Raw genomic sequence first — 70,322 nt, 5'->3', positions numbered from 1 at the left:
GGTTTTGCAACTTTTTCAAGAGAAACACACCCGTGAGCATCTACATACTGTAGATTAGATGGAAGCACCGGGAGAGAATTGAGCCTGCGGCAATGTTTCAAGTCAAGGACCAACAGACAATGAAGTTTCTCAATACTCTCAGGTAGAGTCTCAATGTCATTTCTGCTTAAGCATAGACACCGCAGTGAGTGTAAAGAACTAAAGCTGTCCGGCAATTTGTTGATATTGCAGTTCGTGAGATAAAGGTCCGACACACTAGAGCTGCCTGAGAAAGGCAACAATACCAACCCTGTGGAATCTTCGATGCTAGATCCACAGAAGGAGAACTTTTTGAGGTTTCTGAAGAAATTTGTTTCGGGGGTCTGTTTGATGGACGTTCCGTCCATAAGCAAAATCTCTAAGCAATCCATCTTCTCTTTGATGGATGGAAGACTCTGTAGCGCCGAACAGCCAGAGAGAATCAGTTCTTGAAGAGATTTCAGGTTGTAAAAATCGTTGGGAAGGTACCTCAGCCTCTTACAATTCTTGAGATTTAGCAATATAAGGCTGCCAAGACTTTGGATGTGTTCAACAACTTGTTCAATTGCTGAGCCTTCCAAATAAAGTGATTCGATGTTTTCTGATATAACATGAAACTCCTGAAGGTTTGAGCAGCCACTGAGAATCAGAGTCTTCAAAGATTTTAAGTTGATTCCCTCCGGGAGACTCTCAAGGCTTGTGCACTCTCGAAGGTTCAGGTAAATAAGTTTGTTCATCTGTTTGATTGATGAGCTCAACACAGCCAAACTCGTACAGCCTTCGAGGTCCAGTCTTTCAAGATTTTTGGCCTTGGACAAACCTGATAAACTCAGCAAGCTTTTTGACTGGCTCAGGTCGACCCATCTTAGATTTTCTGTATTCTGTGATATGGAGACAATGATTAAATAACCAATCAGTAGAAAACCAAAGAATAATGTTTTCAGATGAAGAAAAACTAGCTGAGCATGTACCTGTTCCTCTTTCCACAGTTCTTTAATGTAGCTATAACGCAGATTTAAGTAGACAAGTTCCTCCGGATTAAAGTCTGATGGAAGGTGATCGTAAGGATACCCCTGCCAGTGAAGATACACAAGCGCATCTGGAAAGTGCTCAAGCCCTTCACAGAACTGAAACTTATGGTCATTGTCACACCACCGAGAACAATGAGAATTGTGGAATTTCAGGAATTTGAGACTTGACATCCTCTTGAAAGCAGCAGGACTAAGCTTGATCGTCTCAACATTAGACATGTTTAAGAAGATGCCTCTAACACAGTCAGTGAGTGCCCTGGTAGCAAGAAAAAAATAATGATTCAGGAACATGTAAACTTTAGCAGAAACCAATACATGAACCAACCATATATATCAAATGTAGAGAAGTAATGGAAACATGTAGCTTACCGTGTTCCTCTCCAGGACCTGACGAATATCTTTGTGGTTCCACAACCTACTACGTTTGCCAATCATTTTGACGGATGATTCATATCCAATTTCTTTCCCATTGTATGCAATAGATCATGCATCTCAAGCCTATTATAAGAAATAGTTACAAAGCATTTATCTTCAAGCTCTCTCATCACAGCTGCAGCATTGACACGATCTGATTTGAGGATGCTCGAAACGAAATCTCTTTCTTCCGACCTGAAAAAACATGCTATGTCCAGAAATATGCTCTTCTGTTTATCATCTAGTTTTTCATAACTCTTTTCTAGCACTTTCTGAATCTCCTTGTCTGGCATTACCTTTAAGCTCTTCCATTTCTCCGACCAGTATGTTTTATCGTTCCCAAGTAGATCGGATCCTAATAACGTCAACGCTAACGGATGTCCTTTAGAATAGTCTACAAAACTGTATGATAAGTCCATAAACTCTTCCGGGGGGAAGAGGTTGCCAGGGAATGCTTTCAGGCAGAAAAGCTCCATAGCTTCCCTGTCATTTAATCTCGGGACTACATATGTTGCATCTGCTTGGTTCTGCAACAGCTTCTTGTCTCTGGTTATTATAACAATCCTTGTTCCTTGCCGGTACAATGATTTCTCTCCGATGAGAACATCTATCTGTTTTTTATCCGTCACATTATCAAGCACGATAAACAACTTCTTGTTCCGAAGATAGTTTTCCCAACTGTACGCTCTTTCATCCAAACTTGCTACATCCAATAGTTTACAGAGGAGGTTCTCCCGCAGATGACACAGCTGATACCATTCCAGTTCCTTGTCAATGTCAGCAACCAGTGTTTTGCCGATACCAGCCATGCCAAGAACTCCGATGGTACGGACACATCTATCATTATCAAACATCAATAGCTCCTCTAGTTCCTTTGAACGTGGTTCAATGCCAGGAAAGTCTTGGGTTTTACATGGAGACACACGATTCAGCATCCTCATAGTCTCCTTGGTGATTTCATCGAGAAACTTAGTCTCCGAACTGCCAATGGCGCAAAAGTTGGTAAAGTTTAAAGAAATTGAACACGCTGAAAGAGTAGTTGAAGACAAAATGTTCAACATATATTCTGGTCGCTAGACTGTAATAGGACTAGCTTTCACATATGTTTGGTTCGATGAAGATAACTAGCTTTAGGACACTTTATTGAAAGATTGCAATAAGACAATAAGATAGTTGAACATGTTCTTGAAGATGTATGGTCAAGACGGAGATGTAGCAGAGCTGAATGAACTACTATATGAGATGAATGAGTAGCCAGATGCACGTGTCAGAGAAGAAGCATTAAAAGAAGATTTAATGAAGTGTCAGATAAAATGAAGTCTTGAAGAAGAAGCAATCGACCGAAAGAAAAAAGGGAGATTGACTTATTCGTTGAAGGACAAAATATGGAAAGTTTCCATTAGATAGATCTTTAGGTCTAGGGTTCCCTCTGCAATATATAAAGAGGTTTTGGACGTGTGTTGCCGGTTAACACACAGAGAGAGCTTTTAGCAAGAGAGAGTTTTGTACGTCCGGAGAAGGAGATACAAAACATCTAGGGGTTAAGAGCTTAAGCTGTTCAGAGACTGTTATAGGTCTGTGAACGTGTGAGACTAGTCAACAAGTCAAAGTTTGTCTTGAGCTTGATTGAAAGATTGATTTTAGAAAGAACTTGTAGTTGCTTTTAAAAGGATTAATCTAGTCGAATTTCTTGGAAAGAATTATCCATATGTTACTGTGTGTTCTAGTTTGTGTAGCTCGTCTATTTTACATTAACAGTTCTGATCTTTGCTACAGGGAAACTATGGGTGCTATTGGTGTTATGACTTTCAAGGTTTTAGAAGGTTTGACAGCCCTCGCAGCCTTTTTTTTCTCCAATCAAGTTTTTTTAACATTAATCTCTCTAAAGTTCTCAAAGCCAATTATTCATTTCTCTCTCCATTTTTTTTTCTTGCTTTCCCTAAAGCATGGTAAACAAGGCTTTGAAAACAAAATATTATTTTTTATTTTAAAAAAATGATTTTCTTCTCTCATCATCATTATAATCTTTATACAAATCCATATTAAATATATTATGAAAAACTTTTTATGAATCAATCATCTACCTTTTTTACTTGTTATTTTAAGATCCATATTGCCTACCATTTTTCAAATTTTTATTATTAATATCTATAATTTTATTTTTAAAATAATTATTAACTTATATTTAAAATTTGATAAAATTTGTAACATAATGCATATATAAAGTGTCGTATAATTAAAAATAAAATTACTGAAATAACATAAATTTTATTTATAATAACAAATATTCATGTATAAAATAACAAATCTCATTTTATAGCTTTTACTACTAGTTAAAGTTTTTAAATCCAAAATCTCTACAGTTAAAAATCTAAAGTCACAGCCTAAATCAACCGTCTTTGTCAATAACTAGAATCTAAAAGGAAGAATAAGATTCTCAGCTATTGACAAAACCGGATTTGGACATAATCCAATGAATCATTAGATTTACTCCTTGAAATTTTTGGAGATTTTTCATATAGACAAAGCTTCTAAATTAATGAAGAAAAAAAGTTATTAAACTTTTTAAAAAATTGTTTTAAGCCTCCAAAATATGAGATTCGCCCTATCTATTCATGAGTAACCACAAGGTTTCCACAAAACATTGAGAATGAAGGAAGAACAAAGCTAACAAACTATTTCGGACTTTTTTATATGCTTCCACATTTTTTTTCAACTCTTTGATGATGTGTTGCTGTTAGCATGGCATTATTGATATCTCTCATTCTCTCTTTTCCTGTATCACATTCTGGCTCGATGTATAATATTTCAATTTTGGTTTTGAAAAATATTGGAATATGCCTTAAGGTGCATAAACCGCGTCCTACTGATTTTGAGTCAAATTGAATTGGTTTACAAAAATTGCTAGATTAGACTATTAAACCGAACTACAAACCTAAGAACACATACTCTGAGTTTAAAGTCAAGGCTTTTCTGCTTTTGTTCTTTTGGTATTTCACGTTTCTTCTCCTCTTTTCTATTAAGTGTAAATACTCTGTGTTGTGTTTTGGTTTTAACTTCTAATCTATTTATGCTAATGTTTATGCATTACCATTTTTGTTTTCAACAAAGACATCGTTTTGTATAGGCATGGTTCAAGGGAATAGGTGAGACACCCATTGCCCCACCTAATCATGTGGCATTCAAAACCAAGATGCAATATTAACAACAGTTTTTTGCTATTTCAGGGTAAAAATGTGATCTCCAAATCCAAAGAGAGGAAAGTTTAGATTTGCTAGTACCTGGCCTCAGGATATACAAAGCCAATAATATTGGAAGCAGTTCTCAGAGATGCCTTCCATGCCCCGATCTTGTGCTCATCCCCTTTGAAGCACTCCTTAGGGGTCTGAAAAGGAGCTCCAAAACTCCCTTTCTGATTTTCCACATCAGATTTCTTCACTTTGTAGAAGATGGGTATAACACCATGACCCGACTTTTTGCTGCACTGCAGAATCTTCCAGAGTTCATCCAAGCACCAGGTTGAGTTGGCGTAGTTCTCCGAGAAGACAACAATCGACATCTTCGATTGCTCAATCCTGTCAAAGAGAACCGAGAGGTCCTGGCCTCGCCTGAGTTTCTCATCAAAGAAAGCATCGATACCTTTCCGGTGTAGGGACTGATCGACGTAAATGATCGGTGAAATTATGACGTGTGTCGGCGCCTCTGAAGCTCAAAAACACGTCGAATTGGCGCTTTGAGGAAGAAGAAGAAGAAGAAGGAAGACTCATTGCAGTATGACGACGATGATGCAGCTTAGTGAACAAGGGCTTTGAATGAAATGCAAGAGACTTTAAAGCGTTGAACAACGAATCATTCCACGAAGTTTCACTTCGTTGACTTTTTCAGCAAGCCTTAAAAAACAGTACAAAATCTATAAACAGAGACAATGACAAATTGACAAGTAGCAGTCGAAAAGGTTAAAGACTAAGACCAAGTAATATCTATATCGCAAAAACATGTTGGTCACTTCAACGGAATGCGTCTAACTTCAACTTGCCTTATATAATGAATTATTAAATTAAAAAACCAAGAGGGGATATTTCGTTATATAATGTGGAACCAACGCAATATCAAATAAAGTAGCAATCTGGTCAACTATACGAACGGATACAACATGGCTACACATCTGAGCAAAGTTAATATATTGAAAATTACATGGATTATATGAATTACATATATAACAATATCCATGAGTCATTATGTGCTATATTGCTAACATATTTCAACTGAAAATGTTGGATGTGAATTCAGTAACATTTGATAAAAAGTCAACCAATCATGATTTAAGAAACTGACCATAACATACATACAGAAGATCAAAAACCAAAAGAAAAAAAATACATATATCAAGTATTCAATGTTATATATTCAAGAATATGTCAAAATATCATTAAAAGTTGTCTGATTTCAAGTTTGACATCTTTAAGCTATCAAAAATATTAATCATGGGTTCTAGTAGCAGTGGTCATCCATCGTGGGATTAATTTTAGGCATAGAAAACCTTTGGAAACTCTACGGTTATCAAAAAAAAAAATTAATAGAATTAGCAACATAACAAGTGATTGGTGACTCATATAGTTAGTGTAGTTTTTAATCTATAATTTTGTCTAGATATGTTATGTTTCATTCGTGTAGTTGGCAGTCATTTTTTCTTTAGATATACGGGACGAGATTTACTTCAATATCGACAGAAGAGTAGTCGTAAATTAAATTGCACATCTGACGGATGCAGAAGAGTAAATGATCTAAGAGAAAATAACAGTCGATTCAGTAATTGGGAATTTCAAATATAGGAAATATTTGAAAGAAAGAAAACACACAAACAATGAAAAGAAATACACCGTTCACAATATAGCATGATAATGAGTCCTTGGTAGATCAGTAAGTCGGAAGCAGCATTTCCGCATTTCTTCAGGTAGACGCAATGAATGAATGCACCAGCGGTTGTATGACACCTTCAATTGATGGGTATCTATATATATAAAAGAGGGTTTCCTCCCTCCTAAGCTATCCACGTGGAAAGTCACTCACTGATAGGCCGACACGTGTTCGTCTTCTGTGAAACACGGCGCATCACTTGAGTTTATCGGTACTGAGTTTTATTTCTTTGGCTGGGCTTGAGTTTAATCTTGGGCTTATACTATGAACAATTGACAGGGATTTTTACTCTTTAATATTATTGAATGTGTTAATTATTTCTTAATACATAGTACATAAAAAAAACACACACATTACGATATGGACGTTATATTATCATCAAATAAATCTTTACCCTATGTACCTCATCATATGATAATTTATAAAGTAGCAATGAATCTATGAGTTCAGCAAATTTGCAATTACCTACGTCATAATTTTAATTATATAAACAGTCAAAATTAGTTTGTTGAATATTATATTCATATGATTTAAAAGTCTTTACAAATTTTTATTTTTAAACATACACCAAAAACTTTATGAAAGTAAATATCCATTCAGGTTCTCTACCACTTCAAATACCACCGACGCTAAAAAAATTTAATCAAGTGCACGAAAACTATAATATATTTAAAACTACAATAAATACATTAGTTAATGAAAAATCCTTTTAAAAAAATATTATGGATGCATACATAAATATTAAGAGAAATGTATAAAAAGAAATAAAAGTAACAATAACTTGAATAACAAAATGTATAAGACTGAGAATATTTATGATTTGTGGTCTAAGATATGTTCAACTTATTGTCCTAATCAAGGTGGAATAAACATTGAATAATATTTTAAAAAAAAATTATATATACATAGAAATATTTTTAGTGGTAGAGTATATTTATAATTTCCAATATTTGGCCAAGTAAAGAAAAAGGAAACATGCATGTATATAATCATGAAAAGAAAACTACTTTAAATAATTTAACCAAAATAACAACCACGTACAACTAAACCCGATGAACGTCTCAACCTCAAAAGAAAGATCGTATAAGAGCAAAAATCCCAAGACATGACATATAGTTTTGTACTAACAGCTTACCAACCAATTTAATTTACATAGTTCATTCAACAGTAATCAAAGCAAGCAAATATCCTTAATCAAAGCAAATATTGGTAGCTTTATAGTCTATTTAGTATTCAAATACATTAACATGTACAATATTTAACTAATATGTATATTTTTATATGATACAAAATTATATTAAACATTCATTTTAACTGTTTAAATTGTTTGAGAACTAGTTGTCTACCCAATTGTTGCAGTAGAGCGTGCATCACTATCCGTCCATTGGTAGATATTTGCACGAGAGATTTATCGGCTAGGGTCTTCAACCCACTTCTGACATCCAAATTCTTGTTAGCGAGCATGGTTGTCACATAGTCAACGGCTTCATTGTTGAAAAAACATGCAATTTGAATGAATAACGATTGATCTTTCCTCATTAATCTGTCATATCCCATTCTTAATACGTTCTCAATCTTTTTATCAAGACTAGCTTTCATCCAACATAACTGAAGCTCCCACTCGTGCTTGCTCTTCAGGCGCAAAGATGAACCCACAACAGAAAGGCCTAATGGAAGATTACCACACAGATTTGCTGCTCTACTTGCAAGCTCTTCAAAACCATCTATTGCAAAACTTTGTCTGAAAGCACTTAGACATAAGATTTCAATAGCTTCTTTTTCCGATGGAAAATCCACATAGTATATATCGCTAATCCCATGTGCCCTCAAGATGTATTTATCTTCTGTGGTAACGATGATCCGACTTCCGTAACCAAACCAAGAAACGTCTTTAGCCAATGCCTCTAATTCCGCTAGATCATATACACCATCAAGAATGATAAACACTTTTTGATCTTGTAGCCATTCTTTTATTGCACCTAAATGACGTACCCTCAAATCCTTTTGGTTCAAAATCTTGGAAAGAAGTTGGTTCTGCAAACGCAACTTCAAATCATAGCCATCAACGCCATCATTCTTATTATCTCCCTCGAGGTTCCCCATAAAGCATTTAAATGGAAATCTGGTAGAGAATTTGTTGAACAAAGCTCTAGCAATGGTAGTCTTACCAATTCCCGCAGGACCCCAAATTCCAATCATCTTCACGTCACTGCACTCTAAGGATAACAAACTCTCCAGTTTTTCCAAGTGAGTTTTAAGTCCCACCATCCCATCGAAACCCCTTGATAGTGTATTTGAAACATATGTGGCAATGTTTTGGATCATAGCTGATTCGTTGTCCCTAACAAAAAGCAAACAACAAACATCACGTTGCTGGGTCTAAATGACGGGGGAAAAAAAGTCTACCACTAAAGCATTGTGTAAGAAAAAAGATACAAGCACTAACTCATACCAAATCCGAGAATCTACTCCCGCGATACTTGCAATATAAGTCAAAGCTTTGCTCCATCTCTGCTTCACTTCCTCAGGTTGACCTTCGCAAGTTTTCATGAACGCGCTTCCAAAAGATCCACTTTGTTTCCGTACATCGGATGGATCAATGTTGTAATAAATCGGCATCACCATCTGCCTCGAAACTTCGCTGAACTTCAAGATTTCAACAAGTTCATCTAAACACCAGCTGGAAGAAGGGTAATTATTCGAGAGCACGACTATCGAGACTTGGGAATCTCTAATCGCTCGTACGACCTCAGGTCCGATCGTATGGCCTCTCTCGATCCCATGATCATTGAACATCGTGATCCCTTTGCTTGCAAAGCATGAGCGTAAATGACTGAAAAATGATCTACCAACATCTGGGGCGCAAAAGCTCGGGTAAACATGGTATGTTTTGATTTGAGTCGGAGAGGAAGAATCCATGGGAGGGAGAAACTAAAAGAGAGTTGAAGAAGATAATGGATTTACAAAAATAATTATCACTAAGCTCAAATTTATAACTTGTTTTCTTATTTACCACTTGCAAGATTTATAAATGTTTATTTATAATGTTTATTTTTTTTGCCTGCAACCCAGTTGCACACTTATCTTGTCCATTGACTTGGTTCTTTTATTTTACTTTTGTGGCGCCAATTTGATTTCATTCTTTGAAGTCCAGAAAATGGGCTACATTATAAAACTTTTGGAAGTCAAAGATTCAAAAAAAAAAAAAAAAATTCACTAACAAGCCCAACAAAAATGATATGAAATCAAAGCTGGTTAACACGTATCAGATCACATGTATTGCCTTAATCAGCTACCTCAGACACTTTGGGGGTTACTAGCAAATGAGTTCTCATCAATTCCTCATATTTTGATATTTCATTGTTATTAGTTCATTAGGCTTGGTTGCGGGAATCGACGGTGACGAAGCGGGCCGATGATATCACTCAAATTGTCCTAAGTAGTAAATTACTCTCTCAAATAAGAGGTTCGGATGTAGTACTTAGGGATCGATTCCACATAGACTTTAGGATTACACAATAGATTATGGTCTTGAAATAAATCTAGATTAATTGGTTTATAAGTTTTAAAGCAGTAAATGCATTGGTGAGCAAGTTTATTGCTCGATTGATTTATTTTGAGGTTGTTAACAGTTGGGAGAATAGCTAGATTCAAGTATCTTCTCAGGTATGACAAGTAAAACTTAAATTGGGTTTTTAGGGGTTTATTGATATTAATTGTTCTTGAATTCAAACTAAGATATAATCAATCTTATTATCTAATCTGGATCTCGGATTTCAACTCTCGTATGTTAATCACGAGAAAGTGTCGATCGATGATTCGTTACGAATATCGATCGATACACCTTTCAAAAAGCTTTATGGATAGGTTTGATTTATATTCTCTAACTCACTAGATCAACTCTCGTCTGTATCTAGTCAGTTTGATCATACTAGTTTATTTTCAGGTATTGAGTTAAGCAATGGCTTGATCTCAATTAATCCTAAGATCTAAGTTTCAAAGGTGACCAATCCTAAACTTAGCTTTAAGCACAACTAGATGAAGAACTATATTTTTAAACACCCTAACAATTGTCTGTGTCAGTAATACATTTATCAACGTATTGAGAAACCTAAATCTAACAATAAGGACTACTCAGACATATTCATGAAACACATAGTTATGATGGTCTGAATAATACTTAAATAAAATAAACAATAAAAGTAAGCAACAAAATAAGTGAAAGCAAGGGAGTTCAAGATCTTCTCTGTTTTGCAGTATTGATCTATCACTCCAATCCTAAGCTCTCTCCTTTCAATGGTGGCCTCTTGCTTCCTCCAAATTAGGTCTAAAAGGTCTCTAGGCAAGTCTGCCTCTAAAATGATACAAAACCCTAATAAATAGCCTAACATGCGGCCACGGACTTAAGATGTAATTATTGAAACTTTTGTGAAACTTGAAATCTTCTAATTTGTCACTAACTCTCGGGTGGCTTCGCCGTCAATCGATGAGAAGAGCTCAACATCGATCGATATTTGCTGGTAACCGTCGGTCGATATTTCTTGGTGACCGTCGACCATCTCCTATTTCCAGCAAAGCTCAAAAGATCTCCAAATAGCTCCAAATAAAACACTTATAAACCATAGCTAATAGGTAAAATTCATGGTCTATCAATTAACAATATTAGTAAAATCCCTTGTTATTGGTTTGAGATTTCTAAAATCTCTTGTTATTCAAATTTTTTAGTAATTATTGATTCTCTAATTCTAACTATTTGTAATGTTATTGAGAGATAAATTCTCTCTTTTTTTACTCATAAAACATAACTTCAAAATAATGTGTATCCATGACATTTATAAAATCTATGTGATTGAAAGTGCAGAAAACAAAATAAATCATTCTAGCCAAATGTTTTATGCACATTCAACCCAAATTATATGTCCAAAATTGTAATTTATTACATTTTATATAGTTACCTTTTTGAATGTATAGTTATATATTATTGTTTATCATTAAATAAAATAAAAATACGCAAAAATTATATAGTTCACGAATTATAGGTTTTTGAATTCACACATTTTATATAAAAGAAAAGAATTCAAAACTTTTTTAAGACCGGAGCATATAGCAAACTCATTCCACACCTCATATGGGCCAAGTCCGTAAATCTCTCCTCCTCTTCTCCAAATGACTGTGCATTGACGTAGTTGTGAATGTGTAAAATACTTAACCAAAAGAGATCATTTCATTTAAGCACTACACTAACCGTAAAACTCTTAATCAAAAGAGATCATCACAACGAGTTCATCGCTGTAACTTTGATCACAACTTCATCGATTAAGCTCACACGGTATTTAGTCGCATCTCCATACACCATGGGTTTGCGTGAACAAATGGAATCGCCATCGCCGTCTTCTCACAGAGACAGAGAGTGAGAGATTTGAATTTTTGAGAATCTGAAAAATGACTGTAAAACTCAGAGAGAAGAAAGATAGGGTTACTAGAACGGAGAAATGGTGGGCCTCATCCCCACAACAAACTAATTCGCGTTTTTTATTTCATTTTTGTTTTTGCCGTCTTTCTCTGAAGATATTTTTGTGACAAGTTGCAATCTTTTATTCGTATTACCAACCCATGTTGAAAACTGTAATTATATATCATTTTTAGAATTACAAATGTTATAAATAGTTACTATTCATATTGCAACGTGTCACAAAAACATCTTTGGACAGAGACCGCCAAAAACAAAAAGGAAATAAAGAGCGTGAATTAGTATGTTTCTCAGATTATAATTCTAAATTTTTAGAATTGTAAGTTTGTATGTTTCTCAGATTATAAGCATTTTAGCATTCCTTATAAGCTTTTTGTTAATAAAGATAACAAGTAACTTTAGACTAAATCTCAAAATTTTAAATAAAGAGGAAGCCAATCTAGTTTTCATTGTGCTTTAATTGTGCATTCGATTTCTCTTGTCTGCCTCTAATATTATTCTTTCATGTTCTTTAAACATTTTTCTTCACATCTTCATTTATAGAATTAGGATACATAAATTTTATGACTTCAATATGTAAGAAAAAATATTAAAATCTACTTTAAAATATTTATGGCCTTTTGAATTTTAGGATCGGCTTTGTTTTTTGATATTCCCTCGTAATCCAGCCAAGTTCCGAAAACAATAGTTAATAACTAGACCCCAAAACTCAGTTGTAAGCTGTGAATTTCATTAGCCAAAAATTTAAATTAGTTTGGAAAAACCACGAAGCTTACATAGAGAATTCAATTAGACATAGTTGAAAATAAACTATCCTAATAGTATTAAAATAAAACTCTTTTACCAGCCTATACATATGAATTAGTCATGCAATAGTCCTAACATTAGTTTAAAAAAAAAATCCTAACAAATAATACAACCGTACCAAACTCAATAAACTTTAAACCTTGACTTGGCTTGTTATTATATGAGACATTTGATATCTTCACATTTTGGAATATAATATCATAAATTATTCTAGATAGTTTTAAAATGGGTCACCTTTTAAAAATCAAGATACTATTATATATCTAACTATATCAATTTCATACAATAGACTTAAATCCCAGTTAGGTTTTTCACCAGATAAATAGCCAACCAAATGAACAAATGTTAATGCTTTAAAAATCCTAAAATTCTCATGAACTCATATACAACAGATGTTAATGATTAAGTCATAACAATAAAACGATATTTCAAAGAATTTAGATCAATCCTTAATGTATGTGATCATCTGACTTTTGATACACATATTCTATTACTCCGGATTCTTATTAACAAGGAACACTTGCCTATCATTACTATTTTATGTTTCTGAAATTCTTATTAACAAAGAACAAATGTTAATGCCTATTGCTCTTGGATTCTTACTATTTTATGTTTTTGACATTTTCACTTGTGAACATGGTGTCCGATTCAACAGCGAATTCAATTCCAAGCTTGAATGCGTCGATAAAGCTTCCACGACAAAATCGAACAGATAAGAAATAGTCACAAGTGACTTTGAGAGACAATCCTCACCAACGAAAAAAACCGAAGTAGTCTCGATTGCACCTTCAGGCTCCGTACGGACCGCTCCACAAGGTAACAAACCGGTGAGTAAACTGCAACTGAAGCTCGGAAAAGAATCCGAGAAATTTTCTCCAACCCAAATTGACTTTATTTCCTTGAATTTTATTGTGTTGTGGTTTAACTTACATTTTGATGACAGCGTTCGTTTGTATCAATTTATATGCGGCCATTTTTTGTCTTTGTCAATTAAAACTAAAATTTATGACACTGAACCAATTTGAACAAACCAAAATTCACTAGAATTGTCTGTTTTTTTATTTGAAATGAAATGACTACAATGTTAGTTAGTCACTTATATACCAAACGGAACCTCACAGGATAAAAAAAAAACCATCAAACTAAACTAAACTAAAAATTCAAACTTTCTGTAATCTGGTACCATGCTACCTCAGGATGCTGACCACTATTTCACAAGAAATTCGACGTTTTAGTTCTTTAATTGGTATAACGTCACGATTTGAACACTTGACCTTCCTACACCCTACACTATTGAAAAATGACAGTAACCTTTCAGGTGTTAAGACGCTGTCTAAATCGGAACAACATAAACAAATGCTGCTTGAATAGAATTTTTTTTTTAGAATGAATGTATTGGATATAATAAAGCACACGAAAATTTTGTCCCACTTAAATATATGCACGTCTAAAATCTAATTACCCTCAAAAAAATTTGTTCAATCACTGGTACCTCTTACAACTCGGGTTAGAATAAGATAATAAAAAAAGCAACATCTAGGAAAACGAGAAACGTACATACCATAGTTTGATATAATTTTCATGAGGCCATGACTGTAACACACCTGCAATTTGAAGGGCCAAACTCAGTAACTGAATGTAACACACGTTACAGATCCATAAATTGCATTTGTAAGTGCCTTTGGTTGCAGAATGATTCATTGGTAGTGAGAGAAGAAGGAAGAAACTTGTCACCTATAAGCTAAATCTACAGGACGAGTAATCCACCCTCATACTCAAACTCTGATTCTTTTTACTTAGGAAGTGAGAAGAAACAATTTTGCTGTACAATGACACGACTTCATTACTCAGCTTGGCCGCCACCTTCTTCTTCTTCTTCTTCTCTAAAGTGTTGTGCAAAGAATTCATCTAGTTGCCCCCAATTTGGGATGCCTGGCTGATTGGTATTGTCGGATGGTAACGATCGGATGCATTTGAGGATGAGCTCAACATGAAGCTTCAACCTGATTAAAAACAAGAGCGTTTATTACAGAGGCTAAGTTGGTTTCTTTTTTAAGAACAAAAGAAAGAAATAAAGTTACCTTTTCTTTGCCTCTGGAGAGCTTATCTCCAAGTTGGCCAGCGTTTGAGAAGTTTGTGTGTGAATTATCAAAATCACCTGCCTACAATAATCATGAAAACGAATTAAGGAGCAAGGTAAAAAGAAGTGAGTTTAGAACCTGTAAGATTACTTCCTGGCTATATAGCATTTATAAGAAAGAAATTTTTTTTGGGCATGCCTGAATGTATATACTATGACAGTTGCATGAATTCTCACCTGAAGATTGCTTGGACATCCGCTTCATGCAGTGTCTCGGACAAGACACGATGAAGGTAACCAACTTCCTGTATAATTAAATGCAAATTAGACAAAATAACACTACTATTATCTTTATAAGATTAGTGAATGAGAATAAAATCACCCTCGTGAGTGGCCACGCAAACTCTTTAGTTTGTTTGTTGGTGTCTGGCGGTCTGTTCCAGCCTTCAACAACTTTCGGCAAACCATGAAGATGCGCCAATAGCCTTTCTCTCATTATCTGAACTAGTTTTGTGTATATTTCATCTCGATGAACCCTATAATCCTGAGAATTGGCCAGATGCCGAAGTTAATGGAGACCGCCATTTTAAAACTTATATACTAGAAACCTATAGATAACCAACTAGTTTGAACTTTTTTCCAAACTACTTCCTTATCAGGTGTGCAACGACCTCCAAAACTTTACAACATGTAAGAGTAAAGAGACAGAAGGCAGAATGCAGAGAGAGAAACGTACCTGAGCAACTTTGTCAATATCTACTGACAATAGTGGCTTTCTAGCCTCAGGAACTTTTGAAAACATAATTCTTCTGGATTCTACGACCACAAAAAGAAAAAAGAGACTGTTATGCATGAATAATGAGTTAGGGATGATTCAAACAAAAATCATTGGGAAGCTGAAAAGCGGAGAGACTAAGCTGACATCTTAGAAAAACATAATTTGGACATGTAAAAACAGCCAACAACCACCGTAAGAAACCTCATATTTTGGAAGGTGAATAAGGAAATGCTTGGATGACACCAAGTAAAACATTTTACAGAGGAGAATCAAATGATATGAATATATAATCTTAGCGAGCATATTATGACTGCAACAGTTAGAGAAAAAGAAGAAGATAAAATATCACATACCAGGAATAATAGTGTAAGTGAAGTCGATTACTTGACTTGCAAGCGCCAAGTGTTTTGCCTTAATGGACTTCAAACCAGACACCTACAGCACGTACGTATGGCCAAAAGGTCAAAAGTAATGAAGATTACATCTGTTTTGTGTAAATAGAAACTAAAATTCTTTTATGTTAAGAAGGTTCAATTGCAGAAGACAAGTGAGGTGATACATCTGATTAAAATATAGATCACAGTAAGAAAACTTAATAAAGCTACTCAGCAATGAAGCTACTATTCTCCTCCATTTAAAGCATATTTTTACCTGCATAGCACCAGCACCCAAAACAAGTTGGCATGTCCTAGTGTTGAAAAATCTCAACACTTCAACAACACGAAGAACAATTTCCGAGGACAAAGCTGGCAAAGAATTGTTCATATCAATGTATTCTGACAACATCTTGAGCAATATTAACCCGCTGCAGACACAAAAGGAAATGCATCAGCTTAACTAACATTTCAAGCCTGGACAGGAACTAAATATTAAGCAATCTAAACCTATCAAACGCTAGAAATAGTTAATAATGCATAACAAGAAGATTAACCGACTAGACAAAGGTTAAAATGCATAACATGAACACTAACCAGTTTACCATGTGGTAACCAACTCCTTGATAGAAAAGGTTAGATTTTCCGTGCGCCTTCTGATTACTTTGATTATTCGTAACAGAAGATACACTAGCCTTGACTGTAGATTTCACTTGCGCGTTACTAACTGCAGCACCTTCACTAGATTCCGATTTTTCATTTCGTGATTCAGTACTTTGATCTTCAGTACCTGAAGTGAGAGACCCATTGAGAGGAAGCGGGTTTCTGTGTGTTTTAATATCAGCATCATCACCTTTCCCAGAAATCAACTCCTGGGATGCAAAAAGTGAACTGATTATGGATTGGAATTCTTCGGGAACATCTATCTCATCCCATGTTTCTTGATCAAGGACGGCTTTTAGTTTTGTCATCTACAGTAAAGCAAAATACAAATTAGAGTAACGACCAGAACTCTTGATATTGAAAGAAGTTGGATGGTAAAATAATTACGGAATATGCATCTATGGGATGAAGTCAACATAGCTCAACACTACTCGGTTATAAAATGTACTTTTCACAAATTTTGTCAGCCATGAAACTAAAAAAAATTACATGTCCTTTCTGTGAAATCTATAACCATTTATATACAGAGACTAACCCGAGCTTCATGCTGGGAATCTACAAAGGCTTTGGCTTGTGATTGCAGCGTCCCACGTATACTAGATCCCAACCGTCCGCCAATCTGTGAATTTCCAAACAAATGTCACGCAAGAATAACCAATGCAATTTCTCATCTCTTTTATGAGGAGAAGTTTTGAACAAATACCTTCTCCGTAACTGTTATAAATTCTTGGGTGAGATCATAAATGCTCATGAACTCCTGCAATTTCAATTTTGGATGAAGAAGAGCACGGACTCCTAGTAGCTTTGCCCATCTAGCATGAGTAACCTCACAGGCCGCAAAGACAGCTTCTGTGTTTTCTCTCAAGACATCGGCCCTATATGTAGAAGAAAAAACCTAAATATTGTTCCAAGCATAACAAAGCTTGTGTTACAGGCAACTGCGACAATTTGGAACATATAAACATAAATAAAATAGAAAACCTGAAGTTTCTTGACATGTTCATCAAGTTTGTTGCGTCGCTTGATTTTCTCTGCAATGAAGGGGTCTTTGAGGTAAGACTACCCAATGGAGAAGACACTAATTGTCCGCTTTGGAAACCTGATTCCTGGGCTGATTCGGCCGCTACAGCACCAACAGCAATTGCAGCTGCAACGGAATCAGCTGCATAATGTCCATCGATATTGCAGAGGATCCATTCAATCGCTTTTTTCACTTCCGAAGCCCGGACAAGATGTGCCTGCATTCACTAAATGAAATGAAATCATATTACATCTTATGGTAATAGAGAAACAGGACAGGTAAATATAGAAGGTGAACTAATATTGTGAAGTATGAACTACTAAATCTTCACGAAACCGCAATACCAAAGAAAATTTATATGAAGCGAAAGGTCCCAAACCTCAATATAGTAGATGTATCAAAACCAAACTAAAACTGCTGCCAAAGGTTTAACGTAAGTGGACATATATGTCGTACTTCCTATAATGTTGTTATCGTAATTAAAAGTCCTATAACTGATGCATATATTACCTGAACAATCCTAAATATAGCAGTTAAGAGATTAACAAACGCCTCCGATGACAGGGTCCTCAACTTGCTTGCGAGAGATAAGCCACCACCTGTAGTAGCACTAGAAATAAGCATGGATTCTAGAGAGACAAATTACCACTGAAGTAGAATACATTATCATAAGAGAGGATAATTGTAGTCCTAAAAATAACTTTTCGGCCAACATTCATTAAGTAGACTAATTTCTTCCACTGATGTTTCAGCCAGGTCTCAAATCAAATTAGAGAACAAAAAGAAAACAAGCATGTGAATAATTGGTATTTCACATTTTCACGTGCTAAACTTATCTTCAACTATGATTTCATGCAAAAACTAATTCACATGACAATCTAACTACATAGCAATAACAGATATAATTTTACCATCAACATCTACTGAGCGCTCCCCATGTGAAAAGTCAGACTCCAGCGATCTTGCAACAAGAATTGGAAGCAGCTCAGCAACTGCGTTCTTGATTGCATTTTTCATTTCAGATGTTAGTGCCTCACGATACATCCTCAAAATTGAGGGGAACTTTGCCTACGAAATACAGTCCAAAGGAAAACAAATAAGAAACTACAAATTAATGAGCACTACAAATTAACAATAGTGACCAGAGACAGCTCTCACTAAGAAATTAAAACAGCAAAGCATTGTCAACCTTAATGGTAACATGAGTTGAAAAATAATTAGGACCGACCACTTACCGTTCTTAGCAATCCAATTACTAGAGGAAGAAGCCGATCACATAAAGTAGACGTATCTTCTTCTTCTAGCTTAACCTGCAAGGTGGAAGATAAGAGTCCTGCTGAATATTTTTACCGTTCTTTTTCTGATTAATCTAAAGCTTCTGACAATTTCAGATCTTCTATTCATTTTTTACACCCACAATTAAGCTCGGAATAGTACAAAAAGAAGCGCCCAAAATCATTAAAAACATGCATTTGTATCGGATGAGACTTACTTCATCACCGGTCTCCCCATTAGATGAAATGGATCCCCGTTTTTTTGCTGACGATAAAATCAGTACATCTATTTCCCCAGTATTGTGTATTGAGATACGCATAAATTCTGCTGTGAGAATACTACAACGAAAAAATCAACAATCCATCACACACTAGACCAAAAAAAAAGAGAGTAATGGAGAAACAGGACTAGTAAACATAGAAGGTGAACTACTATGTTTACACGAAACATCAATACGAAAGAACTGAAACTCCCTATGCTAAACATTTAATTGACACAAATTTCTAGTTTCCAAAAGGTTTAACAGCAAAACTAAAACACAATCACTAGATCAAATTTTCACCTCTTTCCTAAAAAATGAACCCAGAATTAGTTGGTTGCTTTGGTAAGGTACTTGGCACATTTAACAAGAAATGCGACTGGGTTGCAACGTGTTTCCCATTCCATCCACGAACATAACAAACATTTTATCGGCGTTAAAACAAAAGCTCGAAAAGCTTCTCCCAAAAGAGCATTACAAGCAGACTGAATATAACACATTTTCGTCATTATCATAACCCGAAAAGAGACGCACCTGTTTATAGAATCAATGGAAATAGTAACATGATCACGAAGATGACGGAAGCAATGTAGACCAGTCAGCTCATCTCCAGCCTAAAAAAGGAAACAACTTTAGCTTCTTAAGAAAAAGCACCCTAAAACATCAATCACAAAGAAACTCACCAACAAGTTCTGGAGATCGTCAGTTATATCCAAAGCCCCAGCACAATCTGCAGACGCAACAAACTGGAACAATAAAGAATCAAACTTCCACCCCACAAAAAGCATCTTAACTCGAACACTACTCTAACCAAAACCAATCATAAAAAAAAAAATTACCAATTTGAGTGCAGTGAGAGCTTGGTTAACATACAAAATAACCCTCAATTTACGCTGCAGCTCCAACATATTAACCCTAGTCGAGCTCAGCTCCTGAATCCGCCTCGCCGAATCCACCAAACTCCTATCGATCACCCGAATCGTCTCTTTCAAGTCACGGATCCTCCTACAGCCCTCGACGATCTTCACATTCAAATCCTCCAGCTGTCCCTGCGCCTCGAAGAACGAATCAGACCTCACCGAGATCTCCTTCACGAGATGCATCTCAACGACGTCGAGATACTGCGATAACTTCTCCTGAAGCGCTAGATTCTCGTTCAAGCTCGAGAAGGGGCACGCGGAGCGGAATGTAGCCCCGTCCTCTAACGCGAAATCCTCCTTGAAGTAGAGCGAAGGGACCTCGCGGAGGCAGGAAGCTAAACCGGACACGTGGCGCTCCTGATCGAGCTCGGAGCTCTCTTCTTCTTTTGTGTGGTTTATGATATCTTCGAATCTGTTGTGGGAGTCGGAGATCGAGGAGATGTAGGTGTTGAAGTCGGATCTGGTTAGGTCCGAGCCGGGGAGCTTTGCGGAGGCGACGGGGGAGAACTCGGAGGGGGATACGGAGGTTGAGGAGGATGACCACCAGCCGACCCAGGAGGCGTCGGTGCCGTAGACGCCGGATTTGCCTACGTGCGGGTTGTTGAGGATCGAGGAGAGGCTTTGGCTGCTTGCGTCCGAGATCGATTTGGTTAAGGATGAATGTGATGAAGAGGAAGAGTGGCCGAGATCTAAGCTGGATCGGTTGCTGTTTCCGATGGACCTTCCGGTTAAGGAAGGGTGCGAATCCATGAGGTTTCACGAGATCAAAATCATGAAACGAAACTGAATTTGAATTTTGGAAATGGATTAGAGATTTTGGAAGAGAGTGGATCGAATTGGATTTGGTGTTCACTTGTGAAGAAAATGGTGAGAGTTTGGATCTGGAGAGAAGGCAAGAACGAAAGAAAGGGAGAGTTGCGGAGGACTGAGGAAGAAGCCCTCTGGGTCGGGACTTCGTTGTGCTGCGAAGATTCAATGCACGGTAGAATAGATTAGCTATCTACATAAATATTTGCATTTTTGTTTTTTCATTCCAATGAATCTTTTTTATTATGCTATTTGTTGTTCTTTACTATCATATGTATTTTATATGTTTTTGTTTCAACTTTCAACAGTTTAATTTCATAGTTTTTGATCCAAAATATATATATATATATATATAGTTTTCATAGTGTATTTGGTAACTGTTATTGTTTTGTTAATCTCTGTAGAATAATACAAAGGAATGGTGCTTACAAACTGGTTCTTCATCAATAATCATCAAATCCTTGCACGTTTTGATGTGACAAAAGCTTTGCACTTAATCCTTGTTCTGCTTCACATGTTCACTTGATAAAGCTCCAGGAGAAGAAGAAAGTTCTGGGGGATTCAAATGTGGCGTCTCAGAAGCCATGGAAGTTGTGTTCTTGTGTATTCGTTGTTTCTTACGTGCTGCTATTCTTACTTTCGAAGTTGGTGCTTCCACAAGCTTACTTGATGCATCTCCAATTGAAGAAACAAATCCTCGCAGATTCAAGAGCGGTGTCTCAGAAACCATGGGAGATGTGTTATGGTGTATTCTCCGTTTCTTAGTTGCTGCTTCCACAAGCTCACTTGATGAATCTCCAATTGAAGATGAAAATCCTCGCGGATTCAAGTTTGGTGTCAAGGAAGCCACGAAAGATGTGTCCCTGTGAGTCGGTATCGACGATGGGTGATCAAACATACAAGTAGCACCCGAGCTGCAGTTTCCAGTGTAATAATACGAGGCACACACAGGATTTCCCTGTCGAAAGAGTAGATAAAAATATGAGCAAGCGACACACAAGACAATTCTAATGAAATGAAAACTTTTTTTTTTTTTTTTAAAGAGCAGACGTCAGGTTGAAGTCGACAGAGGATTTTAAGTGAGGATAGTTGTACTTGCACGATATGAGGTTTAAAGGAAGGAAATTTGACGTCTGCTACTGCTAGTTTAAGAAGTGGCTTACTGGTCGTAATGGGTGGCTAAAGGAGCTTAAACCTGGGATATGAGTTTCTCTGTGTCTCGGATGGTGAAATTTACAGTCACTACCGAATTTGCAGCCTCCTGTCTTCATGTAATATGCGCATTCAGGTTCGCCGGGTCTTTCTGGTAAACCAAAGAATCCCCAGGTAGAGACCGAGGCACGCATAACCTGCAAAATGAAGCTATAGCTGGTTTACAAGAGGAGAGAAACTCAAAATCTTTTTTAAACCGTCACGAAATCTCATTCAAGGTGATAGTCAGAATCCCATTAACATGTATTTGCTAATGATTGTGTCAGATGTTTACCTCAGAAAGGTTTGTGGCTATAGAGAAAATCTTTTCTCGCTTCCTTTTTCTTAAGCTCAGAATAACAGCTTCAATACATCTCTTCAACCGATATCTTCTATATGGTGGTGCCACATCCACAAAGCTAGCAAGATCCCTTGATTCCTTGGAAGATGCAGGACGTTTTGCGCTAAGACTGACCACAGCTTTCAGGTTACTTATCTCTGGTGGCAGATGCTGAAGTCTATTACAATTCTCCAGATCTAGTGTAACAAGTCTAGTGAGACCACCTATTGAAGATGGTATTTCTGTAATGGCAGTCCCAGCGAGATATAGCTCACTAAGGTTTGGTGAGAAATCCTGAAGATCCTCGAGCTCTGAGCAGCCAGATAGATTAAGAACTTTAAGAGCTTCTAAATGAACCGTGGCAGGCATACTTCGCAAACGTGAACAGTCTTTCAGACTCAAGAAAGTAAGCTTTTGATGATGAAGAATAGATGAGTTAACCTTAACCAGACTCGTACATCCTTCAAGATCAATAAGCTCAAGGTTTTTGGCCTTTGAAAGCCTTGGGAATTTAGTCAACTGTCGGGAGTGACTCAGAATGATCCTCTTCAACCTCTCAAGATTCTGTTTACAACAACAATAACTAAATGGGTAATCAAGTAAAAGCTAATTACTTAATGTATGCAGCAGATAATCCTATAATGTCAAAACATACCTTTGTTCCCTTCCATAGTCTTGTCATGTTGCTATAGGGCATGTTCAGTTCTACGATATTTTTAGGATTGAAGTTCCGAGGTAAGGATCCTAGAGGATATCGTTCCCAGTGGAGTAGACGTAGCTCATCAGGCAAAGAGTAAAGGCCTTGAGGTAGACTTACCTTGCAATGGTTTTCAGAAGTTGGACAGTAGAGCTTGAGCAATCTAAGTCTGTACATCTTCTCAAAAGCAGTAGTACTCAGCTCAAATGTTAAGCCAGATGCATCGAGAAATATGCCTTCAATTGCTTCTGTTCCCTGAAGAAAATTGATAAAGGGGCTCAGAAACATAAGCTTCTCTAAGTGTAAAAAGGAACCTAAGCAGTATTCTAATTTTCAGTGGAAGTAATAGATATACACTTTCTAAGACTTACGGAGTTGTTGGTCAGCACATCAACAATGTCAGTAGGATCCAACAATCTGCTACGCTTCCCTGTCTCATTATTTTCTTGACAAACAACAAATCGACCCGTGTCTTGAAAAATGTTGGGCATTTCTATTCTGTTACCTACAAGGCTGATGAGAGACTCATCGATGAGACCATAGATTCCTAAATCTGTAAAAAAACCGCAAGCATCAAGGATGCTCACTACATAATCTTTATTCTCCCCTCGGAAAAAACATGCAAGGTCCAAAAATATGTGCTTCTCGTTGCCATCTAGTACATCAAAACTTCTCTTAAATGCATCCTGAATCTCAACTAGAGGATGTTGACGCAATGTTTTCAGATGTTGCTTCTCACCGACAATGCAGTTATTTTGTAAGGACGAACCTAAGGCACGCAGAGCCAGTGGTATCCCACTAGCGTAGTTCACCAGCTCAGAGACCAACGACGTTCTTTCCTTCCAATTTTGTACAGCGGCAAACTGTGAGCATACGTGAAGAGATTCATGCTCGGATAGTTTCTGGATTTCGTAAATCTCTTTAGCGGTACACTGTATAAGAACTTGCCTATTTCTAGATGTTAAGATGAGTGTATGTCCGCCAGAAAACCAGCCAAACCCTCCAACCAAAAATTCTGCATCTCTAGCACTACTCACGCCATCAAGAACAACGAGAACCTTTTTACTAAGGAACCTATCCCTTAGGAAACTTAGTTTTGTATCACATGCGTCTACAGTAACCTTTTCTTCCCCATAGATTTTTGAGAAGAATTCATCACGCAGATGACTCAGTCCTCTCATTTGACACGCTATATGGAAGTCTGGCAGAAAGTAGCAGACGTCATATCTATCAGCTTGTGTTCTGAAAATTTCTCTAGCGATGGTTGTTTTCCCTATGCCAGCCATACCCCAAAGTCCAACAATATGTGGGGCTGAGGATTGAGAACAATATAGTAAAGACAATACACTATTCATTTGAAGCCTTCCTCTTAGTTTCATGTTATTTTCAGAACTGAGCAGCAAACAGACATTGCTAACAATATTTTTGGCAAGTATAACCTCTCCCCTGCGCAGAAAAATTATCAGAATCAAATACAATTACCACACACCATACACTAGTGAGAAAAGAAAGAAATTATTTACCCTTTCATATACTGATGTTTATCGATGAAGGTGAAGGTGGGAACTTGGGATGCCTGAATTGAATTCTCAAGCTGTGAGAATGCTCTTCCAAACGAGCCACTTTGGCCTCTAATGTCTGTAACCTTCACTTTAAAAAACACTGGAAGAAGCACAAGGCTGTTTGCTTTCGAATGGTCCATTATTGCCACAAAATTATCCTGGCACTGTCTAGAAGAAGCATAGTTGTTGGAGAAAATAATAATACCAACCCGTGATCTGTGTGGCAGCTCCAGACACCCAGTCAATGTGCCCCTTGTTAGATCATATATCAAAGGGGTGAAGCCACGGAGACACAACTCTGTGGAGATGTAGCTGATGAAGTATCTCTCCCCGGACTCCTGGTTTGCAGCACAGGAAAACACTAAAACGGGGTCAAACTCTGTAACGCTATGCACATGACTTCTTAGCGGGAGAGGAGAGTTAACTTCCTTGAGTTTATCAGAGGATGTGCCGTCGAGAGCAGCTTCGCGCCTACTAAAGCCAATGAAGAGCCTGCTGCTGTCTGTGAAAATTCGCTGCAAGAAAACAATGTCTCCGACACCAAGCTGCTTCTCCTTAACGTAGTTACTCCAACCGTTGGTTAATTGGTAGAATTGGATGTTGACGTCTAAGAATCCGAACTCCCATGGCTTGCCTTCCTCATCCTGTACTCGAAGGATCATTTCAGCGCCTCTAGCGAAGACGGTGGCTAAGCCAAAGTACTCAACGACCTCCTCGTTGGCGCCAAAGAGAAATATGTTAAGCCAACTGAGATCGGCGGTTGTCAAATATTTCTCGAAGAGAATCTCCATCTCACTGAAGGTAGAGAGAGAGAGAGTTTCGATCAAGAAGGACTTGTTAGAACACTGAATCGTATCTCTTTCGATCAAGAGAAGGAGAGACGCAAGAAAGAGATCAGATCCACTGTTCATAGTCCAATCATTTCCACCCACCAACCTCGTGTTAAACCCCACTTGATTTATTGAATGGTTTTTGATAATAATATATAATTCAAAATAAGATCTCAAATCCTCATTTCCTAACCTCGAATTCATCTTCCATGGCTGCTACATCTTCCTGCAAATCCGATCCTTCCCGCCGTCAGTACGACGTGTTTCTCAGCTTCCGAGGCACAGACACGCGCCACTCCTTCACCTGCTATCTCCTCGATTTTCTTCGCCGGAAAGGGATCGACGCTTTCATCGATGAGGAACTCCGGCGAGGCAACGATCTCTCGGCGCTTCTCGAACGAATCGAGCAATCGAAGATCTCCATCGTCGTTTTCTCCGAGAATTACGCGGATTCCGCGTGGTGCTTAGAGGAACTCGCCAAGATCATGGACTGCAAGAGGACCTTCGATCAGGTGGTTTTGCCGGTCTTCTACAAAGTTCCGGCGTCGGACGTGAGGTACCAGACTGGGAAATTCGGAGCTCCGTTCGAACGATCTGAAGAGGTCTTCCAGGGATCTGAACACAGAGTTCCGGCGTGGAAAGAAGCTCTAAGAGCTTCATCTGATATCGCCGGCTATGTGCTTCCGGAGAGAAGGTACCTTAGCCATATGAAATTGGATCTGAATTATCCGGTTTCGAATTTTAATTGAACTCCGGTTTATAATTTGTTTGAGTCTCGGTTTACCTTTTTAAGGGACTTGAGTGTTTCAATGAGCTCCGGTATATCATTTTGTTAAGTCTCGGTTTACTCTCTCGATACGGTTTAATAACTGGTGAAGGAGCGTAGGTTCACTGTTTCGAAACATACCACTGTCCACTGATATATTAGACGTCTCGTTCGGAGAGCAGGTACCTAAGCTAAACATACGAAATTGAATCTGAAATTTTCGGTTTAGAATTGTAATTGAAGTCCGGTTTATATTTGGTTGAGCCCTCGGTTTAACTTTTTTAAAGGAGGTTGAGTTGGGTGTTTTCATTGAGCTCCGGAGTATCATCTGTTTAAGTCTCGGTTTACTCGCTGGCTCGATGTTTGAACCGAAAATGGTGTGTCAGACGGTTTGCAGGAAGCGACAAGTTCGTCCAACAAGAAAGTCTCGAACTTTGGAGGTTCTTTGGTAACATCAACAGCAAGGCTTCGTGAGAGAGCTTCCAACCCTTCGTTCGCTGTGTCGATCAAATGTTTATGTAGCTTCTCTCAACTTTCTCTCGGTCTGTCTCTTCGTTCGCTGTGATGCTGAAGATGGTGGACTTATGGTACGAGCTCGTCGTCTCGTGGATCTCTCTTGTCTGAGCTGAGATGGTGGTGAGCTCAAAGCTGATGACTTTACCAATTAGGTCCGAGAGCTGGTCACGGATCGAGATCGTCGAGATGAAGAGAAGCCTCTGAACAGAGATCACAACCCCGATATCGTACTTCTGCCCGCGAACAGCTTCTTTGTGAAGAGCTGAGGATGCGACCCGTTACTCTCTGCCGCTCAGTTTCTTCGCTATTGGATTTGATGACTTGGAGCAGATCGCCACAGTCTGTGTGTGGCTCCGTCGTCGTCGGGATCTAGCCGGAGGGAATGACGAGGACGAGGTGATTACGTCATCTCTTGGGTTTCTTGTTAACCGATTCTTGTCTCGAGAGCTTGAGTTGACTTCGTCTCTGCTTGTGCCAAGATTAATCACGGTCGTCATCATCTTTCTTCTCGCCCCGAGTCACGAAGAAGGCCGAGTCACGAAGAAGGGTAAGAAAGGACGAGACGGCAAGCTGAGATCGAGTCAGAGTTCATCCTCCGAGATCGAGTCAGAGTTCTCCCACCACGACCCCGCCTTCGCGCGAATCAACAATGGAAGCTTCGGCAGCTGCCCCTCCTCCGTCATCGCCGCCCAGCGGGACTGGCAGCTCCGGTTCCTCCGCCAGCCGGATCGGTTCTTCTTCGACGAGACAGCAAGTTGAGAATCTTCGGTTCGTTGGTGACATCAACGGCAAGGTTTCGAATAAAGCTTCGTCCTTTTGCAAGAATCGTGTTTTTCCATATTTTCTAGCCGTCCAAATCGAAGAAGAAGAAAGTCGGAGAAGAAAGAATCGTTTTTGTTTTTTTTTTTTTTTTTTTTTTTTTTTAAACCCTAGATCTAGGGTTTTCCCAAGTTTGATATGCTATGAAGATTGTTCTCTTTGGCCCCCTCCTTCTAGCGCCAACTGTTTGAACCGAAAATGGTGTGTTTGTCGGATTCATACAATGAAGAATTTAAGAAATAGATTTCTTAGATTCTTGAGGCTAAAGAGAAATCAACATAGAAATCAAATGGAAAAAGAACATCAAAAAGAATTTATTGATTAAAGATTATATTACATGTATGATTACAAGTGTAAATAAATCTAAGAATCAATAAGCTCTTTGTAAGAAGTGTTTTATGTGTAAAATGGAAGAAGAGATCCTTTCTCATAAGGAGGAGCTCCTTATTTATAGAACGATATGTCTAGGGTTTTCTAGCCAAATGGGCCTAGTACATTGTCTAATGGGCCTTGAGGGAGGATGTAAATCCACCCCCAACACTCTAGTTTAACTGAAATACGGTTTACTAACTGGAACCTTATTCATGCCAAGTTAGGTGCTTTGTGTTGTATCACTCTTGTAGTTTCTAATGCAAGACAATAAAATTTCATCAAGATTAAACTTTTATCCTTTTTTCGTTTCATTGTCAACCTTATCGTTGTTAACATGATGATGCATTTTGGCAGCCCGGAGTGTGACTTTGTCGACAAAATTGCCAAGGAAACGTTCAAGGTGATAAACAAGTTGTCTCCATCAGAATTTCGTGGTCTTCCAGGCATTAAATCACGTATGATGGAGCTAGAAAAGTTAATTGACTTTGAAGAGACAAGCTGTGTGCGAATCGTCGGAGTTCTTGGGATGGCTGGGATTGGCAAGACAACTGTTGCAGACTGTGTGTATAAGCAGAACTACAATCGCTTTGATGGTTACTGCTTTCTTGCAAACGTTCAGAACGAGTCAAAGCTACATGGATTAGACCATTTGCAGCGGAAACTCCTCCGTAAGTTATTAGATGAAGAGAATATTGATGTTGGAGCTCCTGAAGGTGCCCACGAAGCCTTTAAGGATCGTCTTCGGAACAAGAAACTGTTTATTGTGCTCGACGATGTGGCCAACGAAAATCAACTGAGAAATCTTATTGGTGGAGCAGGACAAGAGCTGTACCGAGAAGGAACACGGATTGTTATAACAACAAGTAACAAGAAACTCCTAGAAAAGGTTGTCAATGAAACATACGTGGTTCCGAGGTTGAGCGGAAGAGAGAGTCTGGAGCTTTTCTGCTTGAGTGCCTTTTCTAGTAATCTCTGCACCACTCCGGAGCTAATGGATCTATCAAACAAGTTTGTGGATTATTCTAAAGGACATCCACTAGCTCTGAAGCTGTTAGGTTCTGATCTATGTCAAAGAGATAAGTCTTACTGGAAGTTGAAATGGGAGAGGTTGCAGAGAAGACCAGATGGGAAGATCCATGACGTGCTGAAAGTGAGCTATGAGGAGCTATGTGAGGAAGAACAGAGCATTTTTCTTGATGTTGCTTGCTTCTTTAGATCAGAGAAGTTGGACTTTGTTTCGAGTGTTCTGAGCACTCACCATACTGATGCTTCTATTCTGATTAATGACCTTATTGACAAGTGCTTGATAACAGTCTCGGATAACCGGCTTGAGATGCATGACTTACTGCTTACTATGGGGAGGGAAGTTGGTTATGAATCATCCATCAAAGAAGCAGGTAACAGAGGAAGGTTATGGGACCAAGAAGACATCTGTCGTGTTTTAAAGTACAAAACGGTGAGCCAGAATGTTTCATTTGTCTTATGAATGTGATTTTCTACTATAGTTGTTGACTATTATTATTTTTTTTCTTTTCCAGGGCACTGCAGAGATCAGAGGCATCTTCCTAGATATGTCTAATGTATATAGCATGAAGCTAAGTGCTGATATTTTCTCGAGGATGTGGAATCTCAAATTCCTCAAGTTCTACAATTCTCATTGTTCCAAGTGGTGTGAGAATGATTGTAGATTACGTTTTCCCAATGGGCTTGATTGTTTTCCAGATGAGCTGGTGTATCTCCACTGGCAAGGGTACCCTCTGGAGTATCTTCCATCGAACTTTAACCCGAAGAAACTCGTTGATCTTAGTCTGCGTTATAGCAACATTATGCAACTGTGGGAAGATGAGAAGGTACAACTTCAGGTCTAAAGTGTTAGTTAGTACTTATTGTATGTGGTTGTTAAATTATTGATCTGCTTATTGCAGAACACAGGAGAGTTAAGGTGGGTCGATCTCAGTTATTCAAAAGAGTTGATGAATCTAACTGGCTTGTTGGAAGCTCGTAAACTCGAGAGACTGAATCTTGAAAACTGCACAAGTTTAACCAAGTGTTCAGCGATCCGGCAGATGGACAGTCTTGTTTCACTGAATCTCAGAGATTGCATAAACCTCAAGAGTCTTCCAAAGAGAATCAATTTGAAGTCTCTGAAGTTTGTCATCCTCAGCGGATGTTCAAAACTCAAGAAATTTCCAACTATCTCAGAAAACATAGAATCTCTGTATTTGGATGGCACAGCGGTTAAAAGAGTTCCTGAATCCATAGAAAGTCTCCAGAAACTTTCGGTGTTGAATTTGAAGAAGTGTACCAGGTTGATGCATCTTCCTACCACTCTTTGCAAGCTGAAATCTCTCAAAGAACTGCTTCTCTCTGGATGTTCAAAGCTAGAGATTTTCCCGGACGTCAACGAAGACATGGGAAGCTTAGAGATTCTGCTCATGGATGATACAGCCATCAAACAAACTCCCAGAAAAATGTATATGAGCAATCTCAAGCTGTTCTCATTTGGTGGATCTAAAGTCCATGATCTCACGTGTTTGGAGCTGCTGCCTTTCTCTGGCTGCTCGCGGTTATCAGACATGTATCTCACAGATTGTAATCTGTACAAGTTGCCAGACAGCTTTAGCTGCTTATCCTTGCTGCAGACTTTATGCTTGAGCAGAAACAACATCAAAAATCTACCTGGAAGCATCAAGGAACTTCATCATCTCAAATCTCTTTACTTGAAGCATTGCCAAAACCTCGTTTCTCTTCCAGTGCTTCCATCAAATCTGCAGTATCTGGATGCTCATGGCTGTATCTCACTCGAAACAGTAGCTAAACCCATGACGATTATTGTGGTAGCTGAAAGGAGCCAGTCTACTTTCGTCTTCACTGATTGTTTTAAGCTAAACAGAGATGCGCAAGAAAGTATTGTGGCTCATACTCAACTCAAGAGCCAAATACTGGGGAATGGATCCATTCAACGTAATCATAAGGTTCAACTCTCATTACTCTGTTGTTATTCTAGTAACGTTTTGGTTCACATCTCATGGCATGTTTTTATCATTTCAGGGACTAGTTTCAGAACCTTTAGCTAGTGTAAATTTTCCAGGGAACGATTTGCCATTATGGTTCCGCCATCAGAGAATGGGATCTTCCATGGAAACTCACCTTCCTCCCCACTGGTGCGACGATAAGTTCATAGGACTTTCACTCTGTGTAGTTGTCTCATTCGAGGACTATGTAGATAAAACAAACCGATTCTCAGTAATATGCAAGTGCAAGTTCAGAAACGAGGACGGTGATTGCATCAGCTTTACTTGTAATCTCGGAGGATGGAAAGAGCAATGTGGATCATCATCTAGCTGCGAAGAAGAACCAAGAAAGCTTACCTCTGATCACGTCTTCATCAGTTACAACAACTGCTTCCACGCCAAGAAAAGCCATGATCTCAGCCGATGTTGCAACACCACAGCCTCGTTCAAGTTCTTTGTTACCGATGGTGTATCCAAAAGAAAGCTAGATTGCTGTGAGGTGGTGAAATGTGGGATGAGCTTGTTATATGCACCTGATGAGAATGATTGTAGATTGCAGGGATTACAGGAGAGTAGCCTCGAGAAAGCTGTATCTGGAAAAGAAACTGAAACCGCTGTGGATGAAGCTGTTGTGTCTAAGAGAGGCCGTTTCTGTATACCAGAAGAGCTACTAAATGGGAAAAGAATAAAGAAAGAAATCTCTTTTGCTGATTGTGACTGTTCTGTTCTTAGTTACATAGAGCCAGCAAAGCCTAACCTCTGGTAATAAGTAGAGATCAATCATGACAATTGTTTTCATTGTCATTTTTAACTTTTATTGTGGAGAGGAAACTTATTATGCATAATCTATTATATTGTGAATTTAAAATTATTGCATGGTAAAGAAGCTCAATATATAAATAGTATACTTGATGTCACAATCTTCTTGCATAATCTATTATATTGTGAGTATTAAAATTATTGCATGATAAATAAGCTCAATATATAAAACAGTATACTTGATATCACAATCTACTCGCATAATATATTATATTGTGAATATAAAATCATTGCATGATAAATAAGCTCAATATATAAATAGTATACATCCTGCCAAAGTCTACTTTGTTTGTTTTTGAGTTTTTTCATATTCTTTTTTTTTTTTTGTCAACTGGGAGATTTATTAAAATGGATCAGAGTCCAACAAGAGACTAGCCCAACACAAAGATAAAACAGAAGGCCTAAACAAACGGGCCGCATTTACATAACTCTGTGGGCCTACAGCCCAACAGAGGAAACCGTTGAGGAAGGTCAGTGACATTTGCCACTACGTATCTGAGCGACAAACGACTCAAAGACACGCGTCAAGACGAAGCACCACCACCTCTACCGAAAAGAGTCACGTCGGAGCTCCGCCGCCCGCGGAAAAGGATCAGTGAAAAACCAACATAGTGGTCTTCACGGAAGGCCAAGACGCAACCGGTCCACCGCTTCGGAAGAAAACCACCGTCTGCAATCGATCCAAAAGAACTTTGATCTTCCTTCATGAACGAGCAGTCATCTTTGTTGATAGGAATAAGCATGAAGATGAGACGACCTAATTACATGGAGTGAAAGGCTTCGGAGGATTAGATCGAGAGTCGATGGGACAAAGAAGGGGCAAAAACGACGATCAAGCGGAACCGAGAAAAAACCCGGTGAAGAGCCGGCGAAGAGATATAACGGGAACACCTCTTTCCGGAGACAAAAGCCGGCGAAGATAACGCTAAGAGAATCGCTACTTCCCGGAGGCAAAGCCCGATCAATCGGGAACCATAACCGGAAGATCCGGAGATGGAAAACAAAAACAGTCGGCGAGATCTCTTATTCTGAAAGATTTAAGGGAGATAAGAAGAGAAATAGAGAGAACAACTCTCTCTCTCCGAAAAGAGAGAAGCCGACTCTTTATTTCATAACTAAAGTTTTCATATTCTATTTTGCTTTCCAAATAATTTATTTTCTAAGCATATTTTTTTTTAAAAAGAAACAAATTGATCAATAATTAAAAGTCTTTGCCAATTAAAGAAACACCACAACATATGAGGACCTAATAACAATTTATTCAAATCATGAGCCATGTGATACGCGCGTTTTTCGGCATGTGGAATTAAGTAACCACCGTCGACTAAAAACCTCGAGATTAATAAAAACTCAAAATCCATTCTCTCTGCTCTTGATTCACGTCAAAGTTCTTGTGTTCTTGTGCTTGAGCTGAGCCAGATTCGTTCCATATTTTCGTTATTCGTTTTTATTCTTTTATTCAGCTCGAGTTTGCAGTTTAGAGCTAAGTCTGAGTTGTATTTTTTCTTGTAAGACGAGCTAAAGTCTAAAAAGACAGAAGAAGAAAAAGTCAAAATAATGCCTTCAAAAACCAAACACAAGAAACCTAGACTTTGCACTTTTCTCTTCTTCACCGTCCCCTTTAGCATCCTATCTCTCTTCCTCCTCCACACATCCTCTTGCTCCTCTTCCACCGCCGCATTCTCCTCCTCTTACACATATCAGCCACCGTGGTCTGGCGACCTCCAAACCGCCCAGTTTCCCTGGAACCGCCTTGCTTTCTCCTTAACCAGCCCTCCTCCCAAAACTCTAAAACTCGCTGTTTTTTCCCGTAAATGGCCCAATGGACCTAACCCGGGCGGTATGGAACGCCACGCCCTCACTCTCTACACTGCTCTAGCCCGCCGTGGACACCGCGTCCACGTTTTCACCTCTCCCTTAGACCCTTCCCTTGAAACCAACAAAATCATAAACCCTACAATACATTCCCACGGAGGTTCAGAGCCCGGCAAATGGCAATACAGAAAAGCATGGGATCTTTACCAAGAAGAGAACCAGAAACAACCTTTTGACGTGGTCCACTCCGAGAGCGTGTCTTTACCGTACTGGAAGGCCCGGGAGGTTCCAAACCTAGCCGTAACATGGCACGGCATTGCGCTAGAGAGCTTACACTCGAGCCTTTACCAAGATCTTATCCGCAAACCAGGAGAACCAAGATTACAAAGCTTCAACGCAAGCCTACACAGTGCCGTGCTTCCCAAGATACTCGACGAAATCAGATTCTTCCACAACTACGCTCATCATATAGCAATCAGCGATAGCTGCGGGGAAATGCTAAGAGACGTTTACCAGATTCCGGAGAAAAGGGTCCACGTGATCCTCAACGGAGTCGATGAAAAGGGATTCAGTTCAGACAAGAAGCTACGTTCTCTGTTTAGGTCGAAACTTGGGCTACAAGAAAAGTCATCGGCGATTGTTTTAGGAGTCGCAGGGAGATTGGTGAAAGATAAAGGACATCCGTTACTCTTCGAAGCTTTCTCAAAACTAATCGAAACGCATTCTAATGTTCACCTCGTGGTGGCTGGATCAGGTCCGTGGGAGCAACGTTACAAGAAACTTGGCGATAAAGTTACCGTTTTGGGATCCCTAAACCCAAATGAGCTCAAGGGATTTTACAATGGAATCGATATATTCGTGAATCCCACGCTAAGACCACAAGGGCTTGATTTAACTCTGATGGAAGCGATGTTGAGTGGTAAACCAGTGATGGCGTCGAGGTATCCGAGCATAAAGAGGAGTGTTGTGGTGAATGACGAGTTTGGGTTTATGTTTGCACCTAATGTGGAGGCTCTGACGGCGGTTATGGAAGCTGCGGTGGCCGAAGGAGCGGAGAGGTTGGCTGAGAGAGGGTGGAAGTGTAGAGAGTATGCGGCGGAGATGTTCACAGCGAGTAAGATGGCTTTGGCTTATGAGAGGCTGTTTCTTTGTATTAAAGATCAGAGGTTTTGTATATATCCCTAAAGTTGTAAGTACTGAAATGGAAAGTGAACCTTTGTTTATATAAAATGTTTAACAGTCCATTATAACTTCTGTTATAATGTAGATCCTACATATATAATGATATACACACAAGCCATTGGGGGATTGAGACAAGTTTCTATGAATCAATGTTTGAACTTATCCGAGCTTGTTCAAACCGTTGATAAGCTTTTCTAGTTCTTATAAACAGGACAAGACTCGAACCTAGTCCAAGTACCGACAAGCATCCCCACCAGACAAACGTCATGTGATAGCAACCTCGTCCCATACACACAACAGAGTCGGTCATGGATTTGATCCCTGTCGTACCATGTGAATCATAGACCAATGCAGCCAAGAATCCATAGATCAATGATCCTATTGGTATGTTTGTGATCAAGATATTGTGGTTAACTCCAACACTGTTTGGTCCAAAAAGCTCTGAGGTGATGGAAACAGCTGCGGCGAATATGAATCCTGAGCTTAGACCCATCAGAGCAGTTCCAACTTGTAGTGCTGACGCGGTTCCTGATGATGCAAGCAAGAAAAGCGCGATTGGTGTTGGTAATAGCGCGATTGCTAACCACCCGGTTCTTGCAAAATAAACCTTTCTGCACAACTTAAACCAAGTCAAAACCCGCAGAACCAAACCATAAACTCCATAAAATTAATATTTGATAAATTAGTAAATACGGTAAATTAATAAATTTCGCTTACGCTCGGATATAGTCTGGTGTCGCAGAGAGTAGTCTTCCAAAGAACGAGAAAGATGAGTAAAGTGTGACAAGAGTTGTGGTGTTTGAGCTTTGTCCTAAAGACTGAGCAATCTGACCGAGGTTGTTGCTGTACACAAGTCCAATGGTTCCACCGCAGAAGTAGGCGACATAGTAGAACCAAAAATCAGCTCTGCTTAAGAGCTGCCACAAAGAATGTTCAATTCCCAATAGCTCAAGCTGACCTCTTGTGATAAGCTTCTTGCAACAAGAAGACTCATCAGCGTCACCTTCCTCCACAGCTATAGTCTTAACCGGGTTTGGCACAACATCATCGCTCAGCAACTGGTAGCTTGCTCTATTGGCTTCATGTGCAAGCATCCCTTTATGCAACTCAAGCTCATCAGGATCAACAAGAATGAAACCTGAACCTTCTAGACGGAAACTGGTGTGGATGGTGCGAAGATACCAGTTCCGAGCGATGACTAAGCCGGGAATACATAAAGGGAGGATCAAGAGAATGATAGCCCCACCAAAGAGGAGACGAGCAGAGGCTAAAGCAGAGGAGTTTGACTCAAAGAGAAGGAGATAAACGCCGTTTAAAGCGGCGAGAATGTTGAGGATTAGAAACATGAGAGAGTCACGGCGAACTCCATCTGGTGGAAGAGGCTCGAAAGGCGGTTGGCGAAGAATAGGGATGATGGCAGTGAAAGAGATGACAAGAGGGATAAGAGCGTTTAAGAGAAGGTATAGCTCTGGAGATGTTGGATTGATTGCGTTGTAAGCGAGAGTGTATAGAGCAGCGCTTACACCGTTGAAGCTGACGGTGAGGGAAAGAGCAAGTGATCTGTTTGCAGGGAAGTTACTGATGCAGAGGACAAAGCAGACTGTGTTGAACCAACAGATGCTTAGACCAGCAAGTAAGCAACAGAGGAACACCTGTACACAAGGCAACCAAGATTAATCAAAAGTTTCTTAAAAAACAATGCAGATAAAATTGTTTTATTCATATTTTATATCAAAAATTATTGCAGGTTTTTGAAGCAGCCATCAAACACAAGGCGGCCAAGCCGAAAATGACAAGAAGAAGACTTGTTGGAACCTTGTCGAAGTTTTTAAAAAATAAATGCATACACCAATATATAGAAAGAACAAAACGACAACAAAAAATGTGAGTTGTGAATTGCGACAAAACTATATGTATAAATATTTGAGTTGACAAAAAAAAAAAGTATAAATATTTGAATAACTTTAAATATGTACCAATTGGCATTAAAAAAGTCATTTTATGGTAACAGAAAACTAACTAAACTTTCCAAACAAACAATACATAGTTTTGATTAGAGAAAACTATGTCTTGTGTATCTTTCAGCAATTTGATAAATTTTATTATAGCATTTTAAAAGAACTAATAATTTTACGAGATAAGTTGTCTATACTTCAACTTTCAAAAATTAATGTTTGGATTATATTAATAACAATTCGACTAAAAACACACTTGTCTGTTTAACTAAATAATCGATTAATTACGTATGAGCACACAAAAATTGAGTGAAATCCCGATACAACTTGTTCTTCCACAAATGATTTATATTTCAAGAAAAAGGTCACCATAAATATCATTTCATAAGCTCATAACAACCACAATTAAAACTGTAACAAATCATGAAAAACTATGTGTCACCTTAGCTAAACTAGGTTTGCAGTCTAACACGAAAAATACATAAACTCAAAATTTAAAACTTTTTTTTTTCATTTTTTGAGTAACCAATGCGTTGTTGGATAATATTTCAATTTCTCAAAAATGAAAGACAATTTGTAGATTATTACATTCTCTTCATTTCTCTTTTATGTTTTCACGATTTTCTTATGAACATATTATCTCCTAGATTAATTTATTTAATAACGAATTATGCTCAGTCATAAAGTAATGATTCTCAATAAAAGAGGAATATGATAAAATAGTGTTTTTCCTTTGAAAATAATACATTATTATAAAGTAGTGGTTCTCAATAATAATTAAGAAAACAATTTAAATGAATGAAAAACAGTTTGATCAAAAAAGTAGAAAGAAGAGTGAAGTAGTGAAGTTACCATAATATACGGCAAAGAGATGAAGTTAGTTATGACGAGCCACTGTACTCCATAACCGACGAACCCCATAAACGCCGCCGCGAAAAGCACCGTCCAGATCGGAAAATACATCAGCGCGAGCCCCGACGACCACCCGAACACCTTCCCGAGATCGGAAGCCACGGCGAGGTAGTTAAGCTGCACCTGCGAAATCCCCAGAACCGATTTCAGCTCCGAAGAGTAAGCCGAGAAATCGAAGTTCGTCCCGGTGAAAGCCTGAATCCATATCGTCGCCACTAGAATCATCCATTTTCGCGACTGTCCCGCCATAAGATCTCCGCCGGCGTCGGGGAATGAAGATCGAATCTCTGAGGTTTTGGTTTTTTTTTTTTTGCTTTTGTTTGTAAATTGTATGGTAGAGAGAGCGCGAGGTGGTTGTGTGTGTGTGTGAAATTTTCTCCTTTGGTGTGTCTGTTTATATTACAAATAAAACAATTATTTTGCTGACCAAATAAATTAAAATTATATTATAATATAAAACAACTCTCATGTTACGTGTCAAACTTTGATTATTTATTTATAAATGTAGCCATTTAAAAAAGATTAATAAGATTTATGCTTGATTTTAAAAGTTTCAAATGCAAAAGATTTAAAAGTGTCTTTTCGAGATGACTAGAGTCTAGCAATGGCGGTAAGGTATATGTTAAGGACTATGGTATATGTCAAAAAATGTATTATATTTTTTTTTTTTTTTTTTTGATTAACCAGGTGTTGGCCAACCTTCGGCCAGCCCACCACCTAGGCCCGGCGCCAGCCTTTGCCTGTACCGGTTAGGGCCCTGGGCACGCCTCTCCGCCCTGCGAATCGAACAGCTGACCTCCCCAAGGGGCAGATACCACTAGACTATCGAGTCCGGGTAATGTATTATATTTTCTCTCCTTAAATGTCTCTTTTTTTTTTAACACAATCCTTGAATGTCTCTATTTAATTTTATTTAAGTGCAAATACATTTGCTAAATATAAACACAAATAGTGAGAAAACACAGTAACCATTTGCTCTCTCTAGAGAGATTTGGGAGGCTGGGAGCTGTCTCCGGCTCAACATCCTTCAAGTGAGCAACTTATAAATAAGTCACTAGCTGGCAGTATTGAGAATTTGTACTTTGATATAGCCATCAGTCTTTCCTATTAAGTTGTTCCCTTTCATTTGATATGAAGGACTTGGAAAATGAATTTGAGAAATGATAGAGATGGTCCATCCCAAACTAACATTAGCAGTAAAGCACTGATGGAGCTAAGCATGTGGCCTGAAATTGTTTCCTTCTATAGATCCAGAGAAGATCACATTCATACTTGCTCATTTTAAAATATTGGTGTCCTATAAACCACAAAGTTCAAGTGGTTAAATGTTGGTTATTCCTAAGGAATAAACCTCTATAGAGCCCACTTAAAGATCCTTAGAGATGGAAGCATGCATATATACGCTCTTACAAAGCTGTAATGCAGATTAATAAGACTTGTATGGATAGAAGAACTTTTGTGGAGATTCAAAGAGTTCAAAATGCCAGCTCTAGTCAGCAACACTCACCCTCATATGCTTCAAGAATGGAGACACCCTCGAGCTATTGCATGCAATATATATTGAAAATATCTCCCTCCTAGGCTCCTAGCTGAACCTAAACTTTGTTACAAGTTCATGCTCATCAAAAGAAAAGCTAATAACTTAGTAAAAATGTTGCAAGATTTAGTTCCCAAAGACTGTTTTGTCTCTTGGATCAATGTTGCATAATCTCTACTATAGAATCAAACTGTTGAAAATTTATTACTTCATAAGATTACAGAATCGTTTGCCTACAGAAGGAAAAACAAATGACTACTGGACAATAATGATACTACGCAGCATGTGAAAGTTACAGCTTACTTGGTTACCGATTCTTTGCGTCTAGCTTACTAATTAAAGCTTTTCACCGATTATGTTCCATTTTTATCACATATGCAATCGTGATCAAATCTACATAATCGAATGCTAGAGAAAGGTTGAAAGATGGATCTTATTAAATTATGAACACAACGAGTGATAGGTACGAATGTTAGTTTGACCAAAAAAATGGTACGAATATTAGTAAGGCGCCTTCTCTGAATCCTTTTGTTTTCTGATTACGCGTTTAAGCACACACCAATTAACCTAATGTGCCAACAATACCACAATCGAATGGTATGTCATTGTAGCATTTTAGGATCGAATCCACAGAGAACTAGAGACTTATAACACCAAGAATACACAAACCTTCCTAATCTAAGCAAACAAGAAGATAGATGATTTGTAACAAACTAATATCCTAGAAATATAAACAAGTGAATCCATGGGCTAAGGGAATTGACTTCAAGTAACTAAGATCCAATCTAGGTGACAAGCTTTCAATCAAAGTAATTTCTTAAGTCTAAACACAATTTTAGACAAGTCCTATGTCTAGGTAAATGTCCATTTGCTTAGAAATCATTAAACATCAAATGTCTTTGGCTTAATTCAATCAAGCAATCTTTAAGTTCAAGTTTAATAACTATCTAGCAATTTTAACATCAAGTGTCCTTGGCTAATCTCACTAGAGCTTAGTTGAGTTGATTCAAACACTTCATCTAATCATGTCTGATGAGAAGTGTTTAGAAATCAGGTTTAGAGTGATCAAGACTAAACAAGCATTAAAAATACTCAACAAGCAAGTTCATACAAGGATCTAATACAATAACACCATAGATCTTCACTAAGTTACTCTAATCTCCCTAACCCATGAATTCTTAAGGAAACTACTCACTAATCTCCATGAAAACACTTAATCTCATAATAGATTGAAGCATATTCAAGTAGATACAACAGAGAATAAAGATAAACAAGGATTAAACAAGCAAATTCAAGAGAATAAGAAGAAAAGAAACTAAAGATTCAAGCTTTCTCTCTCAAGAGTTCTTGTGTTCTTCATAAAAAAGTAGATAGATCCCCCATTATTGTCTGAAAAGTAGTTATATATATCTAAAACTCGAGCTGGGGTTGACCCATAAAAACAGATATTTTTCTCCGTAGTGACCATAAAAGGTCGCTACAAGAGGTCACTACGCCTGTAGCGACCTGAAATGCCCGCTACGGGTGGCCGCTAGGACACTTAGACGATTTTTTCGCATTCTTGAACTCATAGCGACCTCATTATGCCGCTACGGAAGACCGCTACAGAAAGCGCTTCAACTATAGCGGTCTCTCTAACCCGCTACACACTCCCGCTACGGTACTTAGGCGCCTCAGCTCTATCTTCTGTAGCGACCATCTTTTGCCGCTACGCCTGGCCGCTAGGAATGTCATATTGATATGTGTGTAGTATTTTGATCATAAATCCCTCAATACAGCTCCAAACGACTTGAAACCACCTCCATTGTAAAGCTAACTCAATTTCCAGTGTCTCCACAAATTTTGAGCTTCAGAAGAGATCTTTAAGGCCTTCATCCGTGTTCATCTTTCACTCTTTGGACTCAAAATCCCTCCAATGGTCTTCTAACTCATCCATGGTGCTCTCCAACACCTGATATGTACAAATGCAATGATATGCAGCCTAAATGTGCCTAAATGATACTCTAAATGACCAAACCATGCAAGAATAAGAAGTTAAAAACATGTAAATTCACAAGATATCAACTCCCCCACACTAGTCCTTTACTTGTCCTCAAGTAAACTTTCAAGTCCTAAGAAGGAAAAAGTTTGAAAAAGGGAGCTCATAGCCAAAAGACACACATCCTAGCTCTTCTACAACATTCCAAATGATCATAGCAAACAATCATTGGTCATTCTTTTATCAGTCTAGCTTCTCAATGCCTATCAAACTCTTTTTATTTCTTTATACAAAGTGCAATGCTCATCAATCAACAAGTAACTTCAACCAATTCTCACATTCATTCACACACACACACAAGGTGGATTCTCACAAATGGGCACATGATCTCAATCACTTGGCTTGGTAGATTAATGGTCTTTTATGAATGAAAAGAAAGGTTCAAATACAATCTTTTTAATGGTGGTAATCACTCAAGAACAAGGAGCATGATCATTATGCAAAATTTATCTAAGACTAGGAGCAATTCATGCATACATAGCTCATTCACATCATTCTACTCTTCTTCCTAAGTGATTACAAATTCTACCCATCTTTTATATTTCAAAACCCAAGTATATACACTTCACTCACATTTCTCACCAAGTGAACTCTCTTTTTTTTTTTTTTTTACATGATCAACCAACTAAGAACTTGACACTCTTTTTCTTTCCCCATTATGATCTTTCATTCATTTTTTTTTTTACTTTGGGGAATTCTAATTGACACACTTAAGAGTTTTTCTTCTTTTATTTTCTTGGTTCCTATTGGTTTTCTTTTCTTATTGACACTCTTTGATCTTTTTTTTTTTTTTTTTCTTCTCTCAAACCCAAGATATAACAACTTAAAAACACACAAACTCACTCACCATCCTAGATGCTAGTTCAAATGAGGATCTTATGCTAGCAATAGATGAGAACAAACATATGTCGCTCCCAATACTCTCAAGATTTTGCACATAACAAGCTATCAATAAGAGACCTCACTCAACAAATCAATATTGGTTTCAAAGAATGGCAAGGGTTCAAGGGTAGGGGAGTGCCATTTGGGTTAATCAAAGGATAATACATGGAATAAGATAACCCAAATGTGTATGAAATCCATGATCAAGTATGCAAGTGCCCATATGCAAGAGAGATTAAATTCATTATGCCCAAGTTCAGTTTGTAATTGGTTTCAAGAACAATGTCAATATCATATGAGCAACATGTTTCAAAAAGAGTTTTCAAGGCTCAAGAGATGCTTGTAGATATGTTCTTTTCATGGCAATTTCAATCATGGCTCCCTATGCATAATTCAAAACACACAACTCTTTTTTTAAATTTTTTTTTTTTTTTTTTTTTTTGAAATTTTCTATGCAATGCAATGCATGAGACTCATGACAAGTAAACAAAACAAAACACAATGTGAGATAGTAGACTCTCCCCCAAACTTACTTCACACAGTCCCTTGTGTGAGAGTAAGCTCAAAGAAGAGATCTAAGATAAACATGAAAACTAAATATGTACAAGGTTGATTGACACTTACTTGGAGTTATTGGCTGGTTCAGAGGAGGGTAGACAGAGAAAGCATCGTCTTTTGACCTCTAGCGATTTTGATTGACCTTTGAAAGATAACAGTGGACTGCCTCCCAAGTGCGCTTGTTTTAAGTCTTTAAGCTTGACTGCAGAGCCTTTTCAGGCAAGAGGTGGCCCACAGAAGGCCTTATCGAGACAACCATGATCACCAGGATCATACTCGTCGTAGAACCATCCCCTGAATTCGTTCATCCTGATTTCCTCAAATGGTATCTTCCTTGGATCATCACGTTTAAGTTCTTTGGTGGAGAGAATACCAAAGTGATTCTGAAAGGGCTTTTCTACTGGAGACTCTTCTTCTTGTACCTCTTCGGAGGATTCTTTGATGTAATTCATTTGATTCTCCACAGACTCTTCACCCTTTGCTTCTTCCTTGGCTACAGGGATCACACGCGTTTCTTCTTCACTCAAGAGCTCGTTTATAAAAACCAAGCTCTCTTTTGTCTCCTCAACGCATTCAACAACCAAATTCTCATCACCCAGATCTTCAAGAGTGTTCTCAACAAAGCCTACTTCTTCTTCATCGATGTTTGCATAATGACTCATGAATGTCATAGTCTTGGTTTGTTCTTCAGATCTTATAATAAGATTCTCATCTACCATGCATTCAGAGAGTGATTTAGACTCGTATATAGGCTCTTCAGCTTCATGTTGAAAATCATCCTCAAGCTGAGCATCCTCTTCAAAATCACATTCCATGTATGTGGTATGTGCTTCATAAGTGTTGGCGTTGTGAAGAGGAGTGGCGCTTTCTTCTTGGTCTTCGATCATGTGAGAGATGTTGTTGTTGAAAGACTTCACATGTGCTACAACTCTATCCAACCTTGAGCTAAGAGCTTTGCCATTAGCATCTATCTTGTTAGAAAGAGAATCAAGTTGCCTTTCCATCTCAATCCTTCCCCTTTCTTGATTCTCCAACAACTTCTCAAGCATGTTGGTGATGTCTTCTTCATTTGAGTCTTGGGGGAAGTTATCTTCTTCTTCTTCATACTCTAAATCCCAAGGTTGGTGTCTCTCACCATATCTATATTGGTGTCCTTGACCAAAGTCTCCGTGTGGTTGATACTCCAATGAGGTGGTTGGTTCATAAGCTCTTTCACAAGATGTGGAGCTTCTAGATATCACCCTTTCTTGACTCTCTAAAATAGCCTTGAGCATTGATTCCAAGTCAAGAGACATGATCTTCCTCTCTTGTGGATGTATCTTGCAAAAGAGCAATCACTTGAAAGGGAATTAGTAACCAAACAAAGCAAAATAAAACATATGAAAATAAAACTTAGTCTCAAGAAAGTTTGAAATCCTAATGACAAATCTACTTAGTTCCCCGGCAACGGCGCCAAATTGATTACGCGTTTAAGCACACACCAATTAACCTAATGTGCCAACAATACCACAATCGAATGGTATGTCATTGTAGCATTTTAGGATCGAATCCACAGAGAACTAGAGACTTATAACACCAAGAATACACAAACCTTCCTAATCTAAGCAAACAAGAAGATAGATGATTTGTAACAAACTAATATCCTAGAAATATAAACAAGTGAATCCATGGGCTAAGGGAATTGACTTCAAGTAACTAAGATCCAATCTAGGTGACAAGCTTTCAATCAAAGTAATCTCTTAAGTCTAAACACAATTTTAGACAAGTCCTATGTCTAGGTAAATGTCCATTTGCTTAGAAATCATTAAACATCAAATGTCTTTGGCTTAATTCAATCAAGCAATCTTTAAGTTCAAGTTTAATAACTATCTAGCAATTTTAACATCAAGTGTCCTTGGCTAATCTCACTAGAGCTTAGTTGAGTTGATTCAAACACTTCATCTAATCATGTCTGATGAGAAGTGTTTAGAAATCAGGTTTAGAGTGATCAAGACTAAACAAGCATTAAAAATACTCAACAAGCAAGTTCATACAAGGATCTAATACAATAACACCATAGATCTTCACTAAGTTACTCTAATCTCCCTAACCCATGAATTCTTAAGGAAACTACTCACTAATCTCCATGAAAACACTTAATCTCATAATAGATTGAAGCATATTCAAGTAGATACAACAGAGAATAAAGATAAACAAGGATTAAACAAGCAAATTCAAGAGAATAAGAAGAAAAGAAACTAAAGATTCAAGCTTTCTCTCTCAAGAGTTCTTGTGTTCTTCATAAAAAAGTAGATAGATCCCCAATTATTGTCTGAAAAGTAGTTATATATATCTAAAACTCGAGCTGGGGTTGACCCATAAAAAGAGATATTTTTCTCCGTAGTGACCATAAAAGGTCGCTACCAGAGGTCACTACGCCTGTAGCGACCTGACATGCCCGCTACGGGTGGCCGCTAGGACACTTAGACGATTTTTTCGCATTCTTGAACTCATAGCGACCTCATTATGCCGCTACGGAAGACCGCTACAGAAAGCGCTTCAACTATAGCGGTCTCTCTAACCCGCTACACACTCCCGCTACGGTACTTAGGCGCCTCAGCTCTATCTTCTGTAGCGACCATCTTTTGCCGCTACGCCTGGCCGCTAGGAATGTCATATTGATATGTGTGTAGTATTTTGATCATAAATCCCTCAATACAGCTCCAAACGACTTGAAACCACCTCCATTGTAAAGCTAACTCAATTTCCAGTGTCTCCACAAATTTTGAGCTTCAGAAGAGATCTTTAAGGCCTTCATCCGTGTTCATCTTTCACTCTTTGGACTCAAAATCCCTCCAATGGTCTTCTAACTCATCCATGGTGCTCTCCAACACCTGATATGTACAAATGCAATGATATGCAACCTAAATGTGCCTAAATGATACTCTAGATGACCAAACCATGCAAGAATAAGAAGTTAAAAACACGTAAATTCACAAGATATCATTTTCACGTGAATCAAATGCTAAAGGTTTATTCCTGAAGGTGATAAGATTTTTTATTCATTATTAGATGCGAGTGTGAATTGTGCTTATTCGCCACTCAACCAAATTTAAAATACGAGAGAAATCACATAAATGTTGATTTTGTAAAACATAAACGTTGATTTGTAAAACTATAATAAAACCAAATCAAAACGAAACTACTACGTACCGAATTAAAGGTCGCTGAAACAAGTTTTGAACTTTTTATCAACCAAAAACAACACGTGTTTTCAATAATTACCAATTATTCAAGCGTGAAGGTTAACACCATAATCAACGAGGATATAAATCAGTGACCAGACGCATCACCAACAGACCATATACCAGACTTGGCCATCGTAGATTGATTCGAATCAGGCAGATCTTTTTTCGGTCTAGTCTGAGTGACAAACCCTGGTTGTTGAGGCACTGGTAAAATCACATTGTTACTTATGAGCATCATCAAAATGGTTGAAAAGGTGGGACGCTCTATAGGATCTTCTTGAACACATAAAAGACCGATATGGATGCATCGAACCACTTCCCTCATTTGGCAATTATCTACTATAACTGGATCCACAAGATCTAACTCTGATTTATTAGTCCACAGTCTCCAAGCCTATAATATCAGTCAACCAATTAATTGTTGCAATCGTTGCTTATAGTAAGAGAGGTGTATATAAAAGTATGTTAAACTAAAATAGTATATAGAAAAACTGGTTGCCTCAACTTACATATGTGACCAAGTTATGTGCACCGTCTCTCTCGTAGAAGCTGCTATTCTTCCTACCAGTTATAATCTCAAGAACTAACACTCCAAAGCTATAGACATCGGATTTCATTGAGAATTGGCCATGTATAACATATTCGGGAGACATGTAACCGCTGAAATCCTCACCAAAATTTAGTATATTGACAAAATCATGTTCTACAAACATCAACTTAAATAAGAGAAGTAAAATGTATGATGACTTACTAGGTACCGACAATTCTGTTTGTGTTCTCCTGAGTTTGGTCCATTCCAAAGATCCTTGCCATTCCAAAACCAGCGATTTTTGGATTCATATCTGCGTCCAGGAGGATGTTGCTTGCTTTGAGGTCACGGTGAATGATTGTGAGCCGTGAATCTTGATGAAGATATAGCATCCCTCGAGCAATCCCTTCAATGATCTTGTATCGCCGTGTCCAGGATAGCTGACCCTTCTTTGTAGGGTCTATGTTTGTACATTCATAGTAAATTTAAACATTGGTACCCCCAATTTTTTTAAAAAGTCCAAAGATTCACCGAAAGAAAGCAATAAATGCTACTGACCAAAGAGGAAGTAATCAAGGCTTTTGTTGGGCACATATTCGTAGACCAATATCCTTTCTTCTCGTTCTAGAGAAAACCCCATAAGCCTTACCAAATTTCTGTGCTGAAGCTTTGCAACAACAACAACCTCGTTTTTGAACTCTGTTTCTCCTTGGCCTGATGATTTTGACAGTCTCTTCACCGCAACTTCAGTCCCATTCAAAAATGTACCCTATCCATTTATATGAGCATCATTCAAATTATTTAAATAGGTTGGCACAAAATTTCAGAGAAAAATATACAGCGTCAGGTTCGTGCAGTTAATGATGTATACTAGTGATGGTATCCAGAGCGGTGCCTTATAACATCTCTAAAAATACATTCTATCTTGAAGTTTTTAAACTCTATATTTGAAGTCTAAAGGTGATTTTTCCAAAAACAAAACTTCAAACTTAATTTCAAAACTATTTGTATTTTATATTATGGTCCTTATATTTTTCATAACTAATTTAAATTCATAAAACTTTTATTAGCACATATATAAATTATTACAACAATATTAATTAGTAAAATATTGTATTAAAATATAAAAATTTCAACAGAAATAACATAATTAATATTAAATTTCAAGAAAAACATCATAAGATTCCATAAAATTATTTTCGTTATGCATATATGATCATCTAGTGCATTTCGAAGTTAAAATGACTCTTTTTATTTTTAATTTGTAGATTATGAGCTAAAAAATGTTAAAATCGGGTGATATTAATACTTGTAATTACATTAGATCTGGAAAAAAAAAAGTAAAAGAGGAAAAGAAAATATTGTTAAAAGACTTAACTTCTATCGGTGATATTAATATTTGTGAATACATTCGATCTAAAGAAGAAAGAATTGTGCGAAAAGAAATTAAAAACAACAACTATCTTCGGTTACATAAAAAAATTGGACAGTATTTTGCAGATTGTGGAGGTTCTTGATCAAATTTATGTGACTATTAGTGTTGTTGATATTTAAATTTGTGTAATAGTTATGTCTTCATGTAATTTTTAAAAGTTTTTTTGTTTAGTTTTTTTATATTGTTGTTGTCTTGTTTAAATCTTAATTTAAAATTTTACTTAATTTTATGTGTAAAAATTAAATTTATAAACAAAAATAAAATATTTATGATTTATAATTTTTTAAGGATTAAAATGATAACGAGAAAATAATTAAGAATCATAAATGTGATATGCAATTATAGGGGCCAAAATACAAACAAAAATATGAAACTTCAAATTTGAAGTTTTGAGTTGTGAAACTTCAAATATAAAGTTTGTCTTCTCAAACTTCAAATTTGAAATTTTTTTAAGAGCAAAAAATTCCATATTTGAAGTTATAGACTGTTTTTTTGAGATGCTCTTAGACATAGAAGAAGAGGCGTATTTAACTCTATAATTTAATAAATTAGTTATATTATATGGAAATAATTTGTACAAAAAATCATTTAAAGAATCTATTTCAGTTACAAATTCATCTATTATCCTAAATTTATGTATTTAACTGTTTTTTTTTGTTTTTTGTGATTTTATTCAAATATATTCATTTTTAAATCACTTTATATAATAACATTTTCTACATTTACTGTATGAATTAATAAATATAGTTTTATTTATCATATTTATAGATATATTTAATTATTATATTTCATATTATTTTATTTTCAAGATATAATATATTTTTATCACTATAGAAATTATATTTTTGATAAATATTCATATTTTGTCAAATTGCTTTAAAATCACAATTTATATAACAAAACTTAAATAAAAATAAAAATAAAAATAAAAATAATCCAGTATTAATTTAGGCCCCTAAAATCCTGGTTACATCACCGATTATACCTTGTAAACCTCGCCAAATCCTCCTTGCCCAATCTTATTATTCTCTGAATAATCATTTGTTGCAGTTTGAATTGTTCTATAGTCAAGTTGTAGCGAGTCTACTGTTGTTATATCATCTCCTGATGCACAATAAAAATAGTAGTAATCAGTAAGGAAAAAAATAGACTGATCAATGACGGTAATCACTAATCAAACTCAATTAAGATTTTTAATCATTCAAATGTTAACCATAAAAGGTTGGTGCATTATCAGAAGTCTTCTTTTTCCTCTTTGCAAGGAAACAATAACCAGCTATGGAAAGTAGCAAAGCCATTATAATAGCCACAAGGATGGCTATGGCTAACACATTTGAGTTCCCATGTTTCCCTGCGTCTAGAAGACCATTTGTTTAATATCAAATCAATTACAAGGAGAAAATAAGTAATTGCATTAGATTATTTCAAGAAATAAGGGCAAAAGAAACAAAGTAAGAAGAAAGACTTAACTAGGTCGTGGAGTGGTAGAAGAAGCTAGGGGTGGTGGAGGCAGGATAGTTGTATTAACTTCGGTTTCGTTGTAGAACTTGTAAAGCTCGTACCTTGAATTACAGCTAGGAGAAAGAAGTCTTGATCCAATACTTTCAAAATTCAAACCGTTTATGGATTGTAGCAGACAGAACAAACAGTCATCTCTTGTCAGATCAGGAGTGCACTGAACCAGGACGAACAAATCCTTGAAGTCGATCCACTTGGCCTTTCTCGTACAGAAATATCGAGAACTATTCGCCGCTTCAAAGGCAGCTTCCATCATCGAGGTCGACGCCAGTTTTTTGAACAGGTCTACATCCTTAGGTGCAGTTTTGTAATCGTTATACATCAAAAAAGCGTCAGCGACTGTGAGGTTCGAGGAAACATCCTGGTCAGAGTATCTGAGCATGCACTCGTCGTAATAGATAGTGGCCTCTCTCTGATTCGGGCACTTGGCTTCGATATCTTTGACGGAAAGGGAGACGCAGCCGCGACAAACTTTCGGCGAGACGTCTCCCCGGCAGAGGAAAAGTCCGGTGACCGTATCCGGGGCTTGTCCGGCAGTGGCGTTTTGGAATCCGGTGGAGTATGAGGCGTTGGCGGAAGAGAGAGAGGACCAAAGTGTTTTGAGATTGGTGGAGTAAATGCTGTTCGGTGAATACCTTGTCGTATTCCGACAAAGATGGTGTACGAAGTAGGGACTTTCAGCAGTAGCTGGGAAGATAGTAGTGAGGAAGGAGAAAAGGAAAAGGAAGATGCAAGAGGCAAGAGAAGACATGGTTCGGTTTCCCCGATATGAGGTTCAGGCTACGAAGGTCCCATTTATAAAGTGAACCCTCTCTTGGTCTGTGACGACCAAAAGTCAATGAAAGTAAAAGAAAAGTAAACGCCTTTTTAATAAGTTAAAAACTTAAAACAATGAAAATAATAGTTTAGGATACTGTTTCTGCTAATGCTAATGCTCTGCCAATCAGGGCCAAAGTGGAAAAGGCCATGCTGTATTATTAACATAATTTTGAATAAATTTTCATGTTGGGCCAATAATCAAAATTATTTACTAAGCCGAAACCGAAAAGTTTTGATCATTTTTATGACCACTACAACGAAATCTTCTTAGATACGTACAGTATAAAATCTAGATATTGTGGTAAAACAATCAAGATTCTAAATTTAAAATGTTAAATATATAGTGTACTGAGATGAGAAGCACTCGATCATATGAGAAGAAATTCTATTACGTATGTTTATTCCTCGTCATGTTGGGGGTTAAACTCATTTTCTTAAGTATCTATCATTACACAGATATAAATTTTATATAGCTAAAACCTAAAAAGAAAAAAATCAGATTTTTTTTTTTTTTAAATTTGATGATGAGAAAAATCCATTGTTTCTATAATAATGTAAAAATGTAGACTAGTATCAAATAAAATGTTCCAACAGTGATGTTTCAATAAAGTCTTGCTGAAAGTATTTTTTTTCTAAGTTTGATAGTTTTCAAGATCATACATATGTTCTTCGAGGTAGGACATCAAGCATGTATCTTATTGACACCTGCTCTGTCAATTAAACTTTAATTGCAAGTTATCCTTGACCCATTCAATTTCTATTGGGTGACTTTCTGCAGCTATAGCACCCAGAAAACACGTTATACCACAATCTCCTACGCAGAAATGATGCCACACTTCACTTTTTTTTATCCGTCAATGTTTTTTTTAATATTAAATAAACGGGCCAGGCCCGGTAATCGGCTGAAACCCGAATACAACAAAAAATGGCTTAAAGCTCAAGAGACTACGGGCTAAACAAAAGACTAAATGGACCTTCGGCCCAGACCCAGAAACCGGACGACTTGGTCGGATAGCAAGTCAAGGAGGCTAGACATATTAGATAAATTTTAAACGAATATGAAGATTCTCGCTGAGGAAATGAATGTTTCGTCAACTGAAGACAAAGTAAAGACAGACTTACAGCTGCTTCATACTTACTACCTGTTTGGTACTTTTGTTACCAAGTCTCCTTTCTTTTGGTACCTCCTTGCCTTCAAATTTACAGATAGTAAATGTAGAGCAATTTCGACGAAACCAACTTTAAGGTAGAGCAATCTGCACGGTAGGGCTGGACACGGATCGGATATTCGGGTTTTTGAAGGTATTTGTGATTTGCTTTGTATGTTACGGATATTTAATTTTTCGATTTGCTTTTGCTTCGGAAAAATACGGATATCCGGATATCCCAAAAAATAAATAGATGTTTGCGGATATTTACGAATACTTACGGATATCTCATCCGCTTTGATTAATACAAATAATCTTAAAAAATTAATACAAATTTATTTTTTAATATATTTTTTTTGCATGATATACAAAATAAAAACTAAAATAAATAGCGGAACTACATATTTTGTAAATTTTAAACTTAGTTAACAATTATAATAGCACAAAACTTAAGAAAAAAGTTATCATTGTTTTATAATTTTTTTCTCTTCTTTTTTATGTAATACTTTTATATAAGTAATAATGTGAATAGAACATGATGGCATTTTTTTAAAGTCTAGATATTTGTATTTCAATCCGAGATCCAAACCGAATCCGAAACAAAAAAAAATCTCAATTCATATCTCTTAAAAAAAATATTTGATGGATCATGGACAATAATATTTTGGGTTATATGTATTATCCAAATCCGACATGAATCAAATGGATATCTGAAACCAAAATAATCTAAAAAGTTGAATCTGAATATCCAAATTAGTAGACGAAAATAGTATTTAAAACCTAACATTAAAAATACTTAGTTTCATGTTTATTTTGATATAATATATAAAATTATCTTAATAACCAAGCTCAAATGAAACTGGATTCAAAATGAAACAAAATATATCAAACCCGAGATGAGATAATATAAAACTTGAACGGAGCCTAAGAAAATGAACCAAAAACCTGAAACTCAAAAATCCAATATGAATCTAAAAGGACACTCGAACATCTAGGTCTAGCATTATTTTATAGAGAAATTGAAACAGTAGCTGTTAAATGAAACTCAAAAAGTTTCCATCTTTCAGCCCAATTATAATGTGTATATATCCTCTCTTTTTTTTGGGTCAAATAATGTGTATATATCCAATCCCGTGTTATTATCATAACAAATATCTATCTTGGCTTTTATCGAATTTACCTCGAAGTGAATTCCTCACATTTCTCTCCATTTCCCATGGACATGAGGAGACTCTCGCTCGCTCACCTGGCGGGTAACTCCGAAGAAGCTTCCTCTGATCGGCATGGTTATCTGAGGCTCTTTGTCTAAGATATCTCTAGATTACGAGCAGTCTAAACAACTCATAACTATCTTATCGCCTCACGAGTTCCCTGACTTACGATCCAAAGCTAACCCCAAGACTGCTTAAGATTTATTTCAACTTAGCCTCTGATTCGCTAAGCTTCTCCTTCAGATTATACGACACAGTAAGCAATTTGATTGATGGTTTAATAGAAGCCGGAAGGTTTTGTAGTAGACACAAAGACTTCAAATGCTTTGCTTCATGGACTCTGTGAAGAAGGGACGCTGGACGAAGCTCTTAGGATTAGAGAAGAGATATTAGGGCGTGGTTTTTATTATATACACATTTTTATAACACGTTGATTTCTGGATTTTGCAGAAAGAGGAAATTGGAAAAAGCGTTTACGTTCATGGATGAAATGGCTGAGAGGACTTAAGCCTGACAATCATACTTACATCATATTGACCCGTTGGCTGTTTGAGTTGAATAAAATCGAGGAGGCCATACAGTTTTGGGGTTCTTGGAAACGGAATGGTATGCTTCATTTATACATATTCAGTCATGATAGATAAATGTTGTAAAGCTGAAAGAGCTGGAGAGGGTCAGAATCTGTTTGATGAGATGATGAGAAAAGAACGTGCAGTCAAACACAGTTGGATAATATATACTTAACTACTCATATTCAATAGAGAAGATGGTGAAAGTTAGGACTCTTGGATACATGAAGAAAAAAAATACAGTACTCACAGTCACAGATCGCTTCCCATTATCCAATAAATTGTATTATATATGGATATATTAATATCTGTCACTTTGTTTCACCTAAGGCCTTGTATGGATCGGATAATGAGTAATTTGTACACACTTGGACGACTGAAAAGTATCTAAGTTTTGGGTAAGTTGAGAGTCAATTACCCTGAAAGCTGGGAATCTCTGAAACATACAAGATATGTAAACCAACACATATACGACTTTTTAGTGAAAAGAACAATGTATAACATATACAGCTACCAAACTATTCGCACGTGGTATGGACCATTCTTACTCTCTACATCCGTTCGTATCTAGGTGGTTCTTCTGTTATCTTAGATACCTTGTGAATGAAATTACTCTAGGTTCCATATTTAAATAATTTAAACTTTTTGTGAAGTGAAAGAGGTAAAGTCACTTGTCAATGGAAAAGTACATTTCATTTTCATCCAACTTTCATGTCCCCTCTTTTTCACCAATTTAGATCCAGCAATATAGACCACATGATCTGAGGTACACTATAATATGTACAGTTTATATATGCGTAGTATGTCATATAGAATTATAGAATCATTCTTAGTACGGATATATATGCGTAGTATGTCATATAGAATTATAGAATCATTCTTAGTACGGACCTGCAAATTGAAAATTTAGTCCGAGAACATGCGATTTCACTTCTCATTATATTAGAACATGAGTTTACTCGTATGATCTGAGCATGTGCAGAGAAGAGTAGAAGACTAATATGTATTTTTGTAATTCATAAATATCACCGATTAGAAAGATGTCAAAAAAAAAAAAATCACATTTAGAAGAAAACAATCTATGTAGTTAAGTATTCTTTATAGGTTTTGCCTTTTTGTTAGGCAATATACAAGATTGAGAAAGCTTAAAATTGCCACTTCATTACAATTTGGACGGTTAGACCAACTTATCGCTTTTAGGTTTCCATCCCTTTGAGATATTCATACTCAACAGCAAGTGAAGCTTTTTGGTTTATAGTTGGAAAAAAAAACCTTACACTTTGTTAGCCAAAAAAAACTTACACTTATACCAAACTTTTAATACATATAGATGTGTGCAAATAAATATCTTAAGAAAGGAGTGAAGAGCAATTCACAAATATCACTTCGTACCAATCACCATATAACAATCACACTCAACACTCTCATGCTACTAAATTTATCATCCTCGCTCAAGTCCACACCTCCCCCCATAATCTCAATTTAGACCCGTGGAAAATATGAAAAATACTGATTTAGAGAAAAACCTTTTATATCAAAATCTCAATTTAGACCTGTGGAAAACATGAAAATACGTAAGACCACATGCTTTTTAGTGAAAATAACAATGGAAAACACATACAGATACCAAACTATTCGCTCATGGTATGGACCATTCTCACTCTCTACATCCGTTTTTTTTTTTTTGAACTTAACACTCTCTACATCCGTTCGTATCTAGATTCCATAGATTCTAGGTTCTTCTTCTCATTATCTCAAACAACGTGTGAGTGATTATTCTAAATCCCATAAATTAATCATTTGTAGTAAATATTTTGTGAAGTGAAAGAGGTAAAGTCACTTGTTAATGGAAAGTACATTTCATTTTTATCCACCTTTCATGGCCCCTCTTTTCACCAATTTAGACCACATAATTGGACGGTTAGGCCAACTTATCACTTTCTAGCTCCCATCCCTGTAAAACGTACCCATCAACAGCTTTTTGGTTTAATTTTAGATTAAAAAAACTTACAGTTATACGAAACCTTTAACACATACATGCCATACATTTATGTAATGTGTATGTATAGATGTGTGCATATAAATATCCTAAGAAAGGAGTGAATAGCAATTCACACAACCAATCACTTTATACCATATAGCAAATACTCTCATGGCTACTAAATTCGTCACCCTCGGTCAAGTCCACCGCCCCAAAATCTCAATTTCGACCAGAAAACCTCGTAGATGCAACCAAAACAAGCCCCAACCATCCAAATCCATAAGCGAGAACATGTTCAACAATGTTTTTCCTGGGAAAACGCTTACGGAAATCTATATCACAATGGCCTAAACAATTCAGACCCTCTTACTAACTCACTACTCTTTATGGAACATCAGCCAGTTAAAGAAGAGGAGTCGGCAAAACAAGAACACGGGAAGCTGTCCATATGCAACCACAAAGACTACGGTAAGTCAATCATCCCAACGAAAGACAGAGATTTGAGACGTGAAGTTGCTCAATTGAGCTTGGTGTGGTACATGAAATGTTCCATAAGCTTTATATTAAGGAAGGCAAGAGCGTTTTACAATGAGTTTTCTTGCGATACTTCTGTTGGGAGTAGCACTATGGTTGTGGTCGATCCATATTTTTCTGTTCCAGTTTTACCCTACAGTAATTAGTTTAATATTCAAGCATACGTGATTAAAAGTTGTATCGACGTCAAAAAAAAAAAAGATTAAAAGTTGTATTTAGCATTTCGTTTTGTTTAATGTGTTTGAAAGTCCATATATATGTAAAAAACACGTCAATATATGTAACTAATATTAATGTTATATTTAAATTAATTCCGTGTTGCGTTGTGATTTCGACTTACGTACAATCATAGAAAATACACTTAAAATATTACAAATGCCGAATAGACTAGAGCTAAATAGTTTCGTATTTATGTGCTAGACAATATAATAAGAAAAATTTGGCGACATGCACATAACAAACAAAAAAATCAACAATATAATCATAACCTTCATTAGGCTATGATATTTATGTATTAATTTCTATTTTGTCTTTTCTCATTTTCACCATTCTTTTTAATTGACTTTATAAGTTTAAAAAATATTTATTTGAATTTTTTAAATATTTATAAAAAAAATAGATTTTTTTTTTCTATAAAAAAATTTTGAATTTTGTAAAACGAACATGTATTGATAAATTGAATATGTACAATTATACAAAAAAAATAAGATTTTGTTCTATTCTATTTACAAACCTATAATAGAATTGTTATTATACAATCTCTCTTTCTTCTATCTCTCACTCTATCTCTCTTCCCAATCTCCATCTCAAAATCTCTCCGTCCTTTCTTCTGAATCAATATTTCTCTTTTTTTCTCTATCTTTCTTCCTCTCCCTCTCCCCCTCCCTCTTTCTCTCACTCTCTCACTTTTTTCCTTATACGTCCACGTAACTATATATATGGCCACAGTTAATAAAATAGTAATTTTTTTCTTCATCATCCCATCTTCGTTTTCATACTTATATTTCTATTTGTAATCCTTCTTTTTCTCATATTTTTACATGTACACCATATTTTTCATATACGCCATACTATTTCCCATCGATTATTATTATCTCATTTAACTTTTTTTCTTTTCTTTCCTATATACATTTACATACTATACTATTTAGGCATAAAATATAGAATAATATATTTTATTATTTAGAATATATCAGTCAAATATATTCTTTTACGTAATTTAATATACACTAAACATCATTCCTGCAAATAAACATGTTCTTTCATATTGTTTACTACTTAAACTGCATTGAACCCTATAAATAAATAGTACTAATACATCAAATTCTTATAACATATATGGTTAAGATGATCTATTCTATATCGAGATTATAAATAGAATAGTATATGATCATAGTGTGTAATATACACACGTCCACTCGCCGTAAAGGACTGTGATGTCTATTTATGTAGTAAAATGACATATTTTCCAATGTATGGCTATATTTTTCATTTTTGCTCTGATATGGTTATACAGCAAATTGCCCCATATAATAAACTGAATATTTCAGTCTGCATCACTACCCAATTTAATAAATTATGAGCCAAAGCCAATATTTTATTTGACTATGTCCAACACCAGTTCTGCGCTCACTACACAATTGAATGAAGTCATTAATTTGGAGTCTTTCACTATTTCTTTACGCGCTAAAAAAAATTTAAGGGGTGATTGGTAGTTGTTCTAGGTGTTGTCCACAGCCTTATTTATTTCTACAGCACCAAATTTAGAGCAATCAAGCTTTAAAGTTTTTTTTTAAACCACAGCTCTTGAAATAACCTACAGATGTAAAAGTGCTCTGCATAACCAAATATCCAAAGCAATTTTTTAGTGTTTTCCATAAAATTCTACAGCAATAAAATTTAAAATCACAGCAGAAAGTCTACAAAAATTTTAAAGTTACAATCATTACCAATCGTACCCTTAGCGAAAGACTCCAAGGTCTAAAGTGATCAAATTGTGAGTGTGTACTAACTTATGTTGTACGTATGAATAGTAACACGACTGTCCATGCATGAAGAATCACATGCATAACATTGTAGTTACATTATTAACTTTCACGAGGACCACAGTTACAAATTGCTTATATGCTCTACAAAAGTCATAAATGTCTTTGCACTGCTATATATGGTAACTTATGTTGACTTAACTCTTACCTATCCCATTCAATACGAATGGCATGTTCTTCTTCATTACTTCTAGAACTATATAGGAAGTTGTTGATGATGAACTGATAATAAATAACATAAAAACTGAAAATGGTCGCAGCAAATGATCATATATACAGTTACAAAAAAAAAGATCATATATATGACCATTGATCACCATAGGTTAATTAATTACAAATCAAAGAAGTTATATTGACGGTGATATAAATAAAATTAGTCTTGGCTATCAGTCGATCATTACGATAGCATAGCGATTAAAAGTGATGATTAGACGTCTTAGTCAGGTTGCTGTTGATGATCAGGACAAGATTTTGTTGTTATTAGCAAATTATCACTACGGCTAGTTATGTGTAATTTCACAAACTTATAGTGAACTTGTTGATCAGTGCTTTAATACATAAAAAGTTAATTAAGGGAGAAAGAGGTTTGATAAACAAGTTCCTAACAGGTTATCATCGGTCGAACAGAGCATAGAGAGATCACAAATACGAGGAAAGCCATCAGATTTGGTTAGATACAACGGGCTACATTGTATTCTTTTTGCTGAGTATATATTTCTAACTTCTATAAACTCAAATCCTAGAGCATTTAATGTGCAAACGAGGAAAGCCAATATATGCACTTTCATTAATAACCATACGTATTATAAATAAGACTAATGAATCGGAATCATTGATGTCTGCTGAGGCATAAGATTTTAAGACAAGTGCAGCCTCTGTTCTTTTTCTTGGATCCAACCAGTGTAAGTTTTTTTTTGCTTTCTTTTGCTTGGAGAGTGTACTTTTCGTCGTTTAATAATATAGGATTTGAAACTTTTAGTCTGTAGACCGTGGTTTACCTGTTGGTTGCTCTGTGAGTCAGTCCACAACAAACTCTGCTCAGTTTCATCTCTTCTTCTTACATTTTTTCAGTCTCCAACTATGAAGCTAATGAAACACCACCCAAAACAAGAGATTACCATTTCATCAAGAAACTAAATCAAAACGTAGATGGAACCTTCTTAGAGAAACATAGAGAAAATCAAGACAAGAGATTTACTGATGTAACAAGATCTTTATATTTTTCTTCTTCTTCATCATATATTGCTGGATGTGGAAATGTGAAAATCAAAGAATGAAGCAGTTTCATATATATATATATATATATATAACCAGACCTACTGTACTAAACAAAATCAGAAACTGTGACCATATGTTTCTATATAGAGGTTTGGGTTGAGCTTGAATGTGAAACTTCAGGGACTGACAACAAGACAGAGTTTGAACCATACGTTTCCTCAATTATCATCAACACACGTTTTATTAATGATTTTAACTTAAAGTCAACAATAAACAAAGCCAAAAGATTTGCATAAACCAAATTACCTTTTAGGATTTAATCCGGTGATCCTGAATCTCATGGAACACAATAGCTTAAAACCAAACAAAATTAGATAACTTTTTATTTGCCAACAACATGATTTTAAGATTCAAAGAAACACACTCTTTAATCCTCAATTTCTAGTTTTGATCTTATAATATAAGTTAGAAATCAAGAGAAGAAAAAAGAAGAGATGAGAAGAGTATATATATATATATATATAAGTTCCAGATCTGATTGGATTCGTTTCACCATTGGAGGCTCCGATTCAATTGATGCAAGGCGGGAGCCAATACCTGCTCACAAACCAATAAGGCAAAAGCACCAGTGGTTGTGTCAGCATATCAGTCCCGACCTGCACCAAGCGAATCCGAGCCCCACGGTGATTCTATCTCTGTAATAACAGAAAGCGAAGACAGAGAGAGATAAGAGTACGAAGAAGCATGAAGAGAGAGAGGTTTGTGTAACGGCGTTCTGAGGCAAAAGAGTGTTTCTGTTCTTTTCTTTTTCTCGAGAACCCTTTCAAACAGAGACAACCTTTTGTAGTGTTTTTAACACACGTAAGCATCGCTAATGTAATTTTCTTAAAATTGGAATTTAGTTCCAATCCAACTCAATTTCAATTTTAAAGTAAAAAATAAAGTAAGATTAGAAATCCTCTAACAGCCCATTCTTCTATTGACAGTGATAAAAGTATAAATCAGATTCTACTAAAAAATCTACAATTATAATATTTTATGCTATTATTAATATATAGTTGATAAACTTTTTTATAAATAATAATTAAAATGAAAAACTATTAGTTACTAGATAATGATATGATAAAATCATAGTATATATTTATAGAAACAAAATCATTATTTGTTATTTAAATTTTAAACTGGTTTAGTCTAAATTTTCATTAGTTTATGAACTTGTTAAATATTAACCTGTAGATTTCGTTTCACGAAGTATGAATTTTCCGACCTAAATAAAATTACGGAAAGCCATCGTCACCCGTTCGTACGTTGTTCCACAGTTAAACCACGTGAGCGTGGTCTGTACATGTCACGTTAACTACTTCTGCGTCTTCCAATTTTGACTTTATGGGGTAAATAGTAGTCTGGTTGATAAGAAATTTCTTGTATAAATAAAATTTGGGGTTATTGGCTAGATAGCCAGATTTCAAAGAGAATGAAAAAAGTAACAATGATTTTGACCTTATTGATTGTCAGACTTTTTGGGTTAATTCCATCTGGTTATGCACCTAACAATAACAGGTTGCCGATTCTTTGTTATAACGTGAACTACGTGGAGGGTTTGTCTGTCGCAGTAAGAAGCAGATGTAATAGAGATCGTTGTGGAGCAGTCTTGAGCGCATATGAGGGAGGATATAAATCTAGAATAGTGTCGAACAGATGTGAGGGAGATAGAAACTCTGTTAACATAACGGCGATCTGAAGATGTTAGCCAGATTTCCTATTCCGATTGTATTATTTTCCATACCACACCACGTATGTGGAATGGTTTATTGGAAGTTCATTTACAATGGGGTGATGGTGTTCTTAGTTTAAGAACCGTGATAAGGTGCATGGTGGAAGTAAAATACGAAACGGTTTACAGAAAGTAAAACCGAGTTCAATAAAACCGTCCAATTTAAACGACGGGACTTTCCGTTTGACATGAGTAAGATCGAATGTAATATATACTAGGAACGTAAATAGATACATGGGAGGATTTCTTTCCATTCCACATGAACTACATAAGCTAGAATAGTTGTATGCACATGACCCAAAATAACCACTTACGTAGACACTGATGTGTGCGGTTGTGCGTAGATGATGACGTATTCCCAACAGTAAATGGCCACTAATGGATTACAGCTATTCCATATGAAGGATTAGGAGGAAGCCACGTAAATAGGGGGAGTTATTAGAGATGTTTTACTGTGCAGAGTTAAACAAGAGGTTTACCATCTTATGTTTCGTAAAACTGGAAAGAACACTTGGTTAGAATCAGAAGGTTGCCATCTTATGTTCCCTTCATAAGGCTGCGTAGAAGTTTAATTTACATTTAACAACTAGTACTACACATAATAGACGTTACTATTTTATATACCGTAGAACTATTCCATATGGTACTAACATATCCATATTATTTATACAGTTGGACGCAAATCAAACACAACGTACTTGGTGGTTGGGTTATAGAACAGAAGATAGAAACGGAGAATAAGAAGAACAAAGTAAAAACTATCAGGACGGCAGAAAACACGTCCAAATATGTAGTCATTTTGTATTGGTTTGTTCGAGGAAATAGGTGCGAAGACATGTGGCAGTACGGAAAATATAGGTTTGGGCATGTGTAATAGACGTACACGTGGAAGTCAGGCCGGGACAACCAAAAACTTTGAGTGAAACAGCATGTTATAAAGCATCCATTTTATATGGGGGTAGTTTCCATTCGATTTGACTAACGTAGAATAGAACCCTGTTTGTAATTTACTAATATAAGCACGAGCAAAGCCGGTGAAGTGTGCGGTTGGGGAGAGCCAATGATGTATTTAGTGCAATAAATTTGCCATTGTAGGTTACAGCTCTGCCGTATTTAAGAGTAGGAGAAAGCCACATACACAAGGGAGATTTACTGAAGATATTGTTACTGTGGATAGATAAATGTGTGGTGGAAATTAGTATCGGTAATCTTAAATGGTGTATTCAAAGAAAACCATAAATTGTGTATTCTATATAATAATCACTGTAAAGCTATGTGAAGAAAATCAGAAGCTACAAAGTACTCAGAACCAACAAAGTACTCAGAGGCAACAAATTTACAGATTCACCGCTTTGAAGAAAGGAGGAGGTAATTTCTTGTGGGAATATTATAATAAACCGGGTTTCATAGGGAATTTTCTCTTTTGTGATAGAATAATACTATTCTGAATCTGTAATGGAATACATTTTAAAATATAAATGGATCTCCACTTACTTCTAACTGCAGATGAATAGGGAAGATAAGGTTTTACTGGTTGTTGGAGCTTGGGTCAGTGACACACATAAAAGATGGGTTTTTGAACCAGACCATTCCTTCAAAGGGGAGCACTACATTAGCCTCTACAGCGGTATGAGCATGTCTGATTTAGTCCGGGGAGTAAGAGAGGAGATAGATCCAACTTATGAAGGAGTGAATTTGAAACTATCTTATCAATACCCGGAATGGATCTCAGCTGACGGTGGAGCTCTTGATATGCCCCAATACATAACAGATGACACAGAAGTGGGAGTCTTCATAGAACTGAGAAGATCAATAGAGGCAGTTAATTTACTAGTCTCAGTAATCAGTCCCAAAGCGAATGAGGAGGGGGCCGCTTCATATATAAATGACACAAAGGCTGGACGTCAGGGAGAGAGAGAAGATGCTGGCATAGAAGGTGATGAGTGGCATGAATTTGCGATGGCTGAGAACACTGTGACCATTCCGAATACAAAGGGATGTGCAGCGAAGACGAATCTCAAAATTCTTGATACTATTCCACACGAAATGAGTGGTATAGCATATAGAAGAACACCGGCTATTCCATTTCAAATAGGTGGAGTTGAAATCAGAGATCCGGAGCAGAATATTCGACAAGGCATTCAGCCTGAGCCTGGTGTAGCGATAGACAAAGGGAAGAAAAAAATGAGAATTGAAACAACCGCAAACTCAGACTCTGACTCTGATGATGATATGGTAGTGCCCGTCTTCAGAACAACTGCTGATCTACGGGGAAAAGGGAAGAGGCCTATGTGGGAAACGTCTAATACTTGGCATATCACGCATTCCAAACACATGTGAAGAACATAATGATAGAGGAGGAACCACAGCAGCCGGTCAATCTAACACAGCAGCTGAAGGACTCGATATGGTCAATGACCCACATATTCCTGACTTGCTTGACATGGAGGGACCCCCTCAACGGACGGCACACCAAATATCGGGTAGTGTGCTTAGATAAGTAAATGGAATAGATTAAATGTCGTGATCTAAATAATGCGGCCTAATTTAACTCACCGTATCCCTTTGTAGTTATGGAGTCAGAAATATCAGATATCCATATTCAGGGAGGTGAGACATTTGTTGGGAGAGGCTCAAAAACCAATATGAATGGCAACACCTCTGCTTCTACCACGCTGTTTCTGAAGGTAACAATTATCTCACTGTGTCGAACTGCTGAACTTTGCCTAAATATAGAAAACAAAATAGCCGAATGTTAATGAGGAGTAGAACGTTTTGCTAACATTAGGTTATATTTGCTGCAAGAGGGAATGCTAAGCAAAAGTGTTCCCAGTAATATAGAAATTAAATTCATTGTGGTACAATTTTGCAGCATTCTGGAACGTCATCATCATCAATCCGGCGGTGCATACGTTGTGGCGTTTACGGGCACAACAAGGCAACTTGTCGCATCCCCATTTAGTAACCAAGCAACCGGTACTAGAATCAGAAGGGAGGGTGAAGCAATATTTTGGAATATTTGTGATATAAGCGGTAGCCATTGCAATATATGGAATTGGCAGTTTTAAAAGCATGGATGGGTAAGTGATGGATTTTCTCGCTAAATACTCACCTAAGTGCGGAAATACCATTTATGGGTGTATTTGTGATATAGCTAGTGAGCGCTATATGACCATGTAATAATAAACACTGTGTTTGTGGAACTGAAAACCCTGTCACCATCTAGTTTGGTTAAATGAAATGATGACAATGTTAGCTTGTCATAATACATGACTGTTATACTCTTAATTAACATTTACAACATTTATTACGTGAGAAGTTATATTTCAAATACTATGTACTATATCATTAATTTCTGGAAACTACTATTCCATTTAACATTTCCCATGTCAATTATTCCATATCTGCATAGTATATCCTGCATATATCTACGTAAGCTAATGGGAGATTGGGTACATGTATTTACATTTCTAATGAGCCACACGAAATACAAAACTAATGGGGATGGCAATAGAAGAGTTGATAGTAATCAATAAACCCAAGATAGGGAGATATGAACCCAAATACATATGCACCGTAACCCAGATCTTTTTGGGTATCATAATAGAACACTAAACCCAAGTTAAGGAAATATAAGCCCTAATACATAGTTAACTCAAGTCTTTGTGAAATTAAATCAAGAATTTATCACCATGATATACAAACATAATGGGGATGGTAACCAAACAATTGATATTGAACACTAATACCAAGGTAGGGAAATATACACAACTCAATAGACAACCCAAAATTTACTAAAATTAAATCATTGCAAATAGCTCACATATGAACACCAAACGTACAAACTTACACAATCCAACTCCAAATTTAAACGGAGAAGGAGTGCAAATAAGATCATTTCCATTTCATATACACTAGATGAAATGGAAATAGAGTATCACTAAAGTGATCTACTACACGTGTAGAAGCTTGACGTGTGTGGTAGGTGAGGTGACGACGCATGCAATGGAGTAAATGGCTAGTAGTTGTTTACAGCTATTCCATTTGAGACAATAGGGGGAAGCCACGTTATGAGTTGTAATTACCAAGATTTTTTCACTGTGTACATTCAAACAAGTGGTCTAAGTGAAAACTTTTTATCCATAAAAGGTGTATTCCATTTATTTACTACTGTAACTCCAACTGGACAATTCCATAAAAAGAAGAAGCTGAATGAAGCAACGTAGTTAATGCTGGAAGGAGGCGATCAGGTTAGTTGTCCTCAGAATACTGTAATTAATGGTGTTTCAGATAAAGCTTGTTTGTTAGAATAACATTATGTAGACAGTGTAATGGAATAGATATTGAGATATACTAATTCTACTGTAACTTATTACTGCAGATGACGAGTCAAGATAGAGTTTTACTGATTGTCGGTTCGTGGGTCCGTGACCAATACGAGCGTTGGGTTTTCGAGCCGGACATATCTAACCAACTCGAGCACTACATCCGACTTCGTACGGGGATGACGTTGCGTGAGTTACTTACAGCCGTCAGGGAGCGGCTACAAGTAACAACCAACGGAGTGACGCTGACACTATCCTATCAATACCCAGAGTGGGTCTCATTCGACGACCCTGAGTTGGGTCTGCCTGTATACATAACGGATGACATAGAAGTGAGGGGATTCATCGAGATGAGAAGAGCAATAGAGGAAGTTAATCTGTTTGTCTCGTTAGTTTGCCACACAGGAGGACTACAGATCGCGCGCGAGACTGCCGATATAAATCCAACAATGGCAGCACCGGTGAATCCAACAATGGACGAATCATGGCACGAATTTGCGCTATCGGAGACCCCACTGACCCTTCCACAAACACAGCAGGATGGAAACAGACGTGTCATAGAAGTCCCTGACGATTCTATTTCACGTCAAAAAGGTGGAGTGGAATGTACTGGCCGTCGCGCTATTCCATGCACAACGGGTGGAATAGAAATTAGAGAGCCTAACCAGACCATTCGTCTTAGAAGTCCACCTATTGCAGCTATGGACAAGGGGAAGAACAAAATGCCTAGTGAGTCATCCAGTGACACTGACTCAGATGATGATATGGTGGTCCCTGTCTTGCGAACGTCGGTTCACATAGCCGGCGGCGCGAACATGCCAGCGCGTAGACGTTTAATATTTGGGATTTCAGACCCTATAGAAGACCCTAATAATAGTTCAGCAAGTTCAGAAGAAGGTGAAGAGATGCCACCTGATGACAGAATACATTAGGGAAGATTTGATCAAGCTCTACACGACATGCTGAATGACCCAGAAAATCCAGCTCTGCTTGGTCGGGATGCCCCTCCGGTTTTCAACGCGCGCCCAGTATCAGGTGAGCTAAACCGTTGTCGTCCATGCGACTGTAAATAGTATGGAACATGTTTCCTAACTATACTATATGGCATAACTAACTCATAGCTTCACCTTGTACCAATATAGATGTCGACTCCGCACTAGCTGATGTTCACTACGAAGGAGATGAGATATTTGTTGGGCGAGTCTTCAAGTCTAAAGCGGACTGCAAAATAAAGCTGGCCATACATGCAATAAATCGAAAGTTCCATTTCAAGACCACCCGATCTAATACCTCGCTGCTTGTGATTGAATGTGTTGGCGAATCAGTCCATGGCGCGTTTATGCGATGCTGTTAGATGGTACTGGTAACTTCCAAGTCCGACAAGCTAGTCTAACTCACACATGCATTGTTAGATGGTACTGGTAACCTTATGTCTGCTGCAGCTCGCGCATTCACTATCACGGAATTTAACAGGCTGTTCATACAGATACAGAAAATTAACCCTGCCTGTGCTGCATATCTCGTGGATATTGGTTCATACTATTCTATTTACTAATACATGTTATTCTCCGTTAGTAGTGATTTATATATTTCTAATCAATTTTCAAACCCATTCGAGACCAATATCTTCGTCACAGGGTTTACGCACTGGACAAGAGCACATTTCAAAGGTCAAAGATACAATATAATGGACTCCAACATAGCTGAGTCATGGAATGGCGCCATTAAGGAGGCAAGAGAGTACCCACTGATCACGATGCCCGAGTAAATAAGTACAACGGTGATGGGTTGGTTGGCATTGCGTCGCGCAAAAGCAAACAACGAGAAAGGAACATTGACACCAAACGTGCGTAAACTTATTGAAGAAAACTATGACCTCTCAACTGCCTTAGCTGTACGTGACATAAGTGAACTAGAGTTCCAAGTGCAAGACCCTAGCGGAGAGTGTTTCACCGTTAACTTAGCCGTTGGGAGCTGTTCTTGTAGAGAGTATGACGGAATTGGAATCCCCTGTCCCCATGCACTAGCAGCAGCCTCTAAGGTTGGGTTCCCATCTGACGCAATGGTTGCACCAGCGTATCGGGTCTCAACATGGAGACAAGGATTTGCTGGAAAAATTTACCCAGTTCCTTCAGTTGGTGGGTCGGAAGTAGGTTCTTCTACCACAGCCGAACTCCTTCCCCCTGCAGTCCGCAGACCATCTGGACGTCCAAGGAAGGTTCGCATAAAGTCTCGTGGAGAGTTCAAGGTAACAAAGTCCAGACTAAAATATCTTCTTCATTTTTGGTGGACAGAAATGAAAATGTTAGTTTTGTTATTGAACGATAGCATAGTGAATTTGGAATAGTGAACGAATGTTGAAAGATGGAATGGTATTTGACGTGGTTCACATAGAATCGAAATTAACTACCTTCTTAACATACCGTGCAGAAGTCAGGACATTCATCGTCAAACAGGAGATGCGCACGGTGTGGCCGGACTGGGCACAACAGGGCATCTTGCCGCAATCCTATATGAAAAACTAAGCAAAAGGAGATGGCATCAGAAGGCAGTAGGAGCAATATTTTGGGAAATGGGTAATATAAGAAGAAGCAATTGTCATCGAAGGACTTGGCATATTAAATAATCTTGAATGGGGAGATGTTTCTTTTGTGAACAAATACACAAATATATGCAGTCAGTGACATATATGGGTGTATTTGTGATGTACATAGTATGTCATATATAACCCCACGTAAGCAAAAACAATGTGTGTTGTTGTAATGAAGACCCGCATGCCTTCTCTTTTGTGTAAATAAATGATGCCAATCTTACCTTTAATTAAATATGTTTGATATAGTGTAAGTACGTAGTTACTAATTCATACAAGGCAGTCGCTAGGAATGTATTTCCATACATGAACTACCTATTCCATACGACTAACTCTATTCTGATATGTTTCCCTATGTTATTTCATATAGTAGTGGGCTATTTCATATATGTTCCATAACTCAAGTCGTCAATGTAAAGTAATGGAGCAACCTTGACCTAATCTGCCTGCCAGAAAAAGTAATAGGACAACAACAACTTAATTAAAGAGAATGATGGCATCGGTTGTTATAAAGAAAATTCAATTTACGAAGTCACACCGGACTCCACAATAGCATATGATGTAGGAGTAGTAATCTTTCATTCATGATGCAACCATGGTCAGAAGTAAACTCAAGGGTTGGATGTATTTCATGACAATAATGCTAACACATGGACTGCTAACACATGCAATGTCGAAAGATAATGCACATGAAAGGTAATGTCCACAGAGGCAGAAAGATAATTACAAGTGCAGGTGATGGTACTAACAAAACTAGATGGAATAGCATCACAATAAACAGAATTGTAATTGAGATAACGTAACCGGGTTCTACGCAAACAACACAACGAGGACAATAAAACAGTAAAACCGGGGTGGAGTCGAGTATAGAAACATAATAAAGCCGTCAAGGAAATTAACAGATCAATGTTGCTTAGCGGAGAAGGAAAATTAGTAGCATAAAACAAAAAACATAGAAAGAAAATAGTAGCGTCTACTGAGCAGAAGGAATTGGCACGGCCTGACACAGGTGCAGTGCTTCGACGGCGTAATTCTCTCCAGCTGTCCGCGCCTGTTCTTCAGTAAATTTCACAGCATTCACATCCTTGCCTACGGCGTGCATCTCTAATAACATAAGCGCCACCACCGCTGAACAACCTACTCAATACAACAGCATTAGTACTTTAAAAACTGTTAAATAAAAGGAGATGAAACTGAAACCTGGAGACTAACCTGGGTGCTCTACAACATAAGGCATCTCCAACCTGGAGAAAGTCATGGGCTCGTAATTGCGTTTTTGCGCATGGTTGGTCATACAATACCGACCGATCAGGTGGGGGACCATAGTAGAGGCCGCTGTTAGGACGAAACTGAGTTCAAACTCAGATGGACAACCGGGGTTGGCTTCAACAACATATATAGCCCACATATTCAAATCGACAATAATGCCAACCCAGTGGCTTTTCTTGATTAGCACCGGTATGTGGAGAATATCTACTTGCGTGAACCACTACGGGCGGTCGGTAAATGCTTTCCTCAAAGAGGGAGAGAAGGAGAAATCCTGCTTAGCTGAACAAGCTTTAAACTCCCCGAAGTTAGTCAGGAGGTCAGAAAAAAATGATGCCTCCATGAAGTCAAACCTAGATGGTGGCAGACCATCCCTGCGCTTGCGTATGAAGGCGACCACACAATCGATTGCCTATCAGAATACATATTATAGATAACGTTAGAAGTTTACATTACATTTGCAAAGTAAACATATAGTAAACGGTAAGTGAAGACCTTCTCAGAAGCAACTCGGCTGGAGTCAAAAAGAGGCATTAGGGTGTCAACTTGGAAAGCACAATCTTTGGCAGCGGATTGTGTCCTTAACATTGAGACAAACACCACAGTAAACTTAAAGATTTGAAGCAACTGGTTTGGTTGGAAAAAACAAAGTATAATATGAGAGAGAGACTATGTACAACTTACTTGGCATCCTTCATAACCTGGAGGAATGCAGCTCGCTTAACAGGATTAGGTGGGAGAAATGGTGTAAAACCCCCAATGAAAGAAGTTGTTTCCTTAATTGTAATACTTGGCTCAGCAACGGATGGAACCACCTTCTCCTTCTCCTTTGGACCACGACGAACGCGTTTGACGGGTTCTTGCTTTTCGGGTCCTTCGGCCGGCGTGTATCTGTCTGGACTGCGACGCTCACGTTTTCTATACCGTTTGAAGCCGTCAGGTGGTCCAACGGTTTTGAGCTTCACCGCACGACCAGCCTAGTAAAGTATTAGATATGTTAGTCACTATATACGTACTTGGAATAAATTATAGAATAAGGATAGGTAGACCTTTCTTGGCTTTGACGGTGTCTTTTTAGTGAGGACTTCATCCTCTTCGGTCGCTACCGACCCTCCGACATCATCCTACAGTGTAAATACGTTAGAATTAGAAGGTGGGAAGTAGAATGTAATATTTCAGTTTTACCTCTACATCATGGAGCATGGGTTCAATAGTAGGTGAGGAAGTAGGTTGCAGTGTGATTGCCTGCAAAAAATAACAAACTCTGAGGAATATCACACAGCTTATAGATAACTTTAGATGTTTTGTAAGTTTGTTGTAAGTTGGAACCTGTGAAGACGATGGAGGCAACAATTGTTGTGATAGGTTAGGTGTGTCTACGTGCGCTAAGACGTTGGATGCGGTGTAAAACGTTCCAGGACAGCTGCCCGACATAGCAACCGCCGAAGGAGTCTATAATTTGTAGAAGTTAGATCAAATATCATGGAGGTTGAC

The 70,322-nt window shown here is 37.3% G+C and overlaps 7 protein-coding genes and 2 pseudogenes across 15 annotated transcripts; 3 read left to right on the top strand and 6 right to left on the bottom strand.

The window, feature by feature from the left end:
• LOC125598875 overlaps positions 1–5,230 on the bottom strand; it is a 6,405-nt pseudogene extending 1,175 nt beyond the window's left edge.
• A 2,455-nt stretch (positions 5,231–7,685) lies between these two features.
• On the bottom strand, positions 7,686–9,299 carry LOC125598878 (disease resistance protein RML1A-like). Its single transcript, XM_048772616.1, has 2 exons — positions 8,833–9,299; positions 7,686–8,721 (listed from the first exon to the last, which is right to left on the bottom strand). The coding sequence occupies exons 1-2, from the start codon at positions 9,297–9,299 to the stop codon at positions 7,686–7,688; spliced, it is 1,503 nt and encodes a 500-aa protein (XP_048628573.1).
• Positions 9,300–14,014: 4,715 nt separating this feature from the next.
• Positions 14,015–21,193, bottom strand: LOC125598874 (vacuolar protein sorting-associated protein 54, chloroplastic-like). Of its 3 annotated transcripts, none has more exons than XR_007332777.1 (19): positions 19,947–21,193; positions 19,791–19,853; positions 19,642–19,721; positions 19,066–19,186; positions 18,809–18,883; positions 18,485–18,641; positions 18,084–18,172; positions 17,534–17,790; positions 17,256–17,427; positions 17,088–17,171; positions 16,487–16,860; positions 16,167–16,320; positions 15,869–15,950; positions 15,474–15,553; positions 15,120–15,281; positions 14,975–15,042; positions 14,739–14,819; positions 14,392–14,660; positions 14,015–14,261 (listed from the first exon to the last, which is right to left on the bottom strand). XR_007332777.1 is itself a non-coding variant. In XM_048772614.1 (19 exons), the coding sequence occupies exons 1-19, from the start codon at positions 20,775–20,777 to the stop codon at positions 14,501–14,503; spliced, it is 3,027 nt and encodes a 1,008-aa protein (XP_048628571.1). In that variant the 5' UTR covers positions 20,778–21,193; the 3' UTR covers positions 14,015–14,500. The 3 variants fall into 3 exon arrangements, 2 of the variants coding, with proteins under 2 accessions (XP_048628571.1, XP_048628570.1); XM_048772614.1 differs by having other exon boundaries at positions 14,015–14,660; positions 16,487–16,679; positions 16,743–16,860; XM_048772613.1 differs by having other exon boundaries at positions 14,015–14,660.
• Positions 21,162–25,885, bottom strand: LOC106446419 (disease resistance protein RPP2A). 6 transcript variants are annotated; one of them, XM_013888141.3, is made up of 7 exons: positions 25,648–25,885; positions 24,586–25,527; positions 23,434–24,508; positions 23,021–23,317; positions 22,321–22,929; positions 21,998–22,183; positions 21,162–21,792 (listed from the first exon to the last, which is right to left on the bottom strand). In XM_013888141.3, exons 1-7 carry the CDS (start codon positions 25,656–25,658, stop codon positions 21,328–21,330), a joined length of 3,585 nt encoding a protein of 1,194 aa, XP_013743595.2. In that variant the 5' UTR covers positions 25,659–25,885; the 3' UTR covers positions 21,162–21,327. The 6 variants fall into 6 exon arrangements, 4 of the variants coding, with proteins under 4 accessions (XP_013743595.2, XP_013743593.2, XP_013743598.2 ...); XM_013888139.3 differs by having other exon boundaries at positions 24,586–25,658; XM_013888144.3 differs by having other exon boundaries at positions 22,030–22,183; positions 24,586–25,658.
• Positions 25,664–31,812, top strand: LOC106446420 (disease resistance protein RPP2B-like). Of its 2 annotated transcripts, none has more exons than XM_013888145.3 (5): positions 25,664–26,148; positions 28,282–29,383; positions 29,466–29,777; positions 29,853–30,902; positions 30,979–31,812. In XM_013888145.3, exons 1-5 carry the CDS (start codon positions 25,664–25,666, stop codon positions 31,705–31,707), a joined length of 3,678 nt encoding a protein of 1,225 aa, XP_013743599.1. In that variant the 3' UTR covers positions 31,708–31,812. The 2 variants fall into 2 exon arrangements, with proteins under 2 accessions (XP_013743599.1, XP_048628569.1); XM_048772612.1 differs by having other exon boundaries at positions 26,015–26,148; positions 29,241–29,383.
• A 1,437-nt stretch (positions 31,813–33,249) lies between these two features.
• On the top strand, positions 33,250–34,760 carry LOC106448478. The gene has a single exon (XM_013890360.3). It carries the CDS (start codon positions 33,318–33,320, stop codon positions 34,758–34,760), a length of 1,443 nt encoding a protein of 480 aa, XP_013745814.1. The 5' UTR covers positions 33,250–33,317.
• A 19-nt stretch (positions 34,761–34,779) lies between these two features.
• On the bottom strand, positions 34,780–38,043 carry LOC106446418 (protein NUCLEAR FUSION DEFECTIVE 4). The gene is made up of 3 exons (XM_013888138.3): positions 37,565–38,043; positions 35,475–36,409; positions 34,780–35,368 (listed from the first exon to the last, which is right to left on the bottom strand). The coding sequence occupies exons 1-3, from the start codon at positions 37,871–37,873 to the stop codon at positions 34,897–34,899; spliced, it is 1,716 nt and encodes a 571-aa protein (XP_013743592.1). The 5' UTR covers positions 37,874–38,043; the 3' UTR covers positions 34,780–34,896.
• A 7,643-nt stretch (positions 38,044–45,686) lies between these two features.
• LOC106399232 (cysteine-rich receptor-like protein kinase 15) lies at positions 45,687–50,127 on the bottom strand. The gene is made up of 7 exons (XM_048772619.1): positions 49,301–50,127; positions 49,044–49,187; positions 48,816–48,934; positions 46,954–47,164; positions 46,618–46,855; positions 46,376–46,526; positions 45,687–46,260 (listed from the first exon to the last, which is right to left on the bottom strand). The coding sequence occupies exons 1-7, from the start codon at positions 50,097–50,099 to the stop codon at positions 45,952–45,954; spliced, it is 1,971 nt and encodes a 656-aa protein (XP_048628576.1). The 5' UTR covers positions 50,100–50,127; the 3' UTR covers positions 45,687–45,951.
• Positions 50,128–55,187: 5,060 nt separating this feature from the next.
• Positions 55,188–55,930, top strand: LOC106395506 (annotated as a pseudogene).
• Positions 55,931–70,322: the final 14,392 nt, after the last annotated feature.

This window comes from Brassica napus, unplaced genomic scaffold, assembly GCF_020379485.1.
Source record: "Brassica napus cultivar Da-Ae unplaced genomic scaffold, Da-Ae ScsIHWf_1783;HRSCAF=2417, whole genome shotgun sequence".
Classification (NCBI taxonomy): Eukaryota; Viridiplantae; Streptophyta; class Magnoliopsida; order Brassicales; family Brassicaceae; genus Brassica; species Brassica napus.
Note: the sequence above shows the minus strand (reverse complement) of the source record. Positions and strands in the feature narration are given on the sequence as shown.

What these genes read in the sequence shown, in the direction of transcription:
- LOC125598878 (XM_048772616.1), bottom strand. Translation starts at nt 9,299, where the DNA reads ATGGATTCTTCCTCTCCGACTCAAATCAAAACATACCATGTTTACCCG. An exon ending in GGAGTAGATTCTCGGATTTG is followed by an intron (nt 8,722 to 8,832) that starts GTATGAGTTAGT and finishes GCTTTTTGTTAG; the next exon opens with GGACAACGAATCAGCTATGA.
- LOC106446419 (XM_013888139.3), bottom strand. Translation starts at nt 25,658, where the DNA reads ATGAATTCGAGGTTAGGAAATGAGGATTTGAGATCTTATTTTGAATTA. An exon ending in TAGCCACAAACCTTTCTGAG is followed by an intron (nt 22,184 to 22,320) that starts GTAAACATCTGA and finishes TTCATTTTGCAG; the next exon opens with GTTATGCGTGCCTCGGTCTC. An exon ending in TTAGCCACCCATTACGACCA is followed by an intron (nt 21,793 to 21,997) that starts GTAAGCCACTTC and finishes CTCTTTCGACAG; the next exon opens with GGAAATCCTGTGTGTGCCTC.
- LOC106446420 (XM_013888145.3), top strand. Translation starts at nt 25,664, where the DNA reads ATGGCTGCTACATCTTCCTGCAAATCCGATCCTTCCCGCCGTCAGTAC. An exon ending in TATGTGCTTCCGGAGAGAAG is followed by an intron (nt 26,149 to 28,281) that starts GTACCTTAGCCA and finishes GCATTTTGGCAG; the next exon opens with CCCGGAGTGTGACTTTGTCG. An exon ending in AACTGTGGGAAGATGAGAAG is followed by an intron (nt 29,778 to 29,852) that starts GTACAACTTCAG and finishes TGCTTATTGCAG; the next exon opens with AACACAGGAGAGTTAAGGTG.
- LOC106446418 (XM_013888138.3), bottom strand. Translation starts at nt 37,873, where the DNA reads ATGGCGGGACAGTCGCGAAAATGGATGATTCTAGTGGCGACGATATGG. An exon ending in TCTCTTTGCCGTATATTATG is followed by an intron (nt 36,410 to 37,564) that starts GTAACTTCACTA and finishes CCTTGTGTACAG; the next exon opens with GTGTTCCTCTGTTGCTTACT. An exon ending in ACACCAGACTATATCCGAGC is followed by an intron (nt 35,369 to 35,474) that starts GTAAGCGAAATT and finishes TAAGTTGTGCAG; the next exon opens with AAAGGTTTATTTTGCAAGAA.
- LOC106448478 (XM_013890360.3), top strand. Translation starts at nt 33,318, where the DNA reads ATGCCTTCAAAAACCAAACACAAGAAACCTAGACTTTGCACTTTTCTC.
- LOC106399232 (XM_048772619.1), bottom strand. Translation starts at nt 50,099, where the DNA reads ATGTCTTCTCTTGCCTCTTGCATCTTCCTTTTCCTTTTCTCCTTCCTC. An exon ending in CCTTGATTACTTCCTCTTTG is followed by an intron (nt 46,856 to 46,953) that starts GTCAGTAGCATT and finishes GTACAAACATAG; the next exon opens with ACCCTACAAAGAAGGGTCAG. An exon ending in CACATAACTTGGTCACATAT is followed by an intron (nt 46,261 to 46,375) that starts GTAAGTTGAGGC and finishes CTGATATTATAG; the next exon opens with GCTTGGAGACTGTGGACTAA.
- LOC125598874 (XM_048772613.1), bottom strand. Translation starts at nt 20,777, where the DNA reads ATGGATTCGCACCCTTCCTTAACCGGAAGGTCCATCGGAAACAGCAAC. An exon ending in CTATATTTAGGATTGTTCAG is followed by an intron (nt 17,791 to 18,083) that starts GTAATATATGCA and finishes TAGTGAATGCAG; the next exon opens with GCACATCTTGTCCGGGCTTC. An exon ending in TTGCGTGGCCACTCACGAGG is followed by an intron (nt 15,043 to 15,119) that starts GTGATTTTATTC and finishes TTAATTATACAG; the next exon opens with GAAGTTGGTTACCTTCATCG.